Genomic DNA, 72,089 nt, shown 5'->3' on the forward strand with positions numbered 1-72,089 from the left:
ATGCATTTCAATAACTCTGGTTAAATTTCACTAAACCGATTATTGCAAGTGAATAACTCTGTGCCATTAACAATTTATGTGTAAGGTTTAATATAAAACTATTCATCTAAATTAGATTAATTAACTTCAACTTAACGGTGAAAAAGCTATCAAAGTTCTAAACTTTGAATTAAATATTAATTTATACAATGATAATAATAAATTACTCACAAGACAAAAAAAAAAAAAAAATTAAAGCATTTCAACAAATACCTAATTATAAAATAAATATTTAAATTTTAGATTCATTATAAAATTAGAGAGCAAAAAATTTAATTTTTATTAAGTATATATATATATATATTTTGCCAAAGTGAGTGCGGCATCCTAGTGCACCCTTATCTCCGCCCTGATCATATCATTAAATTATTTTGTTAACTTTAACATATATACCACAGAAGCGTGATAGTTATAATATAAATGATTATTTTGATATAACCCTTAACCCTCTAAAACTAAAATCTGAATTTATTCTAAGTCTCAAAATTATCCTAACCAGCGTTTGAAATTTAACTCCAAAAGCAACCTTAAATTGACAGAAAATTGAAATTCCAAAATCTGCTTCTCATTTTCTCCCAAGATTATTAAAGTTGACATAAAAAAATGTCTGAGCTTTATGGAGCTGATTTTTCAAGAGCACAAAGTGATGAAGAGAACTCTGCCTCCACATGTACTGTAAACATGGTCATAAATGGTAGAAAAGTGAGGAATAATGAGCAGACATATGAAGAAATCGATGAAATTAATATTGAGTTATCTGATAGAGTGAGAGAATCGAGTAAGAACAATAAGCAGCTAATGGACCTAGTTGTTGAATTGAAACAAGAAATTAAGAAGATTAAGGTAAAGTCATTGTTTCTTTATCACCTGTATTCTGGCAGCTGGGTTAACTCTTCTCAAGAATCCTTTCTATTTTTATTTTGAATTAGGAGACAAACTAATTTAACTGCTCATAGTCTTAATAGAATAACTAAGTTACATGCTAGTTTTACTGCTTAGCATATGCCTTCTAGTATTTTATATAATATTTTGGACTCAATTATTTTTTTTAAGGTTTTTATTTACCACTTCAAATTCAGAGATAAATATTTTGGAAAAAGTTGAATGGCTCAACTTAATATAAATCTGATTTGATTAACTTTTGTCTGGATATGGTTTGATTAATAAAAGAATGTTGGATTAAAAAAATTAAATTTTATTAAATACTAAAAATTTTTTGAGTTTTTTTAGAAATAAAATAAAATAAAATAGAATTATAATAGTTAATTTATATGTTAATAGAGTGTAAAAAGAAATAGATAATAATTTTGAAATAACAAAAACTCTCAATTGTGTTGAATTGTGTTGATTGATTTTGATAATATAAATAGGTTTGAGTGTTGCAAGGAAATGATCTGTGAAAATGAAATTGAAGTGTAGTTTGTGTTATGATCTTGAGTTGCATTAAAATTAGCATTCAGTTTATTTTGGCCAATATTCTAGATGTTCACAAAGAACTTATATTATAAATAATTTCAAAAAAAAAGCTAATGACATACTTAAATACCTAAATTATTTAATATTTATCCATCACAAATCTCTACTAAAATTGAGACAGAACAAGCACCTGAACTTGCAATATAGACGCCTGCGAGAATAGGCGCTATAACTCCAACATCTTTAAGCAGAGCACTCACAACAGCAGTGATTGGAGTGAAGAACAATGAAGAAGTCGGAGTGGTGGGTGCACAGGAGGACACTTAATTAGCTGCTAATCTCAATGACATTTCAGCAAAACTCTCATTCACGCAACTCTTTTCCTATGAGAGTATGCTCTTGCTCACCTTACAAATTTATGTTTAATAGTAATAATCACCGGACTTTTTACATCTGAGGTGAGACCGAGTTCTGGAGAAAAATATAAACTCAAAACCCATTAAAACCTTCTAAAGCAGACCGGTCTAATATTGCATATTCCAGCCCATGACCAAGATAAGCCGGATTAATCTCATACGCGGATCCACCAAGGGATGGTTTAACCTGGTGATGTGATGAAAGGTAGAAAAGTAGGTCCACTCACCCAGCAGCCCTATTAGTATGCGCGTCAAGGGAATTAAATAGCCGTTTGATAGGGAGAGGTATGCTGACACGTTCATATATACAGGTCTAAGTAATAGGGACAAATGAAAAAAAAAAAGATAAAAGAGGAGAGATAGGAATTATTTCAATGCTAAACTATAGTGTAAAACCTATTTTTCTGGATTTCAGAATATGAAATAGCAATAAATTATATTAATTATATTACTTTATGTACAATTTTAATACATATATCAATGAGTAAATTTTAAATAATTCCTACGAATATATTCGGATTAAAGAAAAAGAGTAAATTAACACATCCAGCTGTAAAAAGGTAAAATTCAAATTTCATTGGAGAATAGTCAAGTCATTACATATGTGTGGCAAAACAAAGGCAAAAATAAAACAAAGATACATTAAACACAACCAATATAGAGTTTACCTTCAATAGAAAAATACTAAAATTGAAAACATATCAAAGATGGATATAACATAGAAAGGGACCTCACTCACCCTTTTTTATTCTCTCATTTGTGTCTATCGTTAGGGATTTGATCAATTTAGGGATTATAAATAAGTTTGAGATCACTTTTAGGATTAGGGCATCATTTTATCTAATTTGGGGTTAGGGTACTGACTAGAATAGGTAACAGTGATAATTTGAAGTCGAGTTAATGTATTTAATTCAAGTTTAGTTCTAATTGAGAGGCTAATGTAACTGAAATGTGCACTTTTAACACAATAATTTAATGATAGTATAAATAAATTTGTATGTTAAATTATATTAATTAAAAAATTTATTTATAGCAAAACTTTTAGAAAGGCGAAAAATTTACGTGTCATTTTTTGGCTATTATCCTTCTTTTACCAAAGTAATGAATTTTTAGTCACCAAATTAATAAGAAAATGGGCAAAATTAGTTTTCTAACAACTTGAGTCACCAGAATTCATCAAATGCAGTTTCTTCATAATTGTGAAAATAAAATTTATGCAGTTTAGCACAAAATTAAAACCATAACTTACACCATATTAGAAATTCCTAAATAATTTATTCACAAGTAGTGTCTGTCCCAAAAATAATAAAGAGGTAGAATTCTACCGTACACACGACTCGTTCAAAACTTTCAGCAATAAACAGAAGTCCAAGTTCCCATTAAATCCTGGAGGCTTGAGGTCTCTCCTCTCACCTTCCAGATGAAAAGTGATCAGAATTCTTGGCACAACAATAGAATATTAATGCGAATCACTTTGATCAACAAATCCATGCATTATAAAACCAGAATAAGATTCTTCAAAAACTACAGCCTAATTCAGATTGAAAAAGAAAAAAAGTTTCAGGATTATCGACAAATTTTTCCCCTGCCCCATTTTACATCTAAAGAACCTCCACGCCCTATTTTTCACATGATCAACGAAGCAAATTGACATACATCACACTTGTGTTCTAAAACAACTTCATGCGGATATGGTGGTCCTATCTGTAGAAACTCTGGGTGTAGGCAACTGCTGCTTAAACGCTAGCATCTTATTTATTGCACCAATGTAGGCCTTCACACTAGAAACAACAATATCTATTCCAGCACCGGATCCACTAGCATCCGAAAAAAAAGAGATTTATTCTCTGAAAAGGAAGTTGAAAGTAGATATGCTAACTTAAAGCAAAGACATGCGAGTATTATACCTAAATGAGCGTATTTGTGGCTCGCCTGTTAAAGCATGAGTAGTGTGAAGGTTCTCTCCCCGAATTACAACACGGGTAGTGGCTAATGCATCTATGCCTTCTGTAGCAGCATTCATGGAGTATTCAAGAAGTTCAACCGGTTCCTGCAAGCATTGAAGCAAAAAAAAGCACCACTTAATAATGGTTGCTAAAAAACCAAAAAGTAGGGCAAAGTTGTCAAATATTAATAATTCACCGAAAGTAACCAAACTAAATGTATAAATTATAGCACATGTACAAATTGCTGTGACATGTTAACCCAAAATAATTTAATCTACGACACAACCGTTGTAGGTATACTCCATTCTAGGTTTGCTGGACTTTACCGTCCACTACAAGTAAATCTTGTATCTTTATTCTTTCAAGTAACTTGGAAAATATAGGATTGGGTTGAGGAATGAGGAGAGAAAAGAAGACAGGAAAAAGAAACTGACTTCTTTTGTTTTCAACTGATTACATTCTTATACATGCCACCTTATATAGCAGCAAGTCTGTAACTTCTCCTATCTAATAGCGACTCCTCTCCCAAAAAAAAAAAAAAAAACTGTAGTAACTAACAGCCAACCTATTAACTGTCATAACTGACATTCCTGCCAAAGCAGTTGACCTGAAGTTTGAGCTGATTTCTCCTTGCATCAGTATTATGACAGATAATTCCACCCAGATATCCCTTTGCCTAGGGGTAATGCAAATTATCCAAAGCACATGAAAGAGCAAGGTCTAATATCATCCAAATCTAGAACAAAATTTTAAAATAGTTGAGAGACCTACTCGGGTTGAGCACTTGATCATTCTTTGTTAATCAATATTGAGTCATTTTACACTTCTTTACCCTATGTTTACTCTTTCTCTGGTCAGCATTAATAATAGCAGATCTGGTTTCTTTTCTGCAGAGTAAGGAGTTCTGGACCCACTCAACTAAATCTTTAAAGAGAAGCCATACTACTCAGGCCTTATGCAACTCCTAAATCTTCTCTTCCCAATTAGTTTTGTCCATATCACTCAGACCAGAAATATTCTCCACAGTCCAACAACTCTCTAATCCACACAGCCAATAGATTAACTCTGCTCGACCTCAAACTCAATATCAATCTAGGTGCACTTGGCTTGCTGGATTCTTCAATTCAATCTACCAGATGAATTACTAAACCTTTTCTATCAAACAAACCCATCTATTTCACTCTTTGTAGACACATACGCACAAACTTGAACATGCTTACCTATTTTGGTTTCCATTGTACTGTATGAAACCATGACCAGATTCTGAAGATAGAAATGCAATTTAGATTTAATTTACAAACTACATCTTAGGTCAAACCATAAACCTTACTTCTAACTCTGAGAGCTCATTAAACCTTGCTTTACAATGAGCTCGTTAAGGACTGCTGTCACCTAGATAACTGCTCATTAAAGTTGTTGGAGAATCACATGGAACATTCTAGCAAGTCAATTTGAATTGCACCTTTATAATGAGATCAACAGCCTTGTATCCTGCATCTACTGGCCCAGATCCAACAGAGCATGCAATGTGCTCTTCACCGTTAACATCAATGAGTTTAACCGTTGCAGTAGAGAGACCAAGTGTTCCACAAGTAACCTACATATGAAGTTCATTTCAGTTGAAAAACAACAGTAATTTGAGTGTTAAAATAAAACTGCGACATGAACAACACAAATGAGACAATCTGAAACTTACCTGCAGATCACAAAGTTTCCACACAATTTCTGGCTGAAAAACTTCATCTGACACCAATGCTATCAAATCCCCATCAGTAACTCTCTATAACAGGAGCAAGTTAACAAAAAGTCAACAAAAGCATCTCAATAGAACAACCAGAAAAACTGAAATAAACAGGAAAAAGAACTCCAACACAGGCATTGCTTTCCAAACCACAAATTCAAACAATAATTTAATTACAATACTTTTATAAATCAAGTGTATAATATTCTTTTGGCAAAATATATACTCTGACCCTTGAACTTTATCTAAAAGATCAATTGACACCCCTGATCTTTCCGTTGTTAACTTTTAACATCTGCAGGCTGCAGAACACCAGCAGCACAACCCAAGGCGCGCATGACTCCAAGAGGCATCAGTTGTTCTCCTATTTTGACCAGGATTTCTTCCCTTTTATTCCTATATGATTTGAACTTCCTATTCAAGCTTTCCTACTATTTCTAGATTAATTTTAAGTCTTTTCTTTTATTTTGGAAGCTATTTTGTAAAGCCTACATTAGTTATGATTAGTTTATTCCTATTTTGATAGAAGTTGCCATCCTAAATTATAGAGTTCTATTCCTATCACAATTAGGAAGAGAACTTTGAACCATATGATTTTCCTATAGGTACAAATGCCAAGGAGAATAAAGAAGAGGTGGTTTTCATGGATATGACTAACGAGATAACGAGAAATTTTATTTCAAAGTTGACATTCCCAACTTCAATGGGGGTTTTTACACTGAGAAATTTCTAGATTGAATCATTGATATAGAAAGGTTCTTTGACTATATGGAAATAGTCCCGAAAGAAAAGTAAAAAATGTGACTTGTCAATTGAAGGGTGAAGCCTCTGCTTGATGGGAGAGGCGGCAATCTAGGAGAGAACATGAAGAGAAAGAACTAATATGAACAACCTTCATAAATCCGAAGGGCAGCAACTTGCAAGATACTTGGATGGATTAAACCCATTTCTAAAGGGATATAATTGGAGTTCAAATATTGAGAACCTTATTCGAGGCTAAATACATAGCCTTGAAAGCTAAGATAATGCAAAGAAGTTTGATCCTTCCAAAACAGCAAACATGGGTGCTAGAGCCAAAATAGATGACTATAATATGGTCACAACCAAAATACCAAAGAACACATTTGACAAGACAAAGCTATTAGAAAGCATCTCATATGAATGAAGGGAAGGAAAAAATAGATGACAAAGGCGACCAATCCCTATGCTAGACTAATATGTGGGAAGTGTTTCAAATGCAATTAACAATAGCATCGTTCTAGTGACTGTACTTTAAGGAAAAGGGTGAATGTCGTTGCTAGAAAAGAAGAAGATGGTGCTGAAGCTGCGAAGCCAAAGGAGAGGAAGATGATTATGATGAGGAGTGTAACATCCTCAAACTCATAGTTAAGAATAGTGATATCATTAGGTATAAGTTAGATTATTTCACTATTAGAGCAAGTGACATTAAGGGAGGTGCTAGCTTACTCCAATCTAGTTAGGGGAGATGCTAGCATAACTCTAAACTGCTAATAACTGAATCATAGAAAACTCAAATAAATAAACGGACATATCCAGAAATAAAGTAGACAGTGTGATTAGCGAGTCGGAAACGAGTCACTTTCAGAAGATGTTTAGAGTTTCCCAATGTGCTCGCTTGAGATGCTTATTAAAATCCGACATACTTACCTAAGTGAAAAAGTCTTCTAAAGGCTAAAAACATAATTTGGTAAGTCAATCTATGAATATTAAAGTTTTAAAACTAAGTTGAAATATGGTAAAGAGTTTAGCATGTTAAAGTGTGAATATAGAAAGTTTAAAAGTAAAATTTAATTTTAGTCCTCCATTTTTCTACTTCTTCACCTAAACCCTCTAAACCCTCCATGTGTCACTTAGTTAAGCATGAAAGAAATGATAAAACAAATGAAAAATGGGTTGTCTTCTTCCACCCACCTGATTGCCGAACCTTATGCCATTGAAAAGCAAATATCTTGTTTTCCTTTCTTCCAATAAATCCAAGTCAATCTCTCACCAAATTAACTTCTTTCTTTAATCAAAATTCACCCTAAGATCAAGAGCTAAAGAAAGAGCCATCTATTGAAAGAATTGAAGAAGGAAAAGTTTAGGATTCCATATGCACCAAACTTGAAAATCAAAGGTGAGCTTAGAAATGTGTAGGAAATACCATCTTCTCATTTCTTTATGCATGAATTTGAATTATAAAACTTTAATTTTCAATTTATTCAATAATTCCTTAAGATATAAATTTACCTAGGTGAAAGAACATCAAAGGAAAAAAGGATAGCTAGAAAGTAGAAGTGGAAAAAAAAGAGAAATTCAAGAAAGGTTTGATGTTTGTATAATTTTATGTTTTCCTTTGATTTCCTCATGAATATGTAAAAATAGGGATTGATTTTCCTTGCTGAATATATTGCTTTGATTGTATAAATATGTAATATGAATGTTAGAATAGTGTTCGAAAGGCTTAAGATAAAGAAATTTAACATAGGAGTTAAAAGTGCAAATCTGGCATATTCATAACTTATTGTGTTGTTATTGAAATTAGGCCTAAAATATACCAAATAAAAGCTGAGACAAATAGCTAAAACTTTCATGAATTGACTAAATTTTGAATCTCTAGGTAAAATGATGTAAATTGCAAGTGAACCTAAACTAGACACAATGATAGAGCATCCGGAACATTGTATTGATTATATCATAACTAATTCTGTACTTAATAAAATTAGTTAAGGCCAATGCCAAATGAATCTTAAGAAGTATATTTAAAACTTTGTAAAAGACACTTAAACTTAAATTTATATGAAAATGCATGCACCTGATATGTATTGTAATACTAAAAACAAGAAACAATACTGGACTGATTAAGACCTTATTGAGCAGCTTGTAAAGAAAAATTCATAACTTAAGCTAGCGTGATCAAATTTGCATGAATTACATATTGTTGGAAAGATAAGACATAAGTGTAGATTTGTTATGAAGAAATTTAAGTCAAATTCTAACTTTAAAGTGCTTGAAAAATTGATGCAAAATTGAACAGAATGCAACTTTCTAGAATTGGAATGCATAAAAATTAACATGCTTGTGTAATCGGTAAGAATTATACACGTGCTTACTAGTCATACTTATTTTTTGCACATGCTTACTTGATAATAAAACTTATTTGTGCATGATGATTTAAATAAAACTTTTCATTCCTTACTTCTTAGTGGTATAAAATGCAAAAAGTGAATTGATTAGAAGCAATATTAGAATGCTAGGTCGACAGTTTCTCATCTTGTTAAACTTGGCATATAATATATATACTTTGAAAATGATTTCAAATACGAGTCAAGATTAACTTAAGGATATGGCATGTCATATAAATATATAGACTTTGCAGTACTGCTACTGATACATATCTATATTTGAGGTTACACATCAGGTACCTCATAAGCATGGCCATAGAACTCTGCTATCATAGTTTTGGCTTTTGACCCTATCGTTTGGCACCATGTGCCCACCGTTATAACTCCATATCTACCTAGTCGACCCTACTATGTGTTTATAAGGGCTGAAAACCTAATTAAGATTAATGCTCGATTTTGTGAAATTATAAGTGAATGTTAACATGTTTGCATATATTGCATGCAATAAGCTATGGTGATTTGCTATAAATATAAAATATGCAATAGTGGCAAAAGAAAATGTTTTTATTGAATCTAAAGGAAATTCTTGGAGTGTACAATGATGCATATGACATTCCTATCTTATACCAAGAAGTTTGACAAGTATGTTTTGTATCATGTTCACTACACTTTACATGCTTGTAATTATTTACTTAATTATCTATATACATGAATATCTTGATTTATTTTATTTTTTAATTTCAATCACCCACTAAGCATTAGCTCACGTGTTGATTTTTACCTCACGCAGGTTGTAGATAAAGTAAATACTGCAGAGGTCGTCAGAGATCTATATGCAGAGGTCGTCAGAGATCTATATCAGACATCAAGACCATTATTGTAGCTGGTTGTTTTGAGTCTCCGAATCATAGTTCAGTTATATTTTGGCATGTACATATTACCAACCTCACTACCACTAAAACGAACGTCGTGCAGTTTTTTTGTTGGTATTGACTTTGGCTTTGATCATTAAGGTGATGTTGCTCATGTTAATAGTATTATTGTGGATCAAAATTGAATAAGGAACCACCCATATCATTAGGATCACCATAAGTTGGCTGTTGAGGGACGTGAAGCCGACTATGCTCCTGATAAAGGGTAATAAGAATATGTAGGAAGATAATTTATCGGATATGATATCCCTTCAAATTGGCCATAGAACCTATAATTTGATAAAGTATCTTCAGTTGATGAGCTACCACCATACATAAAATTTGGTCTATACATACCAAAGCCGTATCCATAATTTGATGAATCAATTGACCCCTCCTCATATGCAACACCCTTACCCCTTGTTTGGGATGTTTCAGCACCACCAGTACTAGAACTATGAGTCTCATGATCTTTGATATGTACATATTGGAGATAGTTCAGAAGCAATTCTAATTCCACTTTGTCTTTGACTAGATGGATCTTGTGAACTACGACTACCACCTCCTTCAACTCTGATTCCTCCTCCACCTTGATCACTACCACTACCACCATCATCATCACTACTAGAGCTGGATAAAATAAAAGAATCATCATCACCAGCACCACCTTGTTGTCCTTGAGTTTGAGCGGCAGATTCAGACTATGATGGAGCATTTTCATCAATACCCGCCTTTTCATCATCCAACTATAGATTTGGTTGACTATCAAGCAATGGAGATTCCCTTTCCTCCAACCAAGAGTTTAACGAATCATCTTCTTCAAAAATATAATCCAAATTAATTGGATCACAGCTCTTATCTAACTCTTGTTGGCTTTTTCTTGTCACATTTCTAACTTTCAACCTCATGTTGTGCACAAAGACAAGTGCATGTATTTTTTGTTACGTCAATCTATTTCGTGTGAATAAGGAAAAATGTGCTCCAATTTCTCTCGCAGTTTAAAGCCGAAGTTGTTTGGCTCAACACTTTGATAGCAATTTTTCGTAACTCAGGAACACTTTTTCCATAATTAATCCACCTCTCAGCTGCAAAATATTTTTATTATTTTAATAAACTTAGTTGTATAAAAATGAATATACAAAAATAATTTATATTTATTTTATAAACTTAGTACCTGGATTAGTAAACTTAATTACCTTTTCCGCCAAATCTCTCTATTTTGTTCCGAAAAAGTAGAGCCTACATGTTCCAAATTCCAGTAAGTTAACTTCAAGTTCAAGAGCAACAGTTCAACTACACTAACACAGTAAAACTTGAGAATTAGCTTGTTACTTACATGATTTAATGGTTTTCCTTTGTTTACTAAATCCCCCCTCTAAACGTTGAATCACATTTTTGAGACCCAACATGATCTCATTATCATTTCCAATATCATGTGGACCATATTGATATTGAGGATTTCAAAAATACATTAGCAAAATAAAATATAAAAATAGATAATAAGTTATCTCTTAATTTAATAATTTAATTTTATAAACTATCAAATTATAATACACAAAGTTCTTACTAGAGGCATGCAAGTCATAATGCAATTGAAAATTCCATCTATGATCGATTATTCTCAAATAGCATCTGGAATTTTTTAAAATAACCAACTTTGCTCGCTCTATTGCCTCATATATAAATCCCATTGTTGGCTTGTCATCTCCATCAACTAATCTTAAAACCTTTAGGAGAGGTTCTTAAACTTTCATTATTTGTTGTGCTCTCTCCCAAATGTTTCTTCCTTCGCTGCCTAAGCCAAACACAATTTTATTGACTTCATACGTTGGACCACTTGTTGCTTATCCATATTTGCTCATTATCCATTGCTATGATTCGAACATATTCCTTAGTTCCATCCTATAATGGACAATAGACTCTAAAACAATGAAGTTTGTGGCAAATCTAGTGATGTCAGGTCGAATAATATCTCTATTGTTTGTGAATTTCTTCATATAACTGACCACCTAATTGTGATTATAAATAAATTGGATAATTAACTTGGCTTGGTCAATTATTTTTTTCACTCTTTTTCTTTCCAATATCTTCTAAAATCAAATCAATATAATTAGCACTACAAGCAGTCCAATATAGATTAGGGAATTTCTCCATCAATTTCTTCCTCCAAATTTAATAACAATTTCATTGTCTGTTACCACTTAAACAACTTTTTCAGGGCCTATTTCTTTCACTACTTTCATAATTTTGAAGTAGTATTCTCCATTGTTATATTTTATATTGGATGCATCAACAGGCCTGTGGAACATTGTACCTCTATTTGAGTAGATAAGAAAATTTACTATACTCATAGGTGTTGGCCTGCTCCAACTATCACATATTATAGCAACTCCCGTCTCCTCCCATATCTTATCAAATGAGACTATATATTTTTTCATTACACTCATTTTTCAGATAAATTTCTGCAATTTCATAAGCACTAGGTGGAGATACATTAGGTCTGATTTCTACTACTATTCTTAAAAGTGCCTTTGTTCATGGTGACTTAACAATACTGAAGGAAAACCTATTATGTATTACGAAATTTCCAAATGCTTTCAACATTTTCTCCTCATGTGTCTTTAACCATTTAGTTTTTAATTTTAACTGCTTTTGTTGCGCTTTGCTTTTCTCTAGTTCAACTTCTGCAGCACAACAGCCAACCAAGATGCCTGCATATCTTTGTGCTTCTCTACCTCTCTTACGTGTCGTAGCAGAACGGCCCAACACTTGTCTGCTACTATCACCAGCATCAAATCTAGATCCAGTTCTCCTTCTGAATTCATCTTCTTCCAACTGTCTTATGCTCGCCCATCTCACCATTTCCATTTCAATGTCCTCTTCCTCCTTATCATCTTCAATTCTATTTATATTCATAATTTCTTCTAATTCTCTCTTTTTTCTTTATCCTTTTAAGCCAATTGGTATTCTTTCAGGACACCAGCCATATCCTTCTTAACTTAGAAGAAACTTTATGACAACCTGCAATTTGAATAGATATATTAGCCAAGTGCAACTTCAATCTTTATTATTCCGTCTGTGATTTTTCTCCCACAAAAATTGCAAATCATTTCTCCTTTTTTCCGTGTCGGTGTTGCAAACTTCCACCCAATATTATCACTTGGTTTACCACCCCTTTAGTAGAACTAGAGCCACTTCCACGCAACATTTTATATATTTAATAACTATTCATAAAAATTAAAAGATGTCAAATGTTTAAAACATGCAAGGTAAATATTTTTTTCATAACTAATATTTTAATTTTAACCTAACTCTATAGTGCATATATTAATTTAATTTCTATTTAACACAAATTATATAGATATGAAATTTTTAATTATCAAACTACAAGTCTTATTCTTAGACTACAACTATTAATTCACAAAAATTAAACGAAAAAAAAAATATAGCAACTAAAAATAATTTAATTTCATAATAATTTCTAAAAAATAGTTTTAACTAACTAAAATATTTTTATAGATCAGACAAACTAATAGCTCAAAATATAATTTTAACACAAATAACTTATTTTAATCCATAAAAATTTTAAAAAAAATAAAATAAAATACAACTAAAAATAATTTAATTTCATAATAATTTCTAAAAAAATAGTCTAAACTAACAAAAACTATACAATCTTCATAAATCAAACAAATTAATAGCTCAATATATATTTTTAACTCAAAACTACAAATTTAATCTACAAAAACTAAAAAATAATAAAAAAAATACAGCAACTGAACGTAAATATACAGAAATATTAACTCACATTTTAGAAGAAATTAGCTTGAAATGAAATACTAAATGGTAGATCATCTTTAGGGAAGCTTGAGATATTTGATAGAAATGCAGAGAATTAGAAAATTTAGTTTGAAATGGGTTGCTGAACTTGCTGTTCTGCTTCCTGGGAAGAAGGAAAAAAATGGTCAATGAATAGCTGGCTCCAGTAGAAAAAGTGAAAAATCTGGCAAGATTCTCTAAATTTTTGGTTAAAATAATAATCGTTACCATTATATCACTGTCGGTAACGGCTGTTACAGTTACGTAACGGCCATAATAGTTGTTACGGCCGCAACTCAAGGGGGGCCGTTGGGTAACGGCCTAACAGGTAACGGCTCCCCTTGATATCGATACATAACGGCCGTTACATGACTTATTTAAAACCATGCTCACCATAAGAAGATTCTCGACTCTGAGTAGACTGCATAATGACTTCTGCTGCCTTGTCTCTCCTCGAATATTTCCTCAAACCTGACTTGTTCAAATGTCCAATTCTCTCTCCCTGATTGGACATCTCCCCTTGTCTACTAGAACCCGAACCATGGTTTTAAATAACGGTTGTTACGTAACATAAGGGCCATTATATAACGATATCAAGGAGGACCATTACCCGTTAGGCCATTATCTAACGGCTCCCCTTGAGTTGCGGCCATAACAGCCATTACGTAACAGTAACGGCCGTTACTGACAGTGATGTAACGGTAATGACCGTTGCTTTAACACAACTCAGAAATCATAGAACATTTCCAGAAGCCAGCTATCCATTAACCACATTTTTCCTTCACCAGCAAACAGCACAGCAGCAACTCATTTCAAACTAAGTTTTCTAACTTTCTCTTCCTTTTCTCTCAAATATCTCAAGCTTCCCTAAAGATTTCTCATCTACAAGCTTAAATCTACCATTAACTATTTCATTTCAAGCCAATTTCTTCTAAAAGATGAGTTAATATTTCTGTATTTTTACTTTCAGAACTGCTGTATTTTTTATTTTTGTAGATTAAATTTGTAGTTTTAAGTTAAAAATATACGTTGAGCTATTAATTTGTCAAATCTATAAAGATTGTATGGTTTTTGTTAGTTTAGACTATTTTTCAGAAATTATTATGAAATTAAATTATTTTTAATTGCTGTACTTTTTTTGTTTAATGTTTGTGGATTAAAGTGTTAGCTTTGAGCTAAATTAATTGTGTATTTTTACTTTCAGAGCTGCTGTATTTTTTTTTTAATTTTTGTAGATTAAATTTGTATTTTCAACTTAAAAATATACTTTGAGCTATTAATTTGTCCGATCTATAAAGATTCTATGGTTTTTGTTAGTTTAGACTATTTTTCAGAAATTATTATGAAATTAAATTATTTTTAGTTGCTGTATTTTTTTTTTAATAATTTTTATGGATTAAAGTGTTAGTTTTGAGTTAAATTAATAGTGGTAGACTAAGACTTATAGTTTGACAATTAAAATTTTATATCTATATAATTTGTGTTAAATAGAAATTAATGTATGGAGTTAGGTTAAAATTAAATATTAGTTATGAAAAAAAATATTTTGCCTTCCATGTATTTGACATTTGATATCTTTTAATTTTTATGAACCGTTATTAAATATATGCATTGAAAATGCCTCATGAAAGTAGTTCCGGTTCTACTCAAGGGGGTGGTAAACCAAGTGATGATATTGGATGGAAGTTTGCAACACCTATAGGGTAAAAAGGAGAAATGATTTGTAAGTTCTGGGGGAGAAAAATCACAGGTGGAATAACAAGATTGAAGTTGCACTTGGCTAACATACCTGGTCAAATTGCAGGTTATCAGAAAGTTTCTTTCCAAGTTAGAAAGGATATGACCGGTGTCCTGAAAGAATACCAATTAGCTAAAAAGAATAAAGAGAAAGAGAATCATGAGAAGCAATTATGAATATAAATAGAATCGAAAATGATGAAGAGGAGGAGGACATCGAAATGGAAATAGCGAGACGAGCGAGCATGAGACAGCCGGAAGAAAATGACTTTAGATGGAGAATCAGATCTAGATTTAATGTTGGTGGTAGTAGCAGACAAGTGTTAGGTCGTTTTGTTACGACACATAAGAGAGATAGAGAAGCACAAAGATAGGCAGATAGTGGCATCTTGGTTGGCTGCTGCAGAAGTTGAACTAGAGAAAAGCAGAGCTCACAAAAGCAGCCAAAGTTAAAAACTAAATGGTTGAAGACACAGAAGGAGAAAATGTTGAAAGCATTTGAAAATTTTATTATACATAATAGGCTTCCCTTCAATATTGTTGAGTCACCGTGGACAAAGCCACTTTTAAGAATAACTGCAGAAATCAAGCCTAATATATCTCCCCCTAGTGCTTATGAAATTGCAGAAGTTTATCTGAAAAATGAGTACAATGAAATGAAAAAATATATAACCTCATTTGATGGGATATGGAAGGAGGGGAGTTACTATAATGAGTGATGGTTGGAGTGGGCCAACACGTATGAGTATAGTAAATTTCCTTGTCTACTCAAACAGAGACACAATGTTCTACAAGTCTATTGATGCATCCAATGTGGAACATAAAGATGGAGAATACTATTTTAAAATTATGAAAGTAGTGGAAGAAATAGACCCTCAAAAAGTTGTCCAAGTGGTAATGAACAACGAAGCTGCCATTAAATTAGGAGGGAAGAAACTGATGGGGAAATTTCCTAATTTATATTGGACTACTTGTAGTGCTCATTGTATTGATTTGATTTTAGGAGATATTGAAAAGAAGAAGAGTGTGAAAAAAATAATTGACGAAGCCAAGGTAATTACCCAATTTATTTATAATCATAATTGGGAGGTCAATTATATGAAGAAATTCACGGATAATAGAGATATTATTCGACCTGGCATCATTAGATTTGCCACAAACTTTATTGCTTTAGAGTCTATTGTCCGTTATAGGGTGGGGCTAAGGAGTATGTTCGAATCAGAGCAATGGACAATGAGTAAATATGGACAAGCAACAAGTGGTCCAACGCATGAAGCCAAGAAAATTATGCTTGGCTTAGGCAGCGAAGAAAGAAACTTTTAGGAGAGGGCACAACAAATAATGAAAGTTCAAGAACCTCTCCTGAAGGTTTTAAGATTAATTGATGGGGATGACAAGCTAATAATGGGATTTATATATGAGGCATCAGAGCAAGCAAAGTTGGCTATTCATAGATGGGATTTATATATGAGCCAATAATCGATCATAGATGGAATTTTCAATGGCATCATGACTTACATGCCGATGGTAAGAATATTGTATTATAATTTGATAGTTTAAAAAATTAAATTATTAAATTAAGAGATAACTTATTATCTATTTTCATATTTTATTTTGCAGAGTATTTTCTAAATCCTCAATATCAATATCGCCCACATGATATTGGAAATGATAATGAGATCATATTGGGTCTCAAAAATGTGATTCAACGTCTAGAGGGAGGATTTAGTAAATCAAGGAAAAGCATTAAATCAAGTAAGTAACAAGCTAATTCTCAAGTGTTACTATGTTAGTGTAGTTGAAGGCTTGAACTTGAACTGTTGCTTTTGAACTTCAAGTTAACTTACTAAAATTAGGAACATGTAAGCTCTACTTTTTCGGGACAAAATAGAGTTTTGGAACAGTTTTGGCGCAAAAGGCAATTAAGTTCGCTAATCAAGGTACTAAGTTTATAAAATAAGTATAATTTATTTTTATTCATTCATTTTTATACAACTAAGTTCATTAAAATAATAAAAATTTAAAAATATTTTGTAGCTGAGTGGTGAATTAATTATGGAGAAAGTGCTCCTAAGTTAAGAAAAATCGCTATTAAAGTATTGAACCAAACAACTTCGGCTTCAAACTGCGAGAGAAATTGGAGCACGTTTTCTCTCATTCACACAAAGACAAGAAACATATTTTTAAGTATTAAAAATTACATGCACTTGTCTTTATGAACTACAACATGAGGCTGAAAAATTAGAAATATGACAAGTAAAAGCCAACACTTGTCTTTATGAACTACAACATGAGGCTGAAAAATTAGAAATATGACAAGTAAAAGCCAACAGGAGTTAGATAGGAGCTACGATCCAATTAATTAGGATTATATTTTTCAAGAAGATAATCCGTTAAACTCTTGATTGGAGGAAAGGGAATCTCCATTGCTCGATAGGCAACCAAATCCACGGTTGGATAATGAAGAGGCAGGTACTGATAAAAATGCTCTATCACAGTCTGAATTTGCTACTCAAACTCAAGGACAACAAGGTGGTGCTGGGGATGATGATTATTTTATTTTATCCAGCTCTAGTAGTGATGATGATGATGGTGGTGATAATCAAGGTGGAGGAGGAATCACAGTTGAAAGAGGTGGTAGTCGTAGTTCACAAGATCCACCTAGTCCAAGACAAAGTGGAATTAGAATTCCTCCTGAAATCTCTAATACGTACTTATCAAAGATCACGAGGCTCTTATAGTTTTGGTACTGGTGGTACTGAAACATCCCAAACAAGGGGTAAGGGTGTTGCATATGAGGAGGAGGGGTCAATTGATTCATTAAATTATGGATATGACTTTGGTACGTATGATCCAAATTTTATGTATGGTGGTGAACCTAGTGGTAGCTCATCATCTGAAGATACTTCTTCATCAAATTAAGGATTCCATGGCCAATTTAAAAGGGTGCCATATCCAACAAATTATCCTCCTACATATTCATATTAGCCCTTATCAGAAGCACAGCTAGCTTCATCATATCCTCAGCCAACTTATGGTGATCCTAATGACATGGATGGTGATTCCTTATTCAATTTTGATCCACAACAATACTATCAACATCAGCAACATCACCTTAATGATTAAAGCTCAGAAAGGCAAAGTCAAGACCAACAAGAACCTGCACGACATTCTTTTTGGTGGTAGTGAGGTTGGTAATTTCCTATATGGTATTTAATCTAAGCTAAATAGTATGTATTTGATGTATTTATGTTTATTATATATTTGTATACATTGTTTTGAGTTAAATCTATTGATATCATGTTGCTTTATGAACTTTGCAAATTGATTTGAAAAATTTGCATAGCACCAGGCTGTTACTGTTACGTTACGGCTATTACAGGCCTGTTTCCGTTACCTGTGACTGCGGCCGCGTTAGCAGCTGCGACCGCAATTTAAAACCATGACCCGAACTCTCTAGCTGATCCATATCATTCAAAATTACAGAATTTGAGATCACCTTTTCTTGCTCATTATTACCCCCCTAAAGAGGTGAGTAGGTAGTATTGAAGTAGGGTTCAGTTTTTAGGAAGGTAATATCCATACTGACAGTATTTTCTCGATAGAGGATGATAACACATGTATCCCTTATTTGTTGGAGAATACCCAACACACACATTTAAGGGTCTTGGGGTCTAACTTTCCCGTCGTCCTAATATGAACAAAGCAAACACACCCAAATATTTTTGATGGATCAATGTATCAATTCTTTTCTTGTAAAACCTCCAAAGGACTCATAGAGTCAAGGATCTTGAGACATTCTATTGATAAGATAAGCAGATATAAGGATTGCATCTCCCCAATATGTTTTGGGTAAATTCATAGTGAACATGAGAAATTGAGCTACCTCCAATAGATGTCTGTTTTTCCTTTCAGCAACGCCATTTTGAGCATGTTATAGGTTATAGGAAGTAAATATGTTAATATAGGAAGTAAATATTGATAGATGAGTTAGTTACTTAATATTAGGGATTGTATAATCATAGGCTTGATTTTCCTTCCTGTTTAGATACTCTCTCTCATGTATAAATAGATTTTAATCTTTATTGTGATATAATAACAAATATTATCTTTCTACATGGCATCAGAGCCTTTCTCGTAGAGATTTAATTTTTTTCTCTCTCGTCAAGTTTTATTTTATTTTATTTTTTTTGAGACTTAGGGCTCTGTTCATTTGGGTCACCCATAAAGGGTAACATTTGGATCTTACCGTCGCTGGAGTTGCCACACCGTCCCCTTGTCAGATTTGAGGTTTGTTTGCCGTTCGGGTGTTGGGTGGAGGTGTTCTTTTTTCCCCGGTACTGTTCATCGGTACTGTTCAAAGTTACTATTTCAGCTTGCGTCTCTTATGATCAATTATCCTCTTCTTGTTGTTTTGCCACTACTTTAGATTCTATTTCAATTCCCAAAACTGTTATTGAGGCTTTGTCCCATCCTGGTTTGCGTGCTGCAATGAAAGAGGAAATGATGGCCCTTGACACTAATGGTACTTGGGAGTTGATGTCCTTGCTCCAAGGAAAGCGGGCTATTGAGTGCAAATGGGTGTTTGCCGTGAAAGTAAATCCTGATGGATCTGTTGCTCGCCTCAAGGCCCGTTTAGTGGCCAAAGGTTATGCACAAACTTATGGAGTTGACTATTCTGATACATTTTCCCCAGTTGCCAAGCTCGCATCTGTTCGATTGTTTATTTCCTTGGCAGCTACACATGATTGGCCTTTGCATCAACTAGATATTAAAAATGCTTTTCTTCATGGCGATCTTCAGAAGAAGGTTTATATTGAGCAACTACCTAGTTTTGTTGCTCAGGGAGAGTCAGACAAGGTTTGTAGACTTCGAAAATCCCTTTATGGCTTGAAACAGAGTCCTCGGGCATGGTTTGGCAAGTTTAGTGAGGTGGTCCAACAGTTTGGACTGAAGATGAGTAAGTGTGATCACTCAGTGTTTTATAGAAATTCTGATAGTGGAGTAATTCTGCTTGTAGTATATGCGGATGATATCGTTATCACAGGAAGTGACATTGCTGACATCACATCCCTAAAAGAATTTCTTAAAACACAGTTTCATACAAAGGATTTGGGTTCATTGAAATATTTCTTGGGAATCGAAGTTATGCGGTGTAAAAAAGGCATCTTCTTGTCTCAAAGAAAATATGTTCTTGATTTGTTAGCAAAAATGGGAAAATTGGGTGCTAAGCCTTGTAGTGCCCCAATGACCCCTAACCTTCAACTTACCACAGAAGACAGTGAGCCATTTGCAGATCCTGAAAGGTATAGAAGATAGTTGACAAGCTGAATTATTTGACGGTGACTCGTCCTGATATTGCATATTCAGTGAGTGTGGTAAGTCAGTTTATGTCTCTCTTACTGTTGCCCAGTGGAATGCTTTGGGACAGATTCTTTGTTACCTTAAAGGGCCCCAGGGCGAGGGCTATTCTATGGTAACCATGGGCACTCAAATATTGAATGCTTTTCTGATGCTGATTGGGCAGGCTCAAAGGTTGATAGGAGGTCAACTACTGGGTATTGTGTTTTTGTGGGAGGTAACTTGGTCTTATGGAAAAGTAAGAAGCAAAATGTGGTCTCCCGTTCTAGTGCTGAATCTGAATATCGAGCCATGGCACAAGCTGTTTGTGAAGTCTTGTGGGTACGTCAACTATTAGAAGAAGTTGGGTTCACAAATTTGGTGCCTGCTAAGTTGTTGTGTGATAATCAAGCAGCTATCCACATTGCCTCTAATCCAGTATTTCACGAGAGGACTAAACACATCGAGATTGATTGTCATTTTGTTCGTGAAAAGGTCCAACAAAAGATAATATCAACAGAACATATCCGAACTGGAGAACAATTAGGAGATATCTTCACTAAAACTCTAAATGGAACTCGAGTTGATTGTATATGTAACAAGTTGGGCATGATTAACATTTATGCTCCAACTTGAGGGGGAGTGTTATAGGTTATAGGAAGTAAATATGTTAATATAGGAAGTAAATATTGATAGATGGGTTAGTTACTTAATCTTAGAGATTGTATAATCATAGGCTTCATTTTCCTTCCTATTTAGATATTGTCTCTCATGTATAAATAGATTGTAATCTTTATTGTGATACAATAACAAATATTATCTTTCTACAGAGCATAAGGACAACTTGTCTAGTGTACTATCCCATTGTTTTCCAAATAAACAGAAAACCTACTATCCATGTATTCTCTTTCATTGTCAGTTCTCAAAATTTTCACCTTAGTATCAAATTGAGTACAAAACATCTTGTGAAAGGATTGAAAATAAGAAAAAATATCACTTTTAGCTTTAATTAAGTAGACCTAAGTCATTCGAGTGTAACAATCAATAAAGGTGACAAACCATTAATTCAGTTTTAGTAGGCCCCAAACATGAGAATGAATAATTATAAAGGAAATTTGGCTTTTATTATGACTCAAAGGATATGAGGTTCTAGTGTGCTTAGTATACTCACAAGTATCTTAAAATAAATAATCAAACTGAGTTTTAGCAAACAAATTAGAATAAAGTTTTTCTAAGACGAAAAATGATGAATGCCCTAACCGCCTGTACCACTGTATTATTTCCTTATTAACATCCTTATTTTCTTCAAAACAGGCTTGAGATATCAGAAAACCTGAATCACCTTCCAACATGATCATACAGTCTACCATTGCCAATCCTCTTCCCTGTGAAAAGATCCTAATAACACAATAATCATGAAATAATTCAATTTTACAGTTAAAAGCATTAATGATAGTAATAACAGATAAAAAGTTGATAGAAAAACGGGGAACATGGAGGACAGATGATAATTTAACATTGGATGCACAAATAATAGAACATGTTTCGGATATGGAAGTAAAAGAGCCATCAGCAATTCTAACACTATTTTTTATTAGAGAAAGAAAATAATTAAAAAAACCTTTAGAAGAATCGGTCATGTGTCTATTCGCACCAGAATCAATAATTCATGAAATAGTATCAAGAGAGGAAACATTACCTGAGTTCACAAAGTTAGATGTGGCACCAGAGGAGGAAGAGGTGTTAATATGAGACAGGAGGCGCTTGAGACTCTGAATTTCATTAGGAGAAAAGAACTCAGCAGCTGTTGTCTCCTTAAAGGGTTCCTCCACAGTTTCTGCTAAATCAGCTTGAGTTCTAAAGGTACCTCATTTTCCCACTGCCTCTAGTGGGATGACTATGTAACTTCCAGCAAGTCTCCTTATTATACCTCGGTTTTCCACAATAGTCACAATGTAGGTGTTCTTTCTCAGAATTAAGAGGTTGCAGTGTGCACAAACTAGTAGCCAACTCAGCTTTTTCAACTGGTACAGTATAAAGCATAGCATGTCGACGACTTTCCTTTTGTTAAACATGGGCATAGGCCTTTTCTAGAGAAGGAAAAGAATTTTTTCCCCACTTGGACCCAAATTGGATCATATTCGTTCTTCAACGCTGCAAGAAAATCATAAACCCGCTCCTTTTCAATCATTCTCCGAAATTTGACTGCATCTCCAGTACAATCTGTCTGGAAGTCCTGATAGTAATTAAGTTCTTGCTATAAGCCACATAACTCAAAATAAAATTGGGAGATAGTCATTTCTCCTTGCTTAGTATCATGGATCATATTCCAAATATCATAAATTTGGGCATCATTCCCAAACTTAGAATAAGTTATGGACAAAGCCTTCCATAACTTTGAATAGTATCAATTAACAAATAGGACTTAGAAATATGAGGTTGCATAGAGTTAAGTAACCATATCATAATAAGATAATTATTCGATGTCCCATTGAGGAAAATCTAGATCACTATCATCTGGTTGCTTCTTATTACCAGTCACATAGACTGCAGTCCTCTAACCTTGATAAACAACAAACAAGACCTTGACCAAGCAAGATAATTAGTTCCATCAAGTTTTACGAAACTAATTTGCAAAGAAGGATTATTAAAGTTAAGAATCGAGACCTTTTTACCTTTTGCCATGGTAAAAATAAATAAACCGTGAAAGAATAGGAGGTACCTAAGGTTGTACACACAAGAGAGCCCAACCAAATCACCAAAGTACTAGGTAGCAGCATGAGATGGCCGGAAAGGACGTTAGAATCAGCGCCAGAGTGGACGGAGCGGCAAAGCAATTCGGGCATATCTCACTTGCCAGGAAGGAAGGGAGCATGAGCCTTATGCGCGGGACTTTCCGGCGTCGGAGCTGGGCAGTCTGGCCGGCGACGGTCCAACAGTCCTCTTGGTGACAGCGGTGAGATGTGAAAAAGTCTCTAAATAGGTAGCACCAAAAAAGTAGATTTAGAGTTTTAGAAACCCTAAAGAGAAAAAACTGAATTTAAACCCTAAAATCAGGAAAAAGCTCTACTACTATGAAGAATTTTAGAGTATTCTTGTATTTCACTCTTGATCTTTACAAGTGATTTACATGACTATTTATACACAGAATTATAACTAAACAAGAAGCAAATAATAATTACAGAGATAATTAAGAATTCTAATCAAATTAAATCATATCCCTAGAATTAGCAAATAAGTCAACATGTCTAAAAAGTCCAAACTTTTGTGCTTTTTTATGATTTTCCAAAACTTTCAATTGAGGTATATAAGGCCATATTTTCAACATGTGCAAAAATCTTATCAAAATTTCAAATTGACCTTGGGGAAGCATGCTCCATTCCAGGCAGCACTTGGACTCATGGTTTCACATAACGTAACAGTCGTTATGTAAGAGAAATGGAGAGTCGTTACCTATTACTCGGTTATTTAAAAGCCCCTCTGATTTGCATGCATAACGGCCGTTACATCTGTTACGTAATAGTAACTGTCGTTACTGAATATTATGCAATAATAACGACCGTTACCAATAATTCAATCCTTAAATTAGAGATCCCAAACAGAATATATTTTGAGGTTTCAATGAGTTCCAAGAGTTCCAGATAGGAGTGAGCGATATTCGGTTCAAACCGAAATAACCGACTGAACTGATCAATTTCAAAAATTTGATCAATTTCAAAAATTTGATCAATTTCAAAAATTTGATCAATTTCAAAAATTTGATCAATTTCAAAAATTTGATCGATTTCATTTTATGTTCAATTCAGTTCGATTTGAATTTTATTAAAAATCAGTGATTTTTGTTCGATTCGATTTTTATCAAAAAATTTTCAATTGAATCGACACAAACCAACTAGGATACAATATTGTGTCGTTTTATTGAAGACACTAATATGCTATTGCATCACCGATTTTCATGGTTCTCTGTTCTCTGACTCACGCTTCACTACAGAATTCAAATTTGGAAACTAAAATCCGTCTTCTCTTCACGCACACAGACGCAACAAGCAACACAGCAAATCACGACTCACGCTATCAACCGCCGTCGATCGCTCATCAGCCTCTCATGAGGTCACCCTCTCTGATCCCCTCTCCTCCTTCCTCACTAATCATGCTATCATCGATTACTCTCCGAGAGGATTAAGGGGTTTATTTCGTGGCCCTCTCTATCGTTGTCGGCCCATCGCTCCTTATTTGCTGGTTGAGTTCCTCATTGCCCACTATTTGTCGTGCCGTCTGCTCCTCCATCGCCGCCCTTCCCCAGTCTCGACACTGCCGTACGGTAGTCACCTAGCACCAAATACACTAATGTTGTCGTACAATACAGTCACCTAGAGATATTTTAGGTGTTCCTATCTCTATACAGTCACCTAGAGATATTTTAGGTGTTCCTATCTCTATTGTTGCATCAGAATCGGCTTTAGAATACTTAACTCTTTTAGGAATCATTTGACTCCTAAAGTTGTTGAAGCTTTAATATGTGTATAAGATTGACTTCAAAAATCTCATTGTCGTAAGTCTATTGAAAAACAAATAGCAAATATGGAAATACTTGAAGAAGGTATGCAAAATTCCTATTTAACCTGTTACATTATTATTAATGCATATGTCTCATGATTGATAAACATTAAGTTATTTTACTTATTTTTTCAGCATTTGCAAATTGTGAAATAAGTTGCAGTACTAATAGAAACATCATCGATTTGGATGGTTGATATAAAATAGAAGGTAAATATTTTTTTATTACTATTGAATTGATTTTGATAACTTTTTGTAGCTATTCTAATATTTTCCATGTTTGCAAGTTAAATGTAAGTTCAATTTTAAAGAATTCACAAGATCACATCTGCGGTTAGAGACTTGATGGCAAAAATAAGGATGGTCTTTTTATTGTTTAATTTTATGCTAGTTTGGATCATATAATTTTGGACTTTTTGGACTATGTAATTTTCTTTATATTTGTGTTAGACTATGGACTATATTATATATCCTATATGATGTGTAAATCAGTAGAATGGATTATTATAGTAGATGAGACTGTAAATTTTAGTTTTTATATTGCTATTTCTTTTTTTACATTATTTAATAATTATTATTATTGATTTATTATTAGTAAAAGTTAAGGTTAAAACACTTCAATCAAATTAGACCGGTTTGGTTAGAACACTAAAAATACAATAAAAAAAAGTAAAAAGACAAAAATCGGTCTCACCGATCGAACCGAACTCAATCATACTGATTCAGTTCGGTTCGGTTTGCCCTTTTATTCGGTTCGGTTTAAGAAAATATCTCCAATTTATTTTCGGTTATTCCGAACCGACCGAATGCTCACTCTAGTTCTAGAGCTCTCTTCTTTTAAAGTTTCTTTTTCTTTTTCTTTTCTCTTAAACAACTCCATTTTTCTTATAAGCTTAGATCCATCAGATACTACTTTATTTCTTAGTGTCTTTCTATTAAAAGATTAGTTTATTTTTCTATTTTTAGCTTTTATTTTTATAATTTGTTTTTCTGCATTCCTTTTTTTAACATCTACGTTAATTATTTATAATTGTAGTTCAATATTTAGGACAAGTTCTAAATTTAATATCTATGTTAGTTACTATAAATAAAAATGAAGGTATAGGTTAGGGTAAAAAAGGTTGAAATTTTTATTAATAAAAATTTTGTTTCTGTAATTGATTTGCAATGTATTGCTTAATTTCATTACATTAGTTTATTATAATGATGTTTAATTTAAGTTATAGAGTCTATATTTGATATATTTATATTTATTATATAGTTGTATATACATTATTCTAACTTATATCTATCAATAATAATTCATTTTACGAACTTTGCAAATTATTTTAAAAAATTTGCATAGTGTCGTATTAAGGGGGGCCATTACCCAACGGCCCCTTTGAATTGCCGCCGTAACGTCCATTACGTAACGGTAACGGCTGTTAGATATAATGGTAACAGCCGTTACTTTAACCCAAAATTCAGAAAATCTAGCCAGATTTTTCACTTTTTCTGCTGGAGCCAGCTATTCATTACCATTTTTTTCCTTTTTCTCGAGCAAGCAGCACAATAAGTTGAGCAACTCATTTCAAACTAAATTTTCTAACTTTCACTTCCTTTTCTCTCAAATATCTCAAGCTTCTCTAAAAATTTCTCTTAGATCTACCATTAACTATTTCATTTCAAGCTAATTTCTTCTCAAACGTGAGTTAATATTTCTGTATATTTACTTTCAGCTGCTATATTTTTTGTATTTTTTTTTTATTTTTGTAGATTAAATTTGTAGTTTTGAATTAAAAATATACATTGAGCTATTAGTTTGTCCAATCCATAAAGATTATATGGTTTTTGTTAGTTTAGACTATTTTTTAAAAATTATTATGAAATTAAATTAATTTTAGTTATGTTTTATTTTATTCTACTTTTTTTAATTTTTGTGGATTACAGTAAGTTATTTGTACTAAAATTATATTTTGAGCTATTAATTTTGTCTGATCTATAAAAATTATATGATTTTAGTTAGTTTAGACTATTTTTCAGAAATTATTATGAAATTAAATTATTTTTAGTTGCTGTATTTTTTTTGTTTAATTTTTGTGAATTAAAGTGTTAGCTTTGAGTTAAATTAATAATTGTAGACTAAGAGTAAGACTTGTAGTTTGATAATTAAAAATTTTATATCTATATAATTTGTGTTAAATAGAAATTAAATTAATGTATAGACTATAGAGTTAGGTTAATATCAAAATATTAGTTATGAAAAAAAAAATTTACCTTGCATGTATTTGACATTTGACATCTTTTAATTTTTATGAATAGTTATTAAATATATAAAATGTCTTGTGGTTCTGATTCTACTCAGGAGGGTGGTAAACCAAGTGATGATATTGAGTGGATGTTTACAATACCTATAGGGAAAAAAGTAGAAATGATTTGCAATTTCTGTGGAAGAAAAGTCATAGGCAGAACAACAAAATTGAAGTTGCACTTAGCTAATATATCTGGTCAAATTGCAATTTGTCATAAAGTTTCTTCCCAAGTTAGGAAGGATATGGCCATTGTCCTGAAAGAATACCAATTGGCTAAAAAGGATAAAGAAAAAAGAGAAAGAAATTAGAGAAAGAAATTATGAATATAAATAGAATTGAAAATGATTAGGAGGCGGAGGACATCGAAATGGGAATGACGAGACGGGCGAGCATGAAACAGTTAGAAAAAGATGAATTCAGAAGGAGAGAATTGGATCTAGATTTGATGTTGGTGGTAGTAGCAAACAAGTGTTGGGTCGTTCTGCTACTACACGTAAGAGAGGTAGATATGCAGACACTGACATCTCGGTTGGCTGCTACAGAAGTTGAATTAGAGAAAAGCAAAGCGTAACAAAAGCGGCCAAAATTAAAAACTAAATGGTTGAAGACACATAAGGAGAAAATGTTGAAAACATTTGAAAATTTTGTTATACATAATAAGCTTCCCTTCAGTATTGTTGAGTCGACGTGGACAAAGCCACTTTTAATAATAGTAGCAGCAATCAAATCTAATATTAGTGTCTCTACCTAGTGCTTATGAAATTGCAGAAATTTATTTAAAAAATGAATATAATGAAATGAAAAAATATATAATCTCATTTGATGGGATACGGAAGAAGAGGAGATTTACTATAATGTGTGATGGTTGGAGTGGACCAACTCGTATAAGTGTAGTAAATTTCCTTATCTACTAAAATAGAGGCAGTGTTCCACAGTTATTATGCATCCAATGTGAAATATAAAAATGGAAAATACTACTTCAAAATTATGAAAGAAGTAGTGGAAGAAATAGGCCCCGAAAAAGTTGTCCAAATGGTAACGGACAACAAAGCTACTATTAAATTAGGAGGAAAGAAATTGATGGAGAAATTTCCTAATCTATATTGGACTAATTGTAGTGCTGATTGTATTGATTTGATTTTAAAAGATATTGAAAAGAAGAAAGTGAAAAAAATAATTGACTAAGCCAAAGTAATTATTCAACTTATTTATAATCATAATTGGGTGGTCAATTATATGAAGAAATTCACGGACAATAAAGATATTATTCGACTTGGCATCACTAGATTTGCCACAAATTTCATTGCTTTAGAGTCTATTGTCCATTATAGCGTGTGACTAAAGAATATGTTCGAATCAGAGCAATGGATAATGAGTAAATATGAACAAGCAACAAGTGAACCAGCAGATGAAGCCAATAAAATTGTGCTTGGCTGAAGCAGTGAAGGAAGAAACTTTTGGAAGAGGGCACAACAAATAATGAAAGTTCAAGAACCTCTCCTGAAGGTTCTAAGATTAGTTGATGAGGATGACAAGCCAACAATAGGATTTATATATGAGGCAATGGAGCGAGCAAAGTTTGCTATTTAAAAAAATTCCAAAAGCTAGTTAAAATATTGGAGAATAATCGACCATAAATGAAATTTTTAATTGCATCATGACTGGTAAGAATATTGTGTATTATAATTTGATAGTTTAGAAAATTAAATTATTAAATTAAAAGATAACTTATTATTTATTTTTATATTTTATTTTGCAGGGTATTTTTTAAATCCTCAATATCAATATAGCCCACATAATATTGAAAATGATAATAAGATCATGTTGGGTCTCAGAAAATGTGATTCAACGTCTAGAGGGAGATTTAGTAAATTAAGGAAAAGCATTAAATCAAGTAACAAGCTAATTCTTAAGTATTACTGTGTTATTATGTGTTAGTGTAGTTGAAGGCTTGAAACTTGAACTGTTGCTCTTGAACTTAAGTTAAATTACTGGAATTTGGAATATGTACGCCCTATTTTTTGGGGACAAAATAGAGTTTTAAAACAGTTTTGGCGCAAAAGACAATTAAGTTCACTAATCCATGTACTAAGTTTATAAAATAAGTATAAATTATTTTTTTTCATTCATTTTTATACAACAAAATTTACTAAAATAATAAAAATTTAAAAATATTTTGCAACTGAGGAGTGAATTAATTATAGAGAAAGAGCTCTTGAGTTGAGAAAAATTGCTATCAAAATGTTGAGCCAACTGCGCAAGAAATTGGAGCATATTTTCCCTAATTCACACAAAGACAAAAACATACTGAAGTATCAAAAATTCCATGCACTTGTCTTTGTACACTACAACATGAGACTGAAAGTTAGAAATGTGACAAGAAAAAGCCAACAAGAGTTAGATAGGAGCTATGATCCAATTAATTTGGATTATATTTTTGGAGAAGATGATCCGTAAAACTCTTGGTTGGAGGAAAGAAAATCTCCATTGCTTGATAGGCAACCAAATCTATGGTTGAATGATGAAGAGGCGGGTATTGATAAAAATGCTCCATCACGATTTGTATCTGCCGCTCAAACTCAAGGACGAAGTAGTACCGGTGATGATGATTGTTTTATTTTATCCAACTCTAATAGTGATGATGATGGTGACAGTGGTGGTGATCAGGGTGAAGGAGAAATCACAGTTACAAGATCCGCCTAGTCAAAGACAAAGTGAAATTAGAATTGCTTTTGAACCATCTCCGGTACGTACATATCAAAGATCACGAGGCTTTCACAGTTCTAGTACCGGTGGTGCTGAAACATCCCAAACAAGGGGTAAGGGTGTTGCTTATGAGGAAGAGGGGTCAATTAATTCATCAAATTCTGGATACGGCTTTGACACATATAAACCAAATTTTATGTATGGTGGTATACCCGGTGGTAGCTCATCAACTAAAGATCCTTCTTCATCAAATTATGGATTTCATAGCCCATTTGGAGGGGTATCATATCCAATAAATTATCCTCCTATATATTCATATTACCCCTTATCAAAAACAGAGTCGACTTCATCGTACCCTTAACAGCCAACTTATAGTGATCCTAATGATATGGGTAATTCTTTATTCAGTTTTGATCCATAACAATATTATCAACATCAGCAACATCACCTTAATGATCAAAACTCGGAAAGCCGAAGTCCAAACCAACAAGAACCTGCATGACGTTCTTTTTGGTGGTAGTAAGGTTGGTAATTTTCTATATGATACTTAATTTAAGCTAAAGAGCATGTATTTGATGTATTTATGTTTATTATATATTTGTATAGTTTCTGTTATCTACAACCACGGCCACAATTTAAAACCATGATCATGCCGTTAACATTACGTTGCGGTTGTTACAGGCCTATCAGATGGTATTTTTATTATAATACGAGTCCCACACCAAACAACACATTTTTTATTAAGAACACGTGGGTGGATTATGAGTCATGTGGAACCCACATATTTATGATAAAAAAACATCAGCTGTATAGCCACATAGGAGGGGGCAACACTTCCCCTAAAATCAATTTAAAATTTGAAAAACAATTCTATACATTTTGAAAATTTGGCCTAACTATTTCAAAATTGCAAGTTTTAAATTAAACAAAAAAAAAATGCAAAGGTTTGGAATTTTTAAACCAATTAGCCAACAATATAACATTAGTCCATACAAGCTAGCTATTAAGGTAGCATTTCCTTTATTAAAATTAAGCAAAAAGCAACAGAAAAAAAAATCCAAAAGAATAAAAAGCACCTAGACAAGGTATAGGAACAAAGAAGCACATAAGAAAAAAAAAAAGAAATAAAGACAAAATGGCTAAGAAGAGAAAAAAAAATAAAGGACAATGAAAACAAATTTTAATTAAATTTGTAAAAAAAGAGGACGCAACAAAAAAAGTTAAAAAGGAAAGTCTACCAACTAAAACTAGCTAATAGGAAATTTACAAATAGAAATATGAACTCATAGAAGATGCAAGATATGAAATCTAAAATAGGAAATCAACTTCTGTCAATAAGGCTTTAGGAATTAAGCAAGCTCATTTAAGAATCAAGAGAATTTTAGTATTACCTTGGCAAACATATTAGCCTCTTGCTCTGTAATGAGCTTTAATTTTGAATATATTCTATTAACATAGATTCTGTGCATGTGTTTGTGTGCGTGTATGTGTTTATATACAATTTAATCTCTAACTGATAATTAAGAGTCTCTTGCTGGAATTTTTGTGAAATGTTGTAGAGACATGCCTAGGTGCTTGCCTCGCACCTTACTTGAGGTGTGTGACTTAACAAAAAAGGCACACACCTGTTAAGGGTTGCTAGCCTTTTAATGATCAAGGCACTGAGGTCTATGCTCCTTAGCGCCTAAGGCACATTTAACAACTATGACAAAAAAATATAAGTAGAGAAATGTTGCATACAAATTGAAATTTGAAATTACGCTAAAATAAATGCTCAGTTAATTAACTGCAAGTAAAATAATTTGACAAGTATCACTGGTTCATCTTAACCTTTTTTTGTTCAGCTATTGCCTTGAAACGCCAAAAGATATTGCCTAGTTGCTCATCATTCAATTCATAACCAAGCTGAAAGAAGCAAGTATATCAAATGGTTAAAGCACAAAGTTAAGAGGATAATTAATTAATTGTCAAATGTGAATATTCTACCTCGTTTAATCGATCTTTCAGAGCATGCCGGCCACTTTAAGCATAGAAGCAAAAAAGTAGAAGAAAATCAATAAGTTGACTTTTGCAGAGGCTAAAATATATATGATGGACTATTAATAGAAATCATTAATAGTAATTTAGTCATACATTTGCTTCAAAGAACCGAAACTCAACATACAACAAAATCAAACCGGAATTGAAGTGCCAAAATATGAACAAATTGAAGTCAAAACCTTGAAAAACTGAACCAGAATGTTATGATCTCAATTCACTGATCTTGTCACGAAACAATGAATAGGAAAATAGCACATTGGAGGGAGATCTTAACACCTCAAATTCAAAGAGAGTCTCAAATCTAAATGTCGACCAACATAGAAGGTTCCTAATTAGGAGGATTCAAATCTTTGGGATTCTAATTAGAAGGAATTTTATTCTCATTGTAAATATTTCTAATTTAGGTTTATTTTTTGTGTATAAATACTCAAAACTTGTAAAGATCAATTTAATCAAAATAGAATCAAAATTCCTCTCAAATTCTACATGGTATCGAAGCCTAGTTCTCAGATCTATAGCTTCGGTCTGTCGATTTAAATTTTATTTTATGACAGCTTCTTGGGTCTCAAATCTGCCGCCTCTAGATCACCTGTTTAGGGTGAGTTATTTGTGTCACCACCCCTACTGATCAAAATCGAGGCCCAAGATCGGCCTCCTATCCAATTCCGGCAGCCGGATGAAGCGCGTATAGCCCACACGTGCCTTCTTCTCTCTTCGCTCCGACACCACGCGCCAACGCGTGTGACCTTTTCCGGCGCGATCCAGCTGCTCCGTCTCCACTTCTGGCGTTGATTCAGCTTGGGTATTGCAGCATTGGGTGATATTTTGAGGTTTGGTACTCCGATTAAGGTGATTGTCCTTAGTAGCTTTAGATTTAGCTTTGAAGGCTACTGTTTGGATATTCTGCCACTTGGAAATTCTGTCTCTTGATCTACTAGTTCCATTGGTCCTCCAGTGGTTTTTTTCGACAATGATCTTTTCCGGCAGACTTGCCTTCAAGTCGCGCTTCTAATCTGCTGGACCCGTGCCTTTTTTGCCAGTGAACAGTAATTCTTTCTTAGCAATAATTTTTCACTGTTTTTTGATAAAAAAAGGGTAATGTTTTCTTGAAATGGCAGTAACTTATATGAATAATATAAGGACTTTTGATAATACTTTTATTTCGTCTCTTGCTTCTGCTACATGGATTATTGATTCTGGTGCAAATGCACACACGACGGGCTCCTCTGCAAACTTCCTTAATTACCTTCCATGTCGACAAAAAGACACTGTCAGAGTTGTAGTTGGTTCTTCTACTCCTATATCTGGAATCAGTTTTATTGTTTGTACTCCAAATATCAAGCTACCCTCTGTTCTTCATGTTTCTTGTTTCTCTGTTGATCTTTTATATGTTAGTGCTCTCACCAAAGCGCTCAACTATAAAATTGAATTTTTTTTCATGATCATTGTGTTATTCAGGATCTTCAAACTGGGAAGATGATTGGCAATGGTAGACTGCATGATGGCTTATATATATTGGAAGGGAATCTGAGTTTAAATTCACCTCCTTGGGCTCTTTTTGGAAAAAATCAGAATGTCAGCTAGGAAATCATATAGTGGCATCGATGATTAGGACACTCATCCTACTTTATGTTAGAGAAACTTTATCTTAATTTATTTTCCTAGGCTCAATGTGGTTCTTTAGTTTGTGATGCTTGTGAGTATGCTAAGCGTACAAGAACCTCTTGTCCCTACAGTAATAATAAGAGTACGATTCCTTTTGTGACCATCCATTCTGACGTTTAGGGACCTACTCAAACGATCTCACTATCTGGTAATCGTTGGTTTGTTATTTTTATTGATTGTTGCACTCGCATGACTTGGATTTATTTAATAAAGGCAAAGAGTGATGTTAGATCTTGCACAAAGCACTCTATTTCTAACTTTCTCTCTTATAATTCTGTCTCCATCCTATAGAGCCTTTACTTTATCTATTTCCTCTGTGTCTATTCCACAGGATTGGAAGGAAACTCTTACAGATTCTAAGTGGAAAGGAGCAATGGTTGAAAAGACGAAAGCATTGGCAAAAAATGAGACCGGAAAGCTTGTCACTCTCCCACCAGGAAAGAAACTTATTGGCTGTAAATGGGTGCTCAGTGTGAAACACAAAGCAGATGAATCAATTGAAAGATTCAAAGCTAGACTAGTGGCCAAGGGATACACTCAAACCTATGGAGTGGATTACCAGTAGACATTTGCCCCTGTTGCCATAATGAACTCAGAGTATTGTTATCTTGTGCTGTCAACCTCGACGGGAATCTCCAACAATTTGATGTAAAAAATGTATTTCTCCATGAAAACTTAGAGGAGGAAGTGTATATGAAAATCTCTCCTAGATTTGCTGATGAAAAAACACAAAGAAAGGCGTGTAGGCTAAAGAAGGCTTTATATGGATTAAAGTTTGATCGATTCAGTATAGCTATGATTTTCTTTGGCTATCAACAGAGCAATGCTGATCATACCCTATTTATCAAACATCACAAGGGTAAAATTACTCTCCTTATAGTCTATATTAATAATATAGTAATGATAGGAGATGACACTGAAGAGATGACTCGGTTGAAAAAGCTTTTGGCTCAGAAGTTCAAAATTAAAAATCTAGGAAAACTGCAATATTTTCTGGGAATCGAGGTTGCCAGATCAAAGAAGGGAATCTTTATTTCTCGAAGAAAATATATTTTAGATCTTTTAAAAGAAACTGGTATGTTAGGTTGCAAACCAGCAGAAACTCCCATTAAGAGCAATCACAAGCTACAAAGAGGAATTGATGAATCAGTAGATACGGATAGATATCAGAGATTGGTAGACAGACTGATTTATCTTTCGCATACTCGACTAGACATAGCATATGCAGTCAGCTTAGTTAGTAAGTTTATGCATGATCCTCATGAGTCTCACATGCAAACTGATTTTTGCATTTTGCGATACTTGAAGTCTGCTCCTGGAAAAGGTCTCCTATTCTCTAAATATAGTCATCTTCGCATACATTCATTTACAGATACAGATTGGGCTGAATCCCTTATGATAGAAGGTCGACTAGTGATTATTATACACTTGTGGGAGGAAACCTTATCACTTAGAGAAGCAAAAAGCAAAGTGTTGTTGCTTGATCAAGTGCTGAGGCGAAATATAGAGCAATGGCACAAAGCGTTTGTGAACTCTTATGGTTGCAGAGATAATTGGAGGAATTGAAACTACTGGAAAGGGGCAAACTCTCTTGTACTATGACAACAAAACTGCTATCAGTATAGCTCACAATTCGGTTCAACGTGACCGAACAAAGCACATTGAGATTGAACAACACTTCATTAAAGAGAAAATAAATGGCGTCTTGAGGTTAAATCACGTAACTTCCTATGACCAACTAGCTGATGTGTTTACCAAAGGGCTCTGCAACAAAATCTATCATATCTTATGTGTGATATCTATGCACCAACTTGAGAGGGAGTGTTGACCAGCATGAAGGTTTTTAATTAGCAGGATTCAAATCTTTGGGATTCTAATTGGGCTTGATTTAAGGGATTTTATTCTTATTGTAAATATTCATAATTTAAATTGATTCTGTGTATAAATACTCAAAACGTGTAAAGATCAATTTAATCAAAATAGAATAAAAAATTCCTCTCAAATTCTATACTAAAATATTTTTGTTATTAATCTATTTATTTTATTGAATAAAAAGATAACCCCTTGTATAGGGAGATTCACACAATTATAGTTCTACAAATCCGATACAAGCCCAATACAAGCTATCATTTAATAAGAAACTACTAAGATAAGATAATATAAATCTAATAAAAAACTTCTAGATAAATGCAATATGTTTGTTGCAAATAAATATACTGTAATTGATAAACTTATTCAATATTTTGACTCTATTAAATATTTAGTCTATCCATTATCCATAATATCATTTCCTTCCTGGAAAACGATCTTGTCATCAAGTTCAAAGGTAGAATATGCAGCCTGGAATTATTGATAGACTTCCATGTGGCTTTGCAACCAGGATAACCTTGCAAACTCTAATTAATACATCCCAAACCTAGGTGCTTGGTTTAAAGGCAACAATTGTGTGCCTCTTATCATAATACTCTTTAATACGAAATGAACCACTTCAAATAGGTTCATTGCTTCGGCCCACAATACGATGAATCCAGCATGAGCTACATGAGCTCTCAATAGTTTACCGGATAAATTGATAAGTCGGTAAGTGTATCTGAATTTCACTCAAAACTAAAATCATGTTCTTTTAAAGCATGATTTACTACATCTACTCAAGCAGATCCCGAAATGACAATAATAATACCTTGGCATATTGGGGCACCACATGTCCTTCTGTCCTCCCAATAGCTTATTGACCAAAATTATTACATGAGCGAATTCAACTTTTTTAAATTTGTTGCATCACCTATAAAGGCCGATTCTAAATTTCTAATACCAATTTGTTACGATCCCAAGTCACGGATCTTGTCAAGGAATAATGAATGGATAGCAGAGGAGTTTATTGAAGGGAGCTCTTAACACTTCAGACTCAGTTAACAAAAGTGTTTTAAATCTTAAATATATTTGTTATTAATATGCTTGTTTTTTTTGAATGAAGAGATATACCTTATATAATGAAAGTTAATACAATTATAGCACTTCTAATTAAAGTAGAAGTCTAATACAAGCTATCATTGGATAAGAAACTACTAAGATAAAATAACAGAAATTTGATAATAAACTACTAGATAAATGCAAGCTATTTGTCACAAATAAAATATAATCTATTATAACTAAGACTTATTCAATAATTGGACTATATCAAAATAATAGATTTGATCTATCCATTATCCATAACACGAAACAAAAGTTTAGATCAATTCCGATTCATAAGTAGACTCCAGAGAGAAATGGAACTATAACTAGAACCGCACACAACTAGCATTGATAGTGGCTCCAATTGCCTCCAAGAAAAATACCATTCATGCTGTTAAATTTGGGCCAGGCCTAACTCACCCCAAAAGCTAGCTCAAGGAGAAGGATTGCCTATGGCCCATATAAGGGGCACATTACCCCTTTCCACAATTGATGTGGGATTCAACACACCCCTCACACCCAGAATTTTTTATTGATGTGTGGCACATTTATGGGGCGCCCAACATCGGATGGGGAGGCTCTGATACCATGTTAAATTTAGACCAGGCCTAACTCACCCCAAAAGCTAGCTCAAGGGGGAGGAGTACCTATGGCCCATATAAGGGGCACATTACCCCTTTCCATTACCCCTTTCCACAACTGATGTGGGATTCAACACATGCTATATGTAGGACAAGAAATTAAAAACCTAGCAGCTACTGTTCAAGCACCTAAAGAACCAAATATGGTTTTCCGTCTTATTCATGCACATTCTGAAATCCATGCACCCAAGGAATTACCTTATTCTTTTTGAATATCACCAGCTAGACTATATGTTTAGCTAACTGTAAATAGATTTCAATCTTGCTATCTACTAGCACCACCTACAGAGTTCAACTTAAGTCCATTCTTATAACTTGATCAACAGCAAAAAGAACAATAAATCGCTATTTGCCTTCAATTTGATCACCAAATTTTGTCACTATAAGAAATTTACAAGACAAGACTTAAAGAAATGATCCATCATAACAACAAAGAAAATTAATACCTGAGTTTTCCAAGGACAATCCCTGCATCATTGGATCGTTCAAGCCCAATATCTTCAGGTAGGGGTGAGCATTCGGTCGGTTCGGTTCAAAACCGAACCGAACCGAATAAACCGAAAACCGAAATTTTAGTTTTTATGAAAACCGAACCGAACCGATTTTGGTCAGAAACCGAATCGAACCGAACCGGTCTGATTCGGTTCGGTTCAGTTCGGTTTGATCGGTTTCGATTTTTAATATTTTTTTAATTTTTTACTCTTTATTTTTAGTATTTTAAAATTTAATTAAAATATTTTAATTTTAATATAATTTAATTTCTCTATATTATTGAAAAAATATATTATTATCCCAAATCGGTTCGGTTCGGTTTTTTCGGTTTTTTTCTGATCAAAACCGAACCGAACCGAAATAACCGAAATTTTTGAAATTTAAAACCGAACCGAACCGAAATGTATAAAAAACCGAACCAAATTTTCAAATCGATTCGGTTCGGTCGGTTTTTTCGGTTTGAACCGGATTCTGCTCAGCCCTATCTTCAGGAGATATAATCTCATATGTACCTTTATGTTTCAGCATTCCATCCTAGAAAATAAGAAATATATATATGAAGAAATTATCTGATTTAAGCTACAGTCTAAAAGGAATGATTTAAAGATACCACTGTCAATTAGGAGATGTTTCCCCAAAATGCATAGCTAACAAGGTAACCCATGAAAAGCAAACCAAATGGGCCAAGATAACCAATACTAGCACTTTTTAACTCCAAATAGAGTATATTACTAAAAACTACATACCATGAAATGTATGTTCGGCATTGTCATTAGAACAATTGTTGCTTTTAAGGTAAATTTAACATGCTCTAAAAACTCCAAAATAGATAAACTACATTTTCACATTGCTTTTTGTAACACTAGAAATCTGCTCTTAAAAAGCAGGTTTCATAAAATTTCAGCACGTGTACATAATCTTCAAAAGCTAATGAAGCAACTTATTCATAAAATGAATTTTGAAAGAAACAAAATAATGAAGGTTAAAATCTTCAGCCTTTTACTAACGCAAATCTCCATGCTATCAAGACAAAAGCATGATTTGTCAACCTCTCATTGCTTTGCAGAGTATGAAATTCTCAAGCAACTAAAATACCTCTTAATCGTTCCATAAGCTCAAGCAATGATCACCAGGTCAAATTTCCAACTATTCCCAACCCCATAGAAAAATTCAACTGCCATATCTGGACATAAGGTCCTTAGCAAAAGAACAAGCTGGTCATAGGATTCAATAAAATGGATAAAGATATTCTAAAATGCGATACTAAATATTCTTTTAAGAAAAAAGGCACCCAGATAACATATAAATGATTCTGCAACAAAGGTTTAATGCAAACCCATTGTCTAATCATAAAGGTAAGCTGATAAACATAATATATGCTTAGTGTTTGGAGTTCAATAGTACCAACCTGATGTATGCCGCTCTCATGAGCAAAAGCATTAGCACCAACAATAGCCTTGTGTGGTTGCAACTGCAATCCAGTGTACTCTTCTACCTAAAGAATCAAAGGCAAGTAAGAAGCATGATACAAACAACCAACAGTTCATAAAGAAAAGAAAACACATGACAAACATGCAAAGAAGCTCAGAATCATACCATCTTGCTTGCCATAGTGATGCGTTTAGGATTGATTCCAGTATAAAGACCTCCTAAAACATGCTCTCCACGACATTTTATGGCCATTACAACCTACAAGCATGTAAGTAAAATAAACATAACAACAAAAACACAAATGCAAAGAAAAATGTGAATGAAAGAATTAAGATGCAAGAATATGATATGAAGTATCGTGACCAAAAATAAATGCTTCAGTAACACTGCACACTCAAAGAAGTGAAGTCCGAGTAACATTGATTTTAGAAATTTGATGGTGCTATAGAAATGCAATTAAAACCCAACTTAGCTCATATACAAGCCTAGTAATTAGGTTGTGCATTCAAAGAAACAGTACAAGAAATCAGGGAAGCACACATGTTGTGCAAGGAGAAGAAACAGCAAGTTATTTCTATACAATAATCAATATAACTAAGGGTGAGTAGAATTCAATTCAAACCGAAAAACGTATTGAACCAATTTAATTAGGAAATTCAGTTTGGTTTTTTGGTAATTCAGTTCAGTCTTTTATATAAGAAATTCATTTTGTTTGGTTTAATTTTCCAATGAAAATAGGTTGAACTGAACTGAACAATTATTTTAATCAAGTATTATTAATCCTTAGAGTTAAAAATAGGAAATATAACTGAAATCACTCAAAAATAAGTCCAAAAAACACGCCCAAGAAGATCAAATTGAACTGAACCAATTCAGGTCAGTTTGCTGAAAATTTCAGTTTCTTTATTTCAGTTCAGCCTTCTTCCTAATTCAGTCTGGCTTGATCTTCTATAAAAATGTGTTTTTCTAATTTTTCAAACTAAACTGACTGATGCTCACCCCAAATATGATAGTCAAGTTCAGTGATGAGATAGCAAAAATTCTGAAGTTGCCCATGGAAAAAAATGAAAAAAGAGAGGAGATTAGGGCAGAGAAAAAAGTTGATAATCTAAAAGCTCCAAACAAATTTTCTATTAATTGCATATATTTATTATCATCAGTAGTTGCAATCCAGGATTAGAACTTTAAGAATTTTAGGATATTTTGACTACATGAAAGGATAGTGTGTACAATGAGATACATAGAGATTATTTTAGATAAAAACACAAATCACGTCTTTCTAATGGTTCTAATAAATAAGTCTAAAAAGGTGCAATTTCCAGGCTATACAATTGCTTAAAATTGAATTCCTTCATTTTTAAATGACAACAGTAAGCTAAAACTGGATTTTCATTTTAAGAACCAATTTCAGAAAGAAACATATCAAAGAGAGTCGGTAAACTACAATATGAAGCATTTCAGACACTTAAACCAAAGCTTCATTACAAATTGGTAGAAGCACTCATATTCATGCACAGAATAGATCACCTCCTCCAATGAAGCATTTCCAGCTCTCTCACCAATGCCATTGATTGTTACTTCAAGTTGTCTTGCGCCTGCATATGCTCCCTGAATTTAGTAAAAGCAAGGATGTGAGCACTTAGGTTCTAACCCAACTTGTATTAAATGGAATAGAAAGAACAACGGCATACTGCTAAAGTGTTAGCTGTAGAAAGTCCAAGATCATTTTGGCAGTGTGTTGAAATGACGACATTTTCTATTCCAGGAGTATTGGCCTTTATATCAGCTATTAACTGTCCAAATTCATTAGGCAATGTTATCCCAACAGTGTCAGGTATGTTCAGAGTTGTTGCACCAGCCTTGATAACTTCCCCCAAGATCTGATACAAGAACTCTCTGTCAGATCTGGCAAGGAATCCAGAAAAACAAGAGACCATCAGTGATAAGAAAAAGGATAAGCAAATGTACCCTAAAATTTCTAAAGAAAAGAAGTTTCTGACACTTCTATCATTGAACATAACATTCATATAACAATAAAACATAAATTATTAGTTCATTAATTACTATAGAAAGGAACAAGCAACCAAAATGAAAATTTAAGATGTTGATTTAAGAAAAAACCTAAGGGAATCACTCCTCTTTGACCATCTTTCATGACTGGTACTAACATATAACAACAAAATCAATTACAGCTTTCAGAAATGAATTGAATTAATTGAAAATACAGATTTAGCAGCATAAAGCTTTTCCCTTTTCACCTTCTCTTCACCCACAGTAGACTAGAATGGATTGATTAGTGAAATATAGATGACCATGACCTGTGTTAACAACTTTGTTCATTGTGCCAAAATTATTAAAAAGAATATATGATTTATGTCCTTTTCCATGGAACTGCAGACAAGTATTCCATGTGGTTGACCACAAATCATAAGGTTAATGAACAGATTCCAGACTTCTAATAAAATGAAAATATAATCAAATGTACTGGCGTCACAACAAGGACACATCAAGGATCAACTGATTGCTCAAAAATCAAAGAAGTAACACCAGAAAATTTATAAGGCCAAAAAAGGAAAGTAGTCTCTACATTGTTTTGAATAGACAATACTTAGACTTAGCCTCTACATTGTTTTGGATATACTAACAACAAAGAAACATTGATCCCAAACTAGTCAAACTATGGCCTTTATGAATCACTTTATGCCATTCAACTATACTTATAACTAATTCCTCATCAATACCCAAAAATTGTAAATCTTTTGATACTACTTCCCTTTATGTCTGTTGACTTATTTGCTAATCCTAACTGATTCTAGGGATATGATTTGATTTGATTAGGATCCTTAATTATCTCTGTAATTATTATTTGATTATTTGCTTCCTGTTTAGATATAATTCTTTGTGTATAAATAGTCATATAACCAATTGTAAAGATTAAGAGAGAAATACAAGAATTCTCTAAATTTTCCCAAAATTCTTCATGGTATCAGAGCCTTTTCCTGATTTTAGGGTTCAAATTTAATTTTTTCCTCTAACCCATCTAGGAGCCTTTCCTCCTCTCACAGCCGGCACCAAGACTGTCGCCAGCCGATCGCCCAGCTCCGACGCTGAAAAAGCCCGCACATGAGGCTCACGCGCCTCCCTTTCCCGGTGCGTGACCAATCGCCTGACGCTGCTTCGCGGCTCCGATCATTTCGGCAACGATTCTAACCATCTTTCCAGCCTTCCCGTGCCGCTAACCGGTCTTTTGGTGAATCAATTGGGCTCTCTTGTGTGTACAACCTTGGGTACCTCCTATTCTTTCACGGTTCACAAATTTTTACCATGGCAGAAGGTAAAAAGATCTCGATTCCTAACTCTGATTCCTCGTCCTCCAGTGCCACATCTAACTTTGTAAAGTCAAGTAATGCTTCCTCTCTTAATAATATTCCATGGATTATCGATTCTGGTGCGAATAGACACATGACAGGCTCTTCTAAAGGCTTTCTCAATTATTTTCCTTCTCTAACCAAAAATAGTGTCAGAATTGCTGACGGCTCTTTTACTCCTATATCCGGAACAGGTTCTGTTATTAGCACGTTATTTGCACATCCAACATTAAATTATCATCTGTCCTTCACGTTCCCCACTTTCCTGTCATCTTTCCTGATCATTGTGTTATTCAGGATCTTCACACAGGAAAGAGCATTGGCAATGGTAGGCTGCATGATGGCTTATATATGTTGAAGGGTGATCCAGGTTCTTCGATATCTCAAGCCTATTTTGGAGAAAATAAGGATGTTAATCAGGAAATAATATAGTGGCACAGACGGTTAAGGCATCCATCATTTTTTGCCTTAGAAAAACTTTATCCTAATTTATTTGCTAGAACTCAGTTTGATTCTCTATTTTGTGATGCTTGTGAGTATGCTAAACACACTAGAACATCCTATCTTTTGAGTCATAATAAAAGTCAAATTCCTTTTGTGACTGTTCATTCTGATATTTGGGGGCCTACTCAAACTGTCTCCTTGTCTGGTAATCGATGGTTTATCACTTTTATTGATTGTTGCACTCGAATGACTTGGGTCTATTTGATTAAAGCTAAAAGTGATGTCTTTTCTTGTTTTCAATCCTTTCATAAGATGGTGTGTACTCAATTTAACACTAAGGTGAAAATTTTGAGAACTGACAATGGAAGAGAATACATGGATAGTAGCTTTTCTGCTTATTTGGAGAGTAATGGGATAGTACACCAGACTAGTTGTCCTTATACTAGTGCTCAAAATGGCGTTGCTGAGAGGAAAAATAGGCATCTATTGGAGGTAGCTCGATCTCTTATGTTCACCATGAATCTACCCAAAGCATATTGGGGAGATGCAATCCTTGTATCTGCTTATCTTATCAATAGAATGCCTCTCAAGACCCTTGACTTTACGAGTCCTTTGGCGATTCTACAAGGGAAGAATTCATATGTTGTTCCACCAAAAGTATTTGGGTGTGTTTGCTTTGTCCATACTAGGACGGCAGGGAAATTGGATCCCAAGGCCCTTAAATGTGTGTTTGTTGGGTATTCTCCAACACAGAAGGGATACAAGTGTTATCATCCTCCCTCTAGGAAATACTTAGTCAATATGGATGTTACTTTCCGAGAAACTAAACCCTACTTCAGTACCACCCACTCACCTCTTCAGGAGGAGAATAATGAGCAAGAAGAGGTGATCCCGAATTCTGTGATTCTGAATGATATGGTTCAACTAGAAAGTTTGAGTTCTAGTAGACAGGGGGAGATGTCCAATCAGGGAGAGAGAACTGGTCGTTTGGACAAGCCAGATTTAAGAAGATATTCGAGGAGAGAACAGGCAGAAGAAGCCATTATGCGAGTAGAGTCAAGAATCTTCTCATGGTGAGTTACCCAGTCATGAATCTTCTTCTGGTGAGTTACCCACAACTCTTGAATGTTTCAATGACTTGGATAAACCTATTGCACAAAAAAAAGGGGTCAGATCTTGTACTAAACACCCTATTTCTAACTTTGTTTCTTATGAATCTTTATCTCCTTCCTATAGAGTCTTTACCTTGTTTATTTCCTCTGTGTCTATTCCACAGGATTGGAAGAAAACTCTTGCAGATCCTAAATGAAAGAAAGCAATGATTGAAGAGATGAAAGCATTGGCTAAAAATGAGACTTGGGAGCTTGTCACTCTCCCACCTGGGAAGAAACTCGTTGGCTGTAAATGGGTGTTCACAGTGGAAACACAAAGCTGATGGCACAATTGAACGGTTTAAGGCTAGATTGGTTGCTAAAGGATTCACCCAAACCTATGGAGTGGATTACCAAGAGACATTTGCCCCAGTTGCAAAAATGAACTCAATCAGAGTTTTGTTATCCTGCGCAGCCAACTTGGATTGGGACTTGCAACAGTTTGATGTGAAGAATGCTTTCCTCCATGGAGATTTAGAGGAAGAAGTGTTCATGGAAATTCCTCCTGAATTCGCTGATGAGAAGACACATGGAAAGGTGTGCAGGTTAAAAAAGGCTTTGAATGGGCTAAAACAATCTCCTAGAGCTTGGTTTGACAGGTTTAACAGAGCCATGATATCTTTTGGTTACCAACAAAGCAATGCTGATCACACTCTGTTTATCAAACATCACAAGGGTAAGATCACCCTTCTTATTGTTTATGTTGATGATATAGTGGTGATAGGCAATGACAAAGAGGAAATGACTCAACTAAAGAGGTTGTTAGCTCAAGAATTTGAAATCAAAGATCTAGGAAAACTGCAATATTTTCTAGGTATCGAGGTGGCTAGATCAGAAAAAGAAATTTTCATCTCCCAAAGAAAGTACATTCTGGATCTGTTGGAAGAAACTGGTATGATGGGGTGTAAACCAGCAGAATCTCCCATTGAAAGTAATCACAAGCCGGAAGCAGGAACTGGTGAGTCCGTGGATTTTGGAAGATGCCAGAGATTGGTAAGAAGGTTGATTTATCTCTCACACACTCGACCGGATATAGCCTATGCTGTTAGCTTAGTCAGCCAATTCATGCATGAGCCTCGCGAGACTCATATGCAAGCTGTACTTCGCATCTTAAGATACCTAAAGTCTGCGCCAGGGAAAGGGCTTCTTTTCTCCAAACATGGTCACCTCCGAGTTGAAGCTTTTACAGATGCAGATTGGGCAGAATCTCTCGATGACCGGAAATCTACCTCTGGCTACTGCACAGTTGTGGGAGGGAACCTTGTCACCTGATGGAGCAAAAAACAAAGTGTTGTTGCTCGGTCAAGTGCTGAAGCAGAATACAGAGCAATGGCCTAAGGTGTGTGTGCACTCTTATGGTTACAGAAGTTATTGGAGGAGTTGAGATTGCTCGAGAGACACAAGATAACTTTATATTGTGACAATAAAGCTGCTCTAAGTATAGCACAAAATCCAATCCAACGTGACCGAATGAAGTACATTGAAATTGATAACAGAAGGTGTCTTGAGCCTAGTTCATGTGACTTCTATTGGGCAACTTGCAAATGTGTTTACTAAAGGGCTCAACAATAAGATCTACCATAATCTGATTTGCAAGTTGGGCATGTGCGATATTTTTGCACCAACTTGAGGGGGAGTGTTGACTTATTTGCTAATCCTAATTGATTCTAGGATATGATTTGATTTGATTAGGATCCTTAATTACATCTGTAATTATTATTTGATTATTTGCTTACTATTTAGAAATAATTCTTTGTGTATAAATAGTTATATAAACCAATTGTAAAGATTAAGAGAGAAATACAAGAATTCCCTAAATTTTCCCAAAATTCTTCAATGTCATTTTAAGTCTCTCCATTCTTCTTATTACGGCTGCTACCACTATTAAACCATGCTTCCATACTGGGAATTTTTATAGTTTGAGTGAACATGATTAAACCATTCTATTCAACCCTATTTATTCTCAAGTAAATAAAAAAATAATGAACTTCCAACTGTTTAACTCTATTTCAGTCGCTGTCTCCACTTATAAGAATGCATCAGTTCTCACTTTCAAGTTATTCACGCTTCATTTATTCGCTTACCCAGAAAAGATGCAAATATTCTCGGGAGATTCAAATTAAATCAGCCTACCCCAATATCCTAATCTCAGTAACCAAAGAACGCATAAATTGACAGACCTCTGTACCTCTGACGCTCCAACTGGGTACATCTGGAAAATGAAATGAGTCGCTCAACATTTCGTTTCATGATGAATATTCCAAAATTAGATTTTAAGAGAATTAATTATAGACTCAGTGCTGGACCTAATTTCGAATAAGTAAAGGTGAGAATATAAGAAAAATAATAGAATGATTCAAGGATTCTTATTCCAATTTCATCTAAAAGAAGAATAAAAGGTTCCGTGAAAAACAAAAAATCTAATATTCCAAATTCAAAATTCGAACCTGCCAGCATCCTCAGGGCTAAACTCGACATCATCACACCCCAAACTCCTGGCGAATCTAACCATATTCCTGGCAATCTCCAAGACCTCCTCTTTACTCTTCTTCAACTTGTACTGCATATGAATCGGACTTGTGGCAATAAACGTGTGAATCCTTGGCCTCTTGGCATACTGTACAGCCTCCCACGCAGTCCTAATATCCTTTTCATTACACCTCGACAACCCACAGATCACCGGCACATAATCATCCTCATCGACGGCATTTCCCACTTCTTTAGCGATCGTTTTCACGGCCTCAAAATCATCCTTGGAGGCAGCAGGAAATCCAGCCTCAATTATGTCGACGCCAAGCTTGGACAACTGACGAGCGATGTCGAGCTTTTCCTTAGAGGTGAGGGTGGCGCCAGGGGACTGCTCGCCATCGCGGAGAGTGGTGTCGAAGATACGGACATAGGAAGGATCAGAAATATGGTTGGGTATGTACTGAGGGCGGCGACGGCGAGGAGGAGGAGCGGCGGAAGAAGAAAGGGAGCAGGAAATGATGGCCTTGATGTTGGGATTGGAAGAGGGTGATGAAAAGGAAGGATTTAGAGGGAAATGGGAAGACTTAGAGGTGAAACGGAGAATAAAAGGAGAGAGAGGTCGACACTTGGCAGTGATTTGAGAGACAGGGAATTTGGGTTGTGTGGGGATGGACGCCATTGAAGAAGAAGAAAAAGAGAGAAGAAATGATAACGAGGATGATGATGATGATAGAGTGATAAACCCTAGCAGTTATTGAAATTGAAAAGTGAGGTTTAACTTGTATATTAAATATGAACACAAAATCTAAGAAGGTTTTACTCTCTGAAGTCTGACCAGTCCAAGATCGAAATGTGCAAGTTCCGTTTGGCGTTGATTCAAAGAAGCTTTAAAATATTTCTTTTAAAAAAAAAGCCTGATTGGACGTGAAGTGCCAAATTTTTTACAGTTAATTATAATTTTGGACAACAAAACTTTAATTTTAAATTTTTTTTATAATTATAGAGGATTTCTAAAATAATTTGTGAAATGGTCTGTTGTTAAAAAGACGATTCTTTGCATTTTTAAATGATTAAACCTAATTTTTTTAATTTTAAATAATGAAATTTACTTTTCAATTTTGTTATTATAGATATATAAATTCAATTTTAATCAGAGTCTATATGAATTTTTTTATAATTTTTAATAATTTTTTAATTCAGACCTCTTAGTTAAAAAACACAAATCTTTATAATTTTTTATAATTATAACCTTAGTTTTTAATTTTAAATTAAAAAGTTAATATTCTAAATTTTTATCTGATATAACCGATTTTTAAAATTAAGTTTAGTTAGAATAAATTTTTTTATATGATATTTAATTTTTAATTTCACATCATCAATTTTATTAATTCTAATTAAGGGATAACTTAAATATTTTTTTTTTATAAAAAATAGAGAAGGGGATTGAACCTAAAATCTCTCAAATTTACTTGGATGCATTTATCATCAGATTAAGCCTGTTAATACAATTTAAATATTATTTATTAACTACGCGAACTCAAAAAATACAATTTTAGTCCCACCAAACACAACACTATGAGGATTACAAAGTCCTATTAGACACAATAAAAAACTATCCACGTGCAAGAATTAACTACATGACGTGATCTATGAATATATAATATCGGTGTAAAAATTTATTAAAAGAATTATTATTTTTGTATATGAAATGTGACTTTGATTAATTATAACTGTAAAAAATTGAATGAATTGATTTTTTCATCTAAAATTAAAAGGTAAAGATATAATCGAGTAAAAATATAAAGATTTGATTTTTTTTAATAATATTAATAAAGTGTAATTAAAAATTATTAAACTTAAAAGAAATCTATGTGGACATAACACATGATTTCTAGTCAAAATTGATTTTAGAATTAACTATAATCATGACATAATTTAAAATATGGACTTTATTATTCAAAATTAAAAATTTAGATTACAATCACGAAAAATGCAAAGAATTGGCTTTTCTTTGCAATATGCCTTGTCAATTTCGACATACAAATTAACTACACTCACGATTATAATCAAACTTTTAATATTAATATATAATTTTTTTTAATTTTTTTATAATTATAACTAATACTTAAAATAATTTTAGCTAATTTTAAATTAATTCATATAATATATTATACATTATTTTTTTATTTTTTTAAATATTAATCAAATTTATATAAATAATCCTTTTAACTCTAATTAATTGTATGCCCTAAATATACTTAACTTTTATTATGTTAATCCCTAATTTAAAACTTGATAGATTTAGTATTCATTCAAGATGAGGACTTTAGATTTTGAATTAGATATTAGAATAATAAGAGTTAAGTGTTTTTGGATATATTTTTAATTAAAGTTAGATTTAATTAATATTTTAAAAATATAAATAAATAACATATGATATTACATTTACATAAATTTAAAATTAATCAAAATCATTTTAAATTGACTATAATTATAAAAAATTAAAAAATTTGGATGTAATATTGAAAATTTTAATTGATTAAATCAACATTTTTAAACCTAATCCAATCAATGAACTAGTAAGACAGTGGTTAAGAGTTCAAGATTGGAATGTGATTGAACCAGGATTTAAAAGATATGTTATTAAATAAAAATATAAAATTAATATTAATATTTTTTATTACAACTAATAATTTTATTTTTATAAATAGTTATTAAAATATTTTTAAAAATTTTCTAAAAAATAATTTTAAATTTTAAATAATAATATTTTTAAAAAATAATAATTACTTAAAATTTATAATAACAAATCAAAATTTTCATTTGGAAATTTTATTCAGTTGCATAGTAATAAAAAATAAAGTTTTTCACATTATAAAATAAAACATTACTGTATAAAAATTTAAAATAAAATAATGTAAAAATTTTTTAATATATATATATTAATCTATAAAAATATTAAAATTTGAGAAATTTCATATTCAATAACTTAAATCTCATTCTCTTAAAATGATATATAATTTAATTTCATTAATAAAATAATTATTAATATGAATTATATTTTTTATTTATTCATTATAATACATAATTATAGTACTTTATATCAATGTAATTTACTTTTTTAGTGCAAGTTGGTTTGATTTTGAAAATCTGAATCAAACCTTATGAGTTTCTGGTTCACTCAATATCATGTTGGTTCATACTGATTTATCTTGGTTCTATCAATTATAAAGTTTTAGACTTAAAATCGAACTAAACCATAATGTGATTTCTAGTTAAACAAAGTCCAATTTGATTTTGACAATTATGGATCAAATATAAAGATTTTAGACTTTTATTTTCAATGTAAATTATCTTAAAATTTAGCTATAATTATAACAAAATCAAAGTGGTGCGATTTTTGTCCAACATTGAAAGTTTTGATTATAATTATATTTAAAGTAAATTGTTGGTCTTTTATATTTAATAAGTCAAAAAACCGCTTTAAAAATAATAAGTTAATTTGAAATTATATTTAATACATGTTAGGTAGCTAATGCTGAGATTTAGCAAAGTATACAATTTAGTATTTTTTTATAAAAGTAATTTAATTCTACAGTATTTATTTTATTAAAAAAATAGTCTTTTTCAGTGGCGGAACCAAGAGTTTCTCTTTGGTAGGGCACCGGCTGCGCTGCTGCGGCACCACTGGCTGCGCCGTTGCGGCACCTTCATCCCCTTCAAAGTATTTTTCGGTCGCCGGTACGGCACGTGTCCCCCTTACCGTACCTTCCTTCGCCCCTTGTCTTTTTGATATGATCCATGCCTCACCACTAGGAATATTTTTTTATCAAATCTTATTAGTTCGTCACCTTGTTGATTGAGTTAAGGTGATGAGTTAATTATAACTCTATCATTGCCTTTGACTAAATGAATATTGAAATTCACAAATTATGAACAATCAATCTCATTTTAATAGATTTACTTTTTTTTTTTTACTTCTATTTTTAAATATATACAGATTCGAACTAGTCGGAGTTTATATAGTAACTTTATTTTTTACAAAATAAAATTTTTATTTTTGAACTAAGTGAAATTACTCTTAGTTGAATTGACATAATCTAATCTAACAATAAAAACAACAAAGTGTAAATAAAGTAAATCAAAGATGGGCAAAGTCATCTAATTTAAAAAAAAATTTCAAACTTTGGGTCTGATGATCTGAGATCCAGAGAAATAGGGTTTTATAGAGGTTTTTGGAATAATGAAAAAACTTAGAGCTTAGGGGAGGATCATTCTCCTTTTATCTCTTTTCCTCGTCTGCTAGTGACGTTCAACGGCCTGGTTATCATTGGACCACCTGTCTCTGCCATATTGATATGATCGTACGAGAATATCCGGTACTTGTCTCATGCGTAACGGCCTCTGATTCCCTTTGTGCATGTGTGGATGGATCTACAAAGCTGAAGGTGGGGCCTTCTTCCCGATTCCGGGCTGGGCCGAGAAATAGGAATAAGACTGAGCCCAAGGGGGATCATCCTGAGGAGCCATGAGGGCTGAGCCGACTTGAGAGGCAGTGGAGACTGGGTCGGCCTGGTTGAGAAATCCACATGGACCCTGTATCAAGATTCGAACGGGCTGGACCTGTTTGTATTGGGGTCGTGTGGGCCTCTGAGCGATGGGCCGTGATTAAGGGCTTGGCCCCTGACCGGGATGGAGAAATCCAACAGTCATCAATTGCCCCTTTACCTTCTCGTCAGTTATTGCCCGACTGATGAGGGGGTAAACTTCAAGTGTAATAATGACCGCGCCGCCCCAGGACAAAAATGTTCAGAGCCGCTCTTCTTCTCATCACTGCTTTGCTTTTTAAATTTTCTCTGTCTTCTCGGAACGCTTGCCTTCTCCTGTTCTCTGCTCTTCTTTGATTGCCTCTGCTCCTCTGCTCTACCTGCTTTTCAGGTACGCCTCTTCTGTCTCCATGGAAATTTCTAAGCTTCCTGAAGTTTTTAACACCAAGTCCAGTATCACTCCCTCTACCATAACTAACTTCTTTTCTCGGAGGTATTTGGACACTCCCCTTTATCTTATCCGAGCTCCTCTCCGGAACGAGAGGATTGTTCTTCCAGATCCTCCTCCTCCCGGTTTGATAGATCCCCAGAAGGATCGTAGCATAGTCTTTTTTGTTAAACAACGGGACTTTGGTCTAACTTTTCCGTTTACCTCCTTCTTTACCGAGGTTTTCCAATATTTCAGGATAACTCCCCGAATGCTATCCCCAAATTCTATTTTGTTCATGTGTTGCTTTGAATCCATTTGCTTGAGCTAGGGATTTACTCCCACGGTTCATCTATTCGTGACCTTTTTTCGTCTAGCCAGAGCAAGTAACAATTTTTATTACTTTTCTCCACCGTGGGGGTTTATCCATCCTCACGGGCTATAAGGATTCCATAAAGGGTTGGGTAGAGGGTTTTGTAGTCGCGGAGCTGAAAAAAGACTCCGGTTCATCGTGGGGGGTGGAGCTCGACTGGGGGGAGGTCTCTCTGGGTTGTAACGACTAGCCCCGGCTGAGCCTTACCAAGCAGGTTGGGTACCTTAGATTGACTTCTGTTGACAAGAAGTACGACGTCGAGAAGTGTATGTTTGCCTGTAACCTTAGGGATATCCAGGATGCGGGTATTATACCTTGTCCAGCCGCTTTGCTTTGTCTTTGTGAATTTTACTGGGATTATGCTAACCTGTTTTGATTTTGTATTTTTTTGCAGCTTCTGACTCCAAGATGGACCAAATCAAGCCTCCCAAGAACCTCATATTGTCCCGAGAGAGTATGGATGCGGCTTTGGACGTCCTGCTGGCGGGGCGATCCGTGGGAGAGGCTACTCAAAAAGTGGCAGAAACTATTTCCTCCAGCGTGGCTATTCGGCCTCCTCCCCCTCCTCCGGTCTCCTCTCGGGCTTCTAAGCCCAGCTCTCGACGCGGCAGGTCATCCCGGCCTTCCAGCCACGGGAGGTCGAGCTCGGCTCGTCAGTCTATACAAGCCCCCCGGCCTCAAGGTACTTCTAACGAGGGGACGGAAGAGGGTCCCATGATTATCTCTGAAGTGGCTGAGGGTGTTGGATCGGTGAGGTCAGACCTTGTCCTTCCTACTGTGGGCGCTTCTGGGGTCTTCGCTGCTGTTGAAGAGGTCCCCGGAGGGAGGCTCGAGGTCCCCATCACGGAAGAGGGAGTTCCAGGGAAAAGAGCGGAGGTTATTCTCGTGGACGAGGATGTCTCGGAGGCCCCCACCAATGATACTCTTGCCCCTGAAGAGGTGGGATCTGACCCTGCCAAGGATGGAGGTGTCACAGAGAAGGTAGGGGACAAACATCCTGCCTCCCTTGAAATGCCTGCCCCAGCTCCAACTCGGAAGAAGACCAGGGCTTCCAAGGGATTAGCTCCAGCTCTCCCTCCTATTGGAGAGAAGAAAGAAGGTTCTAAAGAATCAACTCTGGCTCTCCCTCCTCCTGAAAAGAAGAAAGATGCCCCTGCGATACCACTGTTGTCTGCTCCTGACAACGACATTCTAAACGCGGAGGATATCACTCATCAGTCTCCAGTGAGCGTGGTTGCTGAGATTGTCAAGGAGCGGATGTTTGGTGGCGTCATGGAGGCTTCTGATCCACGCTTGCTTGCTCTCACTGGTCTCTTAGCTAGCTCTACTAGGGAGCAAGCAGCGTTCCATTCTCAACCTCGTGGGGAGCTCGGAGACACAATCAGGGAGATGCTTCTGATGGTAAGCTAAGCTACCTCCCTTGTTTTCATTATGATTTTCTTTGTTTCTTTGTTTTAACAGTTTTTCCTTTATATTAGGTGACAAGCCTCTTTATGGAGGTGGATGCTCGCGACCACTCTCTCTGGGAATCTGTGGACCGCCAGATTGAGAAGGCGCGTCTGGAGGAGAATTTATCCGCAACTAGTTATGCCAGGGGCAACCTCGCAGCAGATCGAGTTCATACCCAGTCCCTCCAGGCAGAGCTGCATTCTGCATTAGAGGCCCTCAAAAGAGCTGACGGGAAGGCGGCTGAGGCACAGGAGCACGCCAAGTCCCTGGAAGCAGAGTTGTCTCACACCTGCAGGGTTCTCAAGGAGTCTGATGAGAGGGCGGCTGCAGCTGAGGTCCGATGTGAAGAAGTTTTGGAGCAGCTGTCCTCCATGGTGGAGACTCTTCGTGAGAAGGACGAGGCTGTGAGTCAGAAGGATGAGGTCCAGCGTCAAAATGAGGCCCTGAAGGCTGATTTTGAAGGAGCTCAAGCTCACCTTGATAAGGTGAAGGTTCAAAAGGAAGGAGCCTTAGCTCGGGTGGAGGTTCTCGAGCAGGAGCTGAGCAGGAGTTTTGAGCGTATCAGAGACTTGGCTTCATCGGCGGAGGAGTCCAAACTTCACAATCAACAGCTTAGTCAAGAAGTCAGGACTTTGGAGCATAAATGCTCAGCCTGCTCGAGGAGGCCAAACATGTTGAGGACAGGATCCAGCTGGAGTGCGAGAGGCGTTTGATGGAGTATAAGGAATCAGCTGAGCTAATGGAGAAGATTGAACAAGCATGTGAAGCTCATCTTCGAACTTACAAGGATTCTCCCGAACTGAAAGCAATTATAGCTGAGGCCTGCCAGTCACGTCTTGCAGAGTATAAAGCCTCTGATGAGATGAAGGTCGCTATTTGGCACAAAGACTTTCGCATGTACGTCTCCGATTTCAATAGGGGTTTGAGGGATTCCAGACTTGCTCTTTCTACCCCTCTAGCAAAGCTTCGAGCTGCTGAGGTGGATTCCGATGATGAGGACGTGTTATATGGTGAGGATGATCTGCCTTTACCCAAAGGAACCTCTCGCACTGTAGCTGGATCCTCTGAGGCAGAACCCAAGCAAGAGGATGAAGACGCTAGGCCTCGAGGGCAGGAGATCGTACCTTTTGTTGGTACGAGGGGCTCTGGGCAGGAGGGTGACAGTCCTCCCGTAGATAGTAATGTAAATAGTGTGAATGATAATGGTGTAAATGTGGATGATGACATGCCTAAACATGTAAGTCCTTTAAGGACAATTTTGCCTTCATCGAAGTAGGTGATTTAGAATAGGTTGTAACATATTTTTTCTTTTAATGAAATTTTACTTTCACTCATTTGGACTGTTTCTTGTTTTTCCTTCATACTTGAACTTATCTCTGTTTATCAAGAATGAATCACTTAAACTATGTGTTTCAGAATTTTCCTAAGGAATCCGCTGTGAATTTTTGACTTATAGATTTATTTGTTTCACTAAGGCATTTTTGTCCGTAAGCTCTTTCCGAGCTGGGCTAGCTGCACTCGTGAGCTCTGTTTTTAACAGTGATCAAGGCTTTCAATTTACAAGTTTTTATCCTTGTTACTTTATTAATGTGAGCTTAGGCGTATAGCCTTTGCTGGGTAATAATGAGTCAAATCATGTACCTGTCGCGATGATGAGCAGGGCTCGTCTTTCTGCCTTTAGTTCTGTCTTGACAGGGACTGGAGTTGAGGTTTTATTTGCTTAGTGCCATTAGATTTTCCTTGGATTGCCCCTTTACTTCCTCAGTATTTATTACATGAATAGTGAGGGAGTAAATCCCTGTACTTTTATTTGTACTTGCACGGCTTCTTTTTAGGCGATTTTACTTTGCTTTCTGGTTGTGAGCTCGGATGTCTGGTCCTCCTCGAGGTGATCCTTCGTCAGGCGGTGCAACTTAATCTGCATGCTTCACTGGGACGGGGAGTTCAGTCTTTTTCGTTTTCCTTCTTCTTGGGTTATTCTTGCTAAATGTTTGTTCATGGCAAACTGACTCGAGCTGTGAGTACAGTCCTTTGCCCTCGTTTATCCTCTTATATGTTCCTGCATTTATGGGCCTTTTCATAGAGGGAGCTCGGTTCTCTGTTATTTCCTCTATACTTAGCTTTATTCTACCTGAGTGTTGCATGTTGCGAGTCTATCCGAGCTGGGAGCTCGGTCCTTTGCTCTTTGCTTAGGCTTTTATGCCTACAGTCTGTAACACTTCTTGTATCGCGAGCTCGGGAGTTCGGAATTTCGCTTTTTTCACTTCGGTGCCTCGAGCTCGTTTGTGAGGTCGGACTTGGTTCGGGAGCTCGGTTCCTTGCCCCGTGCTTAGGCTTTTATGCCTACAGTCTGTGATGCTTCTTGTACCCCTGAGTATTTTCCGGACTCTTTGCTGTTTAGACCTCTCTCTAGGAGCTAGTTTAGTGCCAGCGGTCAATTCGCGAGGTTGATGTAGTACCGAGCTCATTTTTTGAGATCGGCATGGGGCTGTAGCACTCTTGGCTATGGTGCCCCGAGCTCCTTCGGGAGGTCGGAATCTGATTTTTCATTGGTAGTCCAGGACTCATCTTTTGCGTGAGATCGGAGCTGTGTTTTTATGAGTTGTCCCTGCACATGATATTGGGAATTTTTGTTTCGGGAGGCCCTTAAGACCTTCACTGACCATTTTTGTTTTGTTTTCCCGGGAGTTCTAGGGGATCCCGGTCTTCTTTGTTTTCCTGAGAGTTCTAGGGGATCCCGGTCTTCGTGCTCCGGGAGGTCTTTTAAGATCCTCACCGGTCTTTTTTATTTTATTTTCCCGGGAGTTCTAGGGGATCCCGGTCTTCTTTGTTTTCCCGGAAGTTCTAGGGGATCCCGGTCTTCGTGCTCCGGGAGGTCTTTTAAGATCCTCACCGGTCGTTTTTATTTTGTTTTCCCGGGAGTTCTAGGGGATCCCGGTCTTCTACCTCTGAGGTCTCTATGTCTCAGGGTCTTCATTGCCAGGAGACCTTGGGGATCCTGGACTTGCATCCGGGAGATCTTGGGGATCCCGGTCTTCTACCTCTGAGGTCTCTATGTCTCAGGGTCTTCATTGCCAGGAGATCTTGGGGATCCTGGACTTGCATCCGGGAGATCTTGGGGATCCCGGTCTTCTACCTCTAAGGTCTCTATGTCTCAGGGTCTTCGTTGCCAGGAGATCTTGGGGATCCTGGACTTGCATCCGGGAGATCTTGGGGATCCCGGTCTTCTACCTCTGAGGTCTCTATGTCTCAGGGTCTTCGTTGCCAGGAGATCTTGGGGATCCTGGACTTGCATCCGGGAGATCTTAGGGATCCCGGTCTTCTACCTCTGAGGTCTCTATGTCTCATGGTCTTCATTGCCAGGAGATCTTGGGGATCCTGGACTTGCATCCGGGAGATCTTGGGGATCCCGGTCTTCTACCTCTGAGGTCTCTATGTCTCAGGGTCTTCGTTGCTAGGAGATCTTGGGGATCCTGGACTTGCATCCGGGAGATCTTGGGGATCCCGGTCTTTTACCTCTGAAGTCTCTATGTCTCAGGGTCTTCATATTCTGTTCTTTCTTTTTCAAAGAGAAGTGACATTCATAATAGAGATAACATCATTGTGTAAAGAATGGCGTTATTTTATTCATTTGTGCTTTTCAAAGTACAATATTTATTTATTTATTTATTTTTACAAATATTTCAAGGGAAATACCGCTTCAAGTGCTGGATATTCTAGGCATGGGACTTAGGGTTTCCCTGCATATCTTCAATTCGGTATACTCCTGGCCTGACCACTTTTGCTATCCTGAATGGGCCCTCCCAGGTCGGTGCCAACTTGCCCACTGTCGCTCTTTTTCCCGTAACTTCCAAGTTTTTTAGGGCTAGGTCCCCTACCTTTAGACTTCTTTCCCTGACCCTTCGATTGTAGTAACGGGCTGCCCGTTGTTGATAAGCAGCAGTTTGGACTTGAGCTTCCTCCCTAATTTCTTCTGCCTAGTTCACCTTAAATGCTCTGAAGGTGCTGCAATCAAATTGTCTACCATTATCTGAGATGAGCGCTCTTAGTACGCCAAATCTGCAAATGACGTTCCCCCAACAATCATGTTGATGGTCCCACTGGATCCATCATTCACTGGTCCAGCTCCCGTTCTCCTCTGTACTGGGACTGCCGGATTAGGCTGAGGTCTCTGTCCCTCCGGTCTTTTAACGAAGTTTTTCAGGTGCCCTCTCTTTATCAGCCTTTCTATTTCTGCTATCCATTGGAAGCAGTTGTTGGTGTCGTGGCCGTGTGCGCGATGGTACTGACAATACTTGTCAGGATCTCTCTGATTTGCTTCTGCTTTCATGGGCCGAGGCCATTGGAGGAACTCCTTGTCCTGGACGGCCATGGACACTTCGGCTCTAGAAACGTTGAGGGGAGTCGGTGTTTCTGGGACCCACGGGGGGAGTGATCTTTGTTCTGAGGCCCGAGGGGAAGGTCTTTGGTCTCTGCATTCCCAGGGTTGTCTGTACGATTCAGGTCTCTTGCCATGCTTTTTCTCGTGCTTCTCCAGCCTTCCCTCCTCCGGTGCTTTCCTCTTATCTGTCGCTCCCCTGGTGAACCTGCTTGTCTCCAAAGCATCGTCCTGTCTTATATACTTTTCGGCCCGTTTCATCAACTCGGCCAGTGAGGTCGGAGGCTTTCTGCTCAACGAGCCAAAGAACTCTGCTGAGGTCGTCCCCTTCTGCATGGCTTCTACAGCCCTTCCTTCATCGAGCTCGGAGATCTGCAGGGCCTCTGTGTTGAAACGAGCTACGTACTCCCTGAGCGATTCATCTCCTTTCTGCCTGATTGTCTCCAGGTAGCTCGTCTTCCTATCTGCGGGCACTCCGGCAATAAACCGGCTGATGAAGCGAGTGGCCAGATCCCCAAAACTGCTGATACTCCCAGCCTCGAGGCTGTTAAACCACGCCCGCGCTGGCCCCGAGAGCGTCGTTGGGAATACCTTGCACATCAAGACATCCGATAAAGTTTGCAGCTCCATAAAAGTCTTGTAGTTCATGACGTGCTCCCTCGGGTTGCCAGCCTCGTCATACGCTGCCATAGAAGGCATCATGAACTTCTTGGGAATAGTCTTCTGCTGTATCCATTTTGAGAAGGGCGAGGAAGTGGGCAGGAGGGTTTGGCTCTGATCCTTCTTTCCCAGCTCGACCAAGAGCTGCTCTCTCAACTTCTGCAGCTTTTGGTCCACATTCTCATCTTCCAGCCTGGGTTTCTTCTCCAGGTGGTATTCCTGCGCCTCTGCTTCACTTCTCGTCCACCTGGTTGTCCCGGCGGAATAGTTGTCAGCCTCATCATTCTCTATCATCTCCCTCACCCTCCTTCCATGGACTCGAGCCTCCGGTTCTTCCTCTTCCCCGGCTCTTCTCCCCTTTTCTCCGGTACCGCGGCTGCTGGTTTGAAGGCGGTCAAGGGCAGGTTGGGGCTTATTGGTTTGGGGTTCTTCTACCACTGGGAGTGTATTTACCGGGGTGATGAGGCCCCTTTGTTGCATTATCTGCCCCAACCAGTGGGCAGTATTCTGTAGTTGGAGGGCCATGGTTTGAAGGTCCTAGTTAGATAAGGTAGCGGTGGGAGCATTCCCTGCCAAGCTTGGCGAGGGGTTGAGAGGAATAGGTGTTTGGTTATTTAGTGTTGTAGGACTAGAAAAGGAGAACTGCTGCCCCTCCTGGGCAGAGCTCAGGTCATTTGGGATGTTAAGGTTGCTTTCATTGTGATTAGCCATCGTGGATCTCAGTGGGTTTTGTTAAGAGTGGAACTCCGGTGATGAAAAGATCTCATTCGGTTCCCATAGACGGCGCCAATTGATGATCTGAGATCCAGAGAAATAGGGTTTTACAGAGGTTTTTGGAATAATGAAAAAACTTAGAGCTTAGGGGAGGATCATTCTCCTTTTATCTCTTTTCCTCGTCTGCCAGTGACGTTCAACGGCCTGGTTATCATTGGACCACTTGTCTCTGCCATATTGATACGATCGTACGAAGATATCCGGTACCTGTCTCATGCGTAACGGCCTCTGATTCCTTTTGTGCATGTGTGGATGGATCTACAAGGCTGAAGGTGGGGCCTTCTTCCCGATTCCGGGCTGGGCCGGGAAATAGGAATAAGACTGAGCCCAAGGGGGATCATCCTGAGGAGCCATGAGGGCTGAGCCGGCCTGAGAGGCAGTGGAGACTGGGTCGGCCTGGTTGAGAAATCCACATGGACCCTGTATCAAGATTCGAACGGGCTGGACCTGTTTGTATTGGGGTCGTGTGGGCCTCTGAACGATGGGCCGTGATTGAGGGCTTGGCCCCTGATCGGGGTGGAGAAATCCAGCGGTCATCAGGGTCATTACCACTTCCATTTCCTTCCTTGCTTTAACATTTTTAGCGACCAAATAACAAGACGGTAAAAAACTAAGAATTCATTAGCTGATTTTGGAGTTATTGAGAGAGACTGGCTATTACACGTCAATTGTTAAAACAATACAAAAATTATTAATTATCTAAATATAAATTTTTCTCTCACTTCTCTTTAGAAATTAAAGGAAGTAGTTCTTGTTTTTCTTTAAATGTTTGAAACAGGTAATAATGGAATATGATGTGAGTTATTATGAATCGAGAGTGTACAAGCTTCTTGGATAATAACATCATTGGTATTAGTAGAGAAGTGAGAACATATGGAGTAGACCTAAATAGATTGTTGCAATATCCAATTATTTTTAGATATTAAATTTTAATAAAATATCTATTGAAATTTAGAATTATGGACGGGAGATGTTAGTTGATAATAAAAAGATATTTTACAATAGTTTATTTTAAGAATTTTAATAAGAAAAGTTTTAAATTTCAAAATAATTAATTTAGTACTTTTATTTGCTTATGATGCTATTTTTTACCTTAAAAGTCTCTTTGGAAGTAAGGGTATTTAAAGGCAACCTTGGATGAAAGGGAGAGTAAACCTTCATTTTCTATTCTCAAGTTGAGAAATCCTCGCCTTTGCAAATTTTTGAAATTTTCTCTTAAATTAAATTTTTTTTTTTTTAAATGAGAAGCTGGGATTGGGAGAGTAAAACTTGAAACTTCTCATATTTACTCAAATGTGCTTTATCACTAGAATAAGTCTGTGAGTGCAAATAATTTTTTTTTATATAGTTTAATTGTGGTTTTGGAATATTTGAAGTCTTATTAGCACATAAGTACAGTTCTTCAACCTCCCCTCCTTTTTTATGGATTTTGTTCCCTTATAGGGAAGTTTCATCCTTTCTTTGATCTTTGAATTTTTATATTTAAATTTAAGGATTTTGAAAATGAGATTTATATCTGAATTTCTTGATGAATTGAATATGAAGTGATATTGAGTTTTATGAGATTTTTCGGTAATTTTCAACCATAATTTTTTAACTTTAGTCGTGTTGACACCTCAGGCTATCCGTAGTACTGCCAATACTTTTTATACAGATTATCTTGATTGTGGTCTTGATAAGTAATGTGCACCAGGTCCAAGTCTTTTCTCTAATAATGCAGGTTCGGCTTCTAGTGCATTGGATTGGCTAGCTTATGTGGATTGTGCCACTTTCTCAACTTCAGATTTGTTTGGATTTGGTGCTGTGTTCGAAGATGCTGAAGGAGTTTTTTCAATTGCAATTTCTGGTTATACTGAGGGTCGTGGTTCTCCTGCTATTGCTAAGGCATTGGCCTTGCGTCAATGTTTAATGTATGCTCGTGATGCTTTCCTGCAGGCTGGAAGTATTTTCATTGATAGTCAAGTTTTATTTTTCGCCATTCGCTCTAATTCGGAGGACTTTTCTGTGTTTGGCGTCATTGTTTCGGATTGTAAAGATATTCTGCTTCTTTATCCAATTATTTCGTTATACTAGATTAGACGTAGTGCGAATAAGGCTGCTCATCTGTTAGCAAGACAGTCTATTCGTTTTGATTGTTTTAAATTCTGGGTTGATATGCCTGAGTGTCTGTTTGAGCATTATAGTTCAAGATAATAATATTTATTTTCTTGACTTAAAAATATATATATTTTATTAGTTTTAACATTAAAAATTTTAAATTTTAAATTAAATAATATTTGTTAAATATATTATTATTATTATTATTATTATTATTATTATTATTATTATTATTATTATTATTATTATTATTAATGTCATTTATTCATTCTGGCCATTTCAGTTATTATCCAATTATATCTTTAATGTTCATCTAACATATTTCAACATGCATGTGAAAGTATTTTTTAGCTTGTTGATCGCTAATATTAATAAAGCATGCAAATAAAAGAAAAAAAAAAGCATCGAATCAATTCATTTTTATTATTTATTATATTATTTTATTTTATTTATTTTATTTAAAATAACATATTAAATAAATATTTTAACTAGATAAAATATTTAAATTATTTTTAATAATGGTAGCTTATAATAATTATAATATTAAAATAATAATAATATTTAACAAAATAAAATTGAAATTAAAGTTAATAATATTTATAATAATATTTAAAAATGTATGCATTACTACAACTTAGTTAATATTTGAATATTTATTTATTATTTAATTTCATAAAAAATAAATGAATAAGAAGAGCATAAAAATTTTAATTCTATTTAAAAGAATTAAAAAGTTTATCTTAAATAATTTAAAATAATAAAAATTAATGTTATATATGATTTTGTTAGTTTAAATGTATTATTGTTAGCTAAAATATCTAAAATTTATTAAATTTTGATTAGAAAATATGAAATTACATCAAAATAAGAAAAGAGAAATACTATTTTAATTCAATTGACTTGGAAACCTAAAAGAAATTGAAGTTGAGTGATTAAATTGAAAATAAAAAATTGAGAAATTGTGAATGAAAATTACCTGATTTTTCATCTTTCAATCCTTTGCTTTGATTACATTGTCCTTTGTTGAGCCGAATATATGATAGCTATAAGTGCCATATTCAAAACAGTTTAACTATGAAGAATTCTGCATGATCAAGACACCAATAATAAATCACTGTGACAACAAATAAAGTAAGAATCTAGTCTTTAAAAACAAAACAAAATATGTTATATTATGACACCACTTCATTAGATAGCTCTTTGATAAAGAAGAAATATAAATACAAAATACAAATTAGCAAGTTGGAGAGGGAATCTCAACTCAAAAGTTCATCTAACCCTAAAAGAAAACTCACTATAAGAAAAGTAAAAAAAAAAAACCTCAAACTATATCGATAAATGGTCAATAATTTAATGGTCAATATTTTAGGTCATAAAAAATTGTCGATGAACGGTCAATAATTTACTTTACCAATCATTTTTTTCATAATTTGATCGATAAATTTAATTTGTCACCGTCTTTTATTTATTATAGTGACTTGGAGTTAATGATTGTGTTGTTTTGGTTTTTAATATCTGTTTCTTGATGGTGTTCCAACGCGTTGAATTTTGTGTGATTTTTATTTTTTTGATATCGTTGAATCATATCTCATTCAAATATGAGTTTTCAATATTGTTATAACTCTTTATTTTTGTCTTTTCGAGGTGAGTTTTATCTGCTTTTGGAATTTTATTTATTGGTTGAAATTTTTTATTAGTTTAAAATTTAAAAATAATTATCGATAGTAAGTCTATGATTACCAAAAGAGGATGAGAAAATAATAATCAACATGGAAATACTATAAAAACTAATGATTTGAGTGATATTTTCTGTTGCTATTATGTGAAATTTGGCCATACAAAGAGATATTATAAAAAATTACAAAATAAAAATCAAAAGACTCCCATTGTTACTGTTGCTACATTGAGTTCCTTTTCTGCAAATATTATCACTATCTCGGCTAAAGAATATGCTTAGTATTAGGACTACTCAAATAGTTCACTTCAGTCAATACTATTAATGAGACAGATAAAACATACTTTTTTTTTCTCAAAAAAATGCATCATTGATTTTGGTATCACAGATCACATGACAGGTAATCCACATACATTCCCTAATTTCTAATCACATTATTTCTACAAGTGTACGGATTGTTTATAAGTAATAAAGTGATGAGAAAAATATTGTCCTACGAGGAATACATTGAGTACCAATATTTAATTAATTTAATTATTTAGGTTATTAAAAGATAATTATGAATTTAAAATTAAATTAAAAAAAGCAATACTAAACTGGTAGCTGAATTTGGATGTGATACTTATGAGATGAGATATTCTAGTATTGGAGTTCACATTTTAATTGAAGATGGATTAAAATTGAGCATTCAATATATAGGAGATTACTTATTTGAGGAAGTTAATCTTAAAATACTTTAAGTCTCTTTCAAGCTGCAAATTAGATTCCAATCAAATCAATACATATTTTCATGGCATTAAATCAATTAGAAATCATTAGAATCTATGATTAACAATTACAATTTCTTAAAGGATTAAAATCTATTTTTAGATCTGAAATTTTAGGTTCAATTTATATTTTTCCTATATTAATTTTTACTTTTCAGTTCTTTGATTAATATATTAAATTAATGTAAAGTAAGTATCAATATAAAGTAAGCATTAAAAGAATCAAATAATATAATTCAAAATTTATTAATAAAGGTAATTAAAGATCTATATAATCAAAGTGCTACTTCCCAAATTCTAGAATAAAGAAATTTAATCGCTTATGTTCATAATTGTAAAAAAAAAGTCAAATTAAAAAAATAAGATATAAAGAAAATAGAACCAAATAGATCTAGGATTGAAATTGATAGCTTGATCTTCTAAGATTTTTGTTGTGAAATCTTCTCCATGAACCTTATTCTCCTTTTGTTCAATTTTTCCTTGGTGCTCTCTAAGATTAGAATGCTTTTCTAATTGAAATTCTTGCCTTTTATTCCTGTTGTATCTTTTGTTTCAATTTTAGATGATTCAGGAGGCCTCTTAGACCAATCAAAATGCAATAAGATTGACTGGATCGAGTTTATTTGCTGAAATTTTATGATCCTGTATAAATTGGTTCAATTTAACATGGGTCTGACACGTTATATAGGGTCAACCTTTATAAACTACTATGCCCTCAATAAATTTACATGGTGTGGCCAAGTCACATGGATCAACTCGTGCAATCTCATAGATCCATATAAACTTCTAAGCACTCTTTTTCTCCTTCCAAATTGATTCGAAGTAGCCTAAATTGCATGGGTCACCCCATTTTACCTTCAACCTCTTGAACTCATCCAAATATACCTCTTTTGATTCACATGGGTTCACACATGTAATTAAGCTGAATTACATGAGATTATTGAGCGTGTTCTTTCTTATTTCAACTTGGCTATTCTTTAGAAATTGGAGTTCCTGAGCAACTCAAAGCTTTTGATAGAGGAAATTTTTACAAAATAAATTAATTAAACAATAAAATAAAAGAGATTAAATACTAAATTTACTTAAAATAAAAATTATAAACACTAATAAATATAATTATATCAAATTCCTTCAAACTTAGATTTTTACTTGTCCTCAAGTAAAATAAAATAATTTAAGATCTCAAAAGCTTTTTTTTTCAACTTAAAGTATTAATGATGATGTCAATCAAAAAGCTAGAAGATGTGTACAACTATTTAACAAAAATCACATTATAAATCTATACTTGCATTCTCTAACAAACTTTACAATTTTCACTCGCACTCAGAAATTGTTTGTGATCAATAAATACTCCATTAATAACCTCTATGAGTCGATCATATTATATTGAATATCACCCATCCAAATAAAGGTCCTTCATTCTTATAGCATTTATAAACAAGAAAACTGAGATTTAAAGACATATTTCTTTTTTCATTTTTTTAAGCATTCCCTTGAATTGACTAATGCCTTTTTATGCGAATATCCATATTTATAATATTGACACTCGGTTACTCAACAGAATAATACTTATAGTATTTTGCATACTCATATTTTGAGTCATTGTTTGACGTAAAAGTACATTGGAGTTCATGCCCATTCCTAGTTGCTGAATAACTCAAAATATTAGAGTAGTTACTTTAATTATTTATTTTTATTTTTTTATTATGCCTATTTCATCTTCTTAAGAGAAAAAATTATGAAGGATCTATCAAAGATAGTTGAGAATATTTATAAGAATATTGCATGAATACAAATAATATGAAAGCTCGTGAATTAAGAGAGATTTATTAGAGAATGCAAATGTAAGTTCACTTAATAATCTAAGCTAAATAAGAGTGATAGTATGCTCTTAATTGGCATGACCAGTACTCCTCCTAGTAAAATTAGAAGAAAAATCACAAAAGAAAAGCAAAAAAGAAAAAAGTATTAAAACAAGTAAAAAATAAAACTAAGATACTTAGAAAAAAAATAAAACTAAGATGATAATGATAAATAAAGCTAAAGGCGATAAATACTCTCCCAAAATTATATTCAACATTGTCCTCAATACCAATATGTCCAACAACCATAGTGTGTCTATCTCAGAAAAATAGATGGAATTGATAATGCATAAATCACATTAAGCCATTAGTGAAGGAATGAAACTAAGATAAAAAATACTAATAAGAGGTAAAATTAACTAAAAAGCAATAAAAAAAATTGGGTTGCCTCCCAAAAAGTATTTGTTTATAGTTATTAACTCGATTCCCTTAGTTTTTACAGTGGTTTGGACATAGAGAGGTGGAATCCACTCTTAATGGGTGTTTCAATATGTTTGTATTTCATATTCTTCCCATTGACTATGAAGACCCGTCTTACTTTGTCTAGTATTCCCACCATATTTTAAGTTGAAACTTTGAATAAAAAAAATCTATTGATCTCTAGATGAGAGGGAGGCTTAGATTTAATTTTTGGAGCTACAATTTTACCCTCAAGTAATGATGGAGTTGGATCATGTACGGGTTCTTCTTTTTTCAAATCTTTGGAGTGAAGAATAACTAGATTTGCTTTTTGAAGTAGTGCTTCAATATCATCTTTTTCACATCATTTTTCCATATCAATCCAAAAATAAGAGTCGATTATAGTTGGTTGTATAGAGGTATCAAACAAGTTGAAAATAACTTTCTCTTCTCCCATTTGCAATGCCAACTTTCTATTCTTCACATGTATAGTGGCTCCAGTAGTAGCCAAGAATGGTCTTCCAAGAATGATGGGTGTACTCATATCTTCCTTTATATCAAGTATAACAAAATCCACAGGGATAAAGAACTTATCGATCTATTAATTGAAGAGAGATACCGGTTGGATTAAGTTCACCTAATTTCAGCTTTTGACAGATGGACAAGGGTATCATGCTCACACTAGTACTAAGGTCACAAAGAGCTCCATTAATATGCAAATCACTAATATCACAAGGGCTAGAGAAGCTACCAGGATCTTTAAGCTTGGGAGAGAGGTTATGTTGATGATTGCACTGCATTGTTTAGTCAGTGCCACTGTTTCAAACTCTTCAAGTTTCCTCTTTTTAGGTAGTATCTCCTTTAGAAATTTTGCATATGAAGGCATTTGAAAAAAGGCTTCAGTAAAAGGAATGTTTATGTAAACTAACTTGAGCACCTCCAATTACTTTCCAATTTGAGTATCCAACTTAGCTTTCTGAAATCTCTGAGTAGAAGGTATTAGAGGCATGCATGGCTTCAGTGGAATGTACTTGAATTCTTCTTCTTCACTTTCCTTTTCTTGACATAAATCTTTCTCATTAGTTACTTTATTTCCATCTATAAATTTCTTCTTCTTCCTTTCATTCTTGCTTTCAAGATTCTATTCACTTCTCAAAATGATTGCATTATAGTGCTTTCTTGGATTTTCAAGCTGACTTGGTAATTTCCCTGTAGCTTTATTAGATGAACTAGCTTGTTGAGCTATCTGATTCTCAAGCATCTTATTATGTGTAGCTAGTTGATCCACCTTTGCTATCAATAATCTAATAGCCTTATCTTGCTTTTGTTGAGTAACCAAGAATTTCTCCATCAATGAGTCTAGGTTTGACTTCTATTCTAAATTAGACTGTTGAGGATATGATTGATCAAAGTTCTTCTGCTAAAATCTAGGTGGTGGTATGTTATTCTGCTGAAGAGTTGACACTTGATTCTACTAATTAGACCAGCTGAAATTGGGATACAGATCCAATAGGGAAAATTTCTAATAATGGTGTGGAGCAAACTTATATCATTCAAATGGATCTAAAATGAGTTCAAAATCATATGCATATGATCCATATACATTTGGGACGTGCTTCAACTCATATGGGGCAGATTTGGTGTAACACTTGCAATCATAGGCTTAAGGAGCCTAATCAAACCTATGGGCCAAAGCTACACAAAAGGAAGCCTAAAGTGAAGATCAAGAAAGGTTTTTGTGAAAATTCAGCTTTGTCATGATGGGCTTGCTATGTTTTATTATTTAAACACTTGCTTTATTTTGGCTTTATTTGAGCTTGTATTCTGGCCATATTTTATCTTTTAAGTCTTAGAGTGTTAGGGCATGTCTTAGGCTTATGTTTTAATACTTATGAGTTTGATGTATTATTTTAGTGTGTGATTGGGCTTAGACTTGTTCGGCCAGACCTAAAAAGAGTGTCTTACGATTTCATTTATTTTCTCCTTATTATATAAGGATAAAAAACACTTGTAAGAGGCAGTTTTGAATATAAATTTTTAGAATTTATTTTATGCCTTTGGCGTGTATTGCTTTGAATGAGTGTGAGGATTTGCTTTCATCAATTGCACCAAGAATCTTAGCTAACTTATCAACTATTCGTTGTGGCGTTTGTCGGATTCTCATCTAAATCCTTCGATCATTGTTGTTTCAGCTTCTCTAAGTGTGGGGTGCCATAGGAGGTGGGTTTATCAAATCTTTGGATTTCATATCTACTTGTGCGTGTGGGTTTGAGACTTGTGTCATAGGGTTCCACGTCAGTTGGTATCCCTTAGCAATTTTTTTATCAATTATTCAAGTATGGTTTGGTAATAAATGGAAAAGGGTTACAGACGAGTACCGATCATATAAGCACTTAATGAAAATAACAACAAGATATGAGAGAATATTTTTTTCACTAAAATCTCAAAAGATTACAATGGAGGAGGGATGAATTTAGGTTTCTCTTTTCAAGTCTCTATTATATCAGTATTTCCTATATCTACTACATTTCCTGTAGAGACTCAGTCGATATCATCGATCTTCTCCTCCTCTTACTCATCCTCGCCTTTCTCCTCTAGAAAGATGTCATCTATCCAAGCAAAGTCCTCAGAAGGAAACCGTTTCACTAGCTTCTTCCTGACCGATTCTTGACCCTCGATGAACATCTCTCCTCCCCAAGTCATCATCTCTTGAAGCTCGACCTCTAAGTCAGTAATTCTATTAGAGGCGGCCCAATTCTCCTCAACATGAGACTGCAGCTCCTAGACTTGGGGCTGAAGTATGGACACTTGATCCTCGACTGCTTTTGCCCAATTCTTAAGGGCAAGCTTGGAAGTGTTAGCCTCACCCAGGTTCGCCTGAAGTTTGTTTACCGACTCAAGTGTCTTTCATGGTACCCTCCACTTCATCAACTCGAGTCTTTAGCCTCAAGCATTCCTCTGTCAAAAGTCTTCTGTTTGTCTCTTGAGCCCCGAACACTCGCCTCAAAGCCTTTTTACGCTCTTTAGCCATATACACACAGAGGACACTCTCTATAGCATAGTGCATGGTGTTGTCAAAGAGCTCGTCCATCTCAACCTCATTCAAGTGATGACGGTCCCCAGGCCTCAAAGCATTCTTGGCTATTAAGACTAACAAGTTGGGTTCCTTAAGAAGAGAGGTTGTCCAAGTCAGTGCCAGTGCCAGGTGTTGGATGCTATGAGGCCACAAGGACTCGACCAGTGTATTTGATAGAATAGGCTCAGCAGAAATAGGGACTACTGCAGAGGCGCCCCTTATAGAAGGCTCGGGAATGGGGACTGCTGCAGATCGCCCTTTTTAGAAGACTTAGGCTGAGAAGGGGCTGACTCTTCTATTATAGGAGGGGGTGAAGGTGGAGAAAGCATGATTATTTCATCCACTCGACGAGCCCATTTGGGAGTTGGACTGGATGCCCCAGCAACAGCTTTGCCCTTGTTGGCGGTACGAACCGCTTCAATAAACTTGTTCTTTTTTCCAGCCATATTTATATAGAACAAAAGGTGAGTAAGTAAGGTAGTTTCAAGAACAAAAGGTGAGTAAGTAAGGTAGTTTCAAGAACAAAAGAAGTTGAAAAGAAAAATACCCTACTCGATAGCCAGGAAGGTGCTTTCCCTAAAGCTAAGCAGGTGAGGACCCCGAGCCTGGCTTGCTTGAAGAAGGCTCTGCCAAGATAAGATGATGTTCCTTACCGCCTTGGTGATGTCCATTCTCTAGGACATGGCCATCGTTTGGAGGAAGTCTGAAGCCTCTTCCTCATCCCTCTGTGGCTAGACCCCATCCTTCCTCAGCTCCACCCACATGTTCCAGCTCATTCAGAGGTGTACAAAACCCCCGGACGTCCGATGATGGAGGATACACTACTTGTTCTTCCATCGCTTTAGTGAAGAAGGTATTCGGACAAACAGTTTATGGCGTTTCCTCCCACTAAAAAACCAAAACTCCTTATTTCTTCGAGTGCCAAGCTGATACAGCTGAGAGAAGTGGGTCACGCTCGGCTCAATATTGTTATTGAAACAAACAAACCAGAAGGCCACCAAGATTCTCCAGCTGTTGGGATGTAGCTGGGTGACTGAAAGTTTATAGAATCGAAGGATCTTAGCAAAAAATGGGTCCATGGGGAATCAAAGACCCGGCTTTATCTGCTCTTTGTAGAGTATGATGGTATCCTCCGCAGAGATCTGGTCATCTGCGCAAACGCTAGAGGATGGAGCAAAGATGCAGAAGGTTTCTCAAGAAATTTGGTATTTGTCATGAAGGCGATCTACATCTCGCTTTGTTAGTATGGAAGGGATGTCACTAATCAGGCTGCCTTCACGTTCATGAGCCGCCTTCAGTGGAATGATAGGAATTGGGGCGTGAATGGGGCTATTGGAGGAGGATCTTAAGGCGAAACTTTCACCAGGAATAAGAGAAGAAGAGGAAGTATTCCTATTCAGTTTAAAGAAAAAACAAATAGGAATTACCGTGAAAGCAAGGAAGTATGAACGAAAAAAGAGGAGTGACCAAGTCTTTTCTAAAGCAAAGATGACAGTTGTGAGCAAAAGTGATATTTGGAGAAGAAGAAGGGTTCTTATATGGCAATTTTGACGACAGGCTTTAAAGGCGGCTTGAGAAACAAGATAGTCATCATTGATGGGTAGGAGCAAGCAAAACAATGTTAACAGGGAAAGGCCAATCTAAATTAGTCAGGTGCCCCAGATCGTGAAGACAAGTATCACCTTCGAATATGAAGAATCAAAGACCAACGGGGAACCTTTGATGTTACACAACAATCACTCGAAGTAAGTCATGAGTTGTTACCATAATACAGGGCCTTGTGGCAAGGGTTTGATAAGCCAATATGCAATCACACCCGTATAAAGGAAGACCCAGGCACTATAGAGCCCGGTTCTTCATCAAAACTCGCCTTCTCCTGAATAGGTTGAGTCTTCACATAAAGTTATCATTAATAGGCATAATCCAGCAAGATTCTCATTATGCCTACAATCATGAAATCACCGATCAATTAGCCAGTGAGATCCCTTATCAATTATGTAATACTCGGCTAGACTCCAGCATCGGAATTCCTACCGTCCGGCGGAATCTCGGATGTCGGAACTCTCTAGAAGGGTAAGAATATGTTTTTCTAAAATGTTTTTACATGTTTTAAAGTTTTTAAGTATGAAAGAAATTGAGTTTTGAAAGAAAAATACCATGGAGGAAAATCCAGGTGCATGTTCGGCCGCCGAACTTGGTGGAGTTTTGGAGTCACCTTTAGCTTCCAAAGGTGGTCTGGCTAGCCACCTATAAGAGGCCCCATGTCCGAAAATGGGCGAGCTTTCTCCTCCATTTTCGGGCAAAGGTGAATTCATGCCTTTCCATGGTTGGTTTTGAGATTTTCCTTTAATCCTTTCAAGTTTTTAACAAGTTTTATCTTGGTTTTGAAGATTTTAAGTTCAAAATCGAAGTTGAAAAGCTTGGAGACCCCAGAGCTCAAATTCTCTCAATCTCCAAGTTTGGGTCATGCCTTCTCTCGATCTTCAAGAGGTAAGCGTCGATCCTCATCGCCTTTGATGTTTTAAACAAGTTTTATGAAGGTTTATGGGGTAGAAATGCGTGTTTAAGCTAGTTGTAAACAATGTTAGGGTTTATATAGATTTGAGGATAAATGTATGTAATGTGATGTTATGTTGTTGTTTGTTGGGGTTTAGGCTAGTTTTATGCCCCTATATGCTTGAGAATGAGTTTATGCATATTGTAGAATAGCTAAATGTATGTTTGGAAGGTTTAGGGAGGCATTTGTGCATGTGAGGGCTGAGTTCTGCCATTTCTGGAAGAACTCAGGTTCGACAGCCGAAGGCATATTCGGCCGCCGAACCTGCCTGTGGTGGCATGTTTGGCCGCCTAAGCTTGCCCCCGAAAGTTTGGACTTTCGGCTCTGGAGGGCAGTTTCGGCCGCCGAAGG

General features: G+C 35.1%; 1 protein-coding gene across 8 annotated transcripts; it reads right to left on the reverse strand.

Moving 5' to 3' along the window:
* Nucleotides 1-3,103: 3,103 nt before the first annotated feature.
* Nucleotides 3,104-47,549, reverse strand: LOC110612751 (2-isopropylmalate synthase 2, chloroplastic). 8 transcript variants are annotated; one of them, XM_021753531.2, is made up of 13 exons: nt 46,676-47,544; nt 40,957-41,170; nt 40,793-40,873; nt 39,431-39,523; nt 39,243-39,329; nt 38,320-38,368; nt 37,789-37,840; nt 32,031-32,064; nt 31,875-31,949; nt 5,514-5,597; nt 5,280-5,414; nt 3,779-3,921; nt 3,104-3,688 (listed from the first exon to the last, which is right to left on the reverse strand). In XM_021753531.2, exons 1-13 carry the CDS (start codon nt 47,374-47,376, stop codon nt 3,553-3,555), a joined length of 1,884 nt encoding a protein of 627 aa, XP_021609223.1. In that variant the 5' UTR covers nt 47,377-47,544; the 3' UTR covers nt 3,104-3,552. The 8 variants fall into 8 exon arrangements, 3 of the variants coding, with proteins under 3 accessions (XP_021609223.1, XP_021609224.1, XP_043811814.1); XR_006350435.1 differs by lacking the exons at nt 3,104-3,688; nt 3,779-3,921 and adding an exon at nt 21,833-21,888 and having other exon boundaries at nt 46,676-47,548; XR_006350434.1 differs by lacking the exons at nt 3,104-3,688; nt 3,779-3,921 and adding an exon at nt 21,782-21,875 and having other exon boundaries at nt 5,349-5,414; nt 46,676-47,549.
* Between the last annotated feature and the right edge of the window lie 24,540 nt (nt 47,550-72,089).

This window comes from Manihot esculenta, chromosome 4 (assembly GCF_001659605.2).
Source record: "Manihot esculenta cultivar AM560-2 chromosome 4, M.esculenta_v8, whole genome shotgun sequence".
Taxonomy (NCBI): domain Eukaryota; kingdom Viridiplantae; phylum Streptophyta; class Magnoliopsida; order Malpighiales; family Euphorbiaceae; genus Manihot; species Manihot esculenta.

Coding starts and splice junctions, on each gene's coding strand:
- LOC110612751 (XM_021753531.2), bottom strand. CDS start 47,376: ATGGCGTCCATCCCCACACAACCCAAATTCCCTGTCTCTCAAATCACT. Junction 31,950..32,030: donor TGAAAGATCGATTAAACGAG/GTAGAATATTCA, acceptor TGCTTCTTTCAG/CTTGGTTATGAATTGAATGA. Junction 3,922..5,279: donor CTGTTGATCTCATTATAAAG/GTGCAATTCAAA, acceptor CAATGCTTGCAG/GAACCGGTTGAACTTCTTGA.